Genomic DNA, 72,089 nt, shown 5'->3' on the forward strand with positions numbered 1-72,089 from the left:
AATCCTGTCATGCTTTATCGTCCTGGTTATTGCAGTACATGCTTTAGTATCTAAGATGCAGTTACTTCATTAAAACCTTATTAAAACATATACTGCCTCTGTTTGTCATTGTATATGTGAGACTAATGTAACTGAGAGAAACAGATGAGATCTGAGTGACCACGATTTCCCTATGCGCTCGGCTACCCAATCATCCCTGCTCTTGGGTAGAGATGAGGCACTGCTAGTTAGCCGGAGCAAAACCCGGATTGGGGCGACAGGTGTCACCTGTAGTGGGTTAGACTCAGTCTCCCACACCACAGGCGATTCTGCCGCTCAAATCCAGTAGTCTCATTAGAATAATGAGCGCCTATGTGACAATGCAACATGTAACTTGTGTTTATGGAAGATGTTTACATCTCCTTCTCCTGCCAACTTGATAGGTACAGTTCCATTGTCTGTATTTGTGAGTTATCATGTGTTCCCCACATTCGTGACATCACTCCTGTCACACTACTTCGTTTGTCTCCATTTGACATTCCATATTGTATGTATAAGTATGTGTGGGTGTCTGGAAGCAGTCCATCCAGTATGTCAATTGGATGTGTGTTAGCATTTCCCCCAGCATGGCACAGCATAGGTAACTCTTACCATGACTGACTGATATTGAGGTGTCACATCATCTCAGTGCTGGAGAGTTTATTAGCCAATTGCAACATATATGGGTAGGTCTACTCCCACTCTGTTTGGCATTGTGTCTCAGAATAGCACACCCACACCTGACTGCGATGTTGGAGGCAACGACATGTATGGGACTAATTGTCTATATTGCCATCATGCACTTGTCCTATCATGTGAGTGACAATGGGTGGTGTGTGGTGTTTTGTGCTGTGTGATGTAGTTGTACACAGCATACTAGATATACATGCTGCCACATCAAGCATAGTGGATCCTGGCAAAACCGTTGCTACCTAGAACATACACCCATACAACAGTACGCACATATTTGCCTAGATTTGGGCTAGCCATGTGTCAGGACAGGAGATTTTGTGAAATGTTTGCACCTTATGTACATTATGATCATTTGCTACTGTAACTACATTCTACCCAGTTGAATATGTGGTGGTGCATTGTCCCAAAATATCCATGGATGGTGACAATGGGTCATGTGTTTGGATAGTGATTCTGTACCCATAGCTGCTTATGTAGTTAATGCAAGCCATTGCGCACTCCCCAGCCAATGTGTGTGTGCCATACGTGAGGTACAGCACACCATGTGCCTGGGTTGTGAACATTGGCAGTGCTGGGACACATTTCCATGGTTACACTGTGCATGCTCAGCATGGGACATTGGTTACAATCCCTGGGCTTTAACTGAGGGACCACAGTTCACAGTGATGTACCACCCTTGTCACACATGTACCATGCAGGCAATGCTACTGTCACCATAAGTTGTGACACTGTATTGTTACTACATGACTTGTTATCCATTTGGTGACAGCCCCTACCTCATGTGTGCCCCCCTTGCATTCATCCTGTTATGCATGGTGTTGTTGTGGTGGATGGGCTAGGTACTGACACCTTTCCCACTTGACGGGACAATATATGTGGTGGTGCATGGATCCAGACCTTCAGGATCCACTGCCTGCAAATTACGTGCCACTGATATTTGATATGGTGGCAGTAGACCCACTAATGTCACAAAGGCTGTTGCTACCATACTGGTCACCTTTGTGTTACCTACCTGCTCACTGTTGTTAGAGTCACATTCCAATGGAGTATGTAGTAAAAAATCAGTAAACCAAGGAGATTCAGGTGCAAAGTGATTAATTAGCGCTATTTACAAGGTGATGTTTGAAGTACTGTGGTCATGTGTAGAAGTTATCCACAATATGGGATCTCCTACGAACTCCGGCTGCAGTGTTAATTTGTTCCCCCTCCACATGATCTGCTCCATCATCCTCAACCTCGCTGCGAACATCATCCTTTTCATCCCAGGGGATATTTGTCCGGACACAAATGTTGTGCAGGATTGCACATGCCAAGATGATCTTACAAACAAGTGGTGGAGCATATAAGAGGCTTCCTTCTGTCAGGGCCAGACACCTGAACCTGGATTTCAGGATGCCAGATGTCCTCTCCAACAAATTGTGGGTTTTCCTGTGCCTCTCATTGTAGACCCACTGCTCCACCGTTGTGGGATTAGCAAAAGGGGTCATCACCCACGGCTGGATGCCATTACCTTGATTAGCTGCAATGAATACAGAGGAGATATGCTGTTAAGTGTTGATAGTGGCTTGGTACGTCCCATGGCAGTTGTACTTTTTCATTGGAGATGTGACACAAACTTGCTTGTGGTGTACTGTCTATTCCTGTTCTTGTGAAATGGTTTCTTTGAACTGTGTTGATGGACATGACAAACTTGGGTAGTGGCTTAAAGGCCTGGGAAGTTTTTATGTTGTTCCCAGAAGTGACGGTCATGATTTGGGCCTATGTGTTGTGTAGTCTATATTTGGATCAGTGTACTAGTCTTACATGGCACATACCACTTCCAAGCAGCACAATGGTGTCAGATGTTGATAGAGCATTGTTGCCCTACAAATCAAGATTGCGCTGTCCTTTTTGACATGTTGCACTATTCATGCAGTGCGACACTTAGGAGCATAATTTTGAGCACCTAGCGCCACCAGAGCATCACTTTTATAGAAGCTCCGGTGGTGCTATGCCCTGCCCCATATTTAAAGGTGGTGTTATACCATTTTTTGTTGCTTGATGCCACCTTGTGACTACAGCCCCTTCACACACAACCCTTTGCATGGAAGGGGCGAGCAATGGGTGTTGCTGTGGGTGTGCCACAGCAATACCCATAGCATTTTCTAGCTGCCTCTGATTTTGTAGATCTGAGGCAGCACCAATATCTCACCCCACCCCCAAGGGGTGGCATTAGTACGGCACAACTAGTGGGATACTTTTATTCCTCCTCGTGTTTTAGCAAATTTGATGTGTGCTGCATATTGCTGCACGCATAGCAGGAGGAAATGCCAGATATGGTAGTTTATGTGCAGGAAGGTGTCCCTTCTCACACATGAACAATCACAGCCCTCAATGCAGACATCCTTGCACGATGGTGCAAAGATGCCTGGGTTGGTGCTGGTAGCTAATTTTTGCATAAGCACTGGCCACAACACAGGGGTGTGCTGTATACTATTAAATTAGGAGCATCCCTGCATCATGTAAATGAAGGTAGGCTGCGTGGCCTATTTTGGCACAATGTTGTCATTTCCCGTAAATGTATGTGCCCTAGTGACCCTTTGTGGCAGATGATGGTTGTACCAGCCATGACGTGTATGGGAGTGTGTGTCCCGGATTGGTAGGAAGAAGTCATTTTTTGCAGAAGTTTTGCCTGCCTTCTATTACATGATTTCTGACTGACACTTTCAACACATGCATGGTGCAGGCTTTGGGAGATGGCACAGTGTAGGAGGCTGGACTGGCTTGTAGTGAGTACCAAGGGGTACTTGCACCTTGCACCAGGCCCAGTTATCCCTTATTAGTGTATAGGGTGTATAGCAGCATAGGCTGATAGATAATGGTAGCTTAGCAGAGCAGCTTAGGCTGAACTAGGAGACGAGTGAAGCTCCTACAGTACCACTAGTGTCACTTGCACAATATCACAAGAAAACACAATACACAGATATACTAAAAATAAAGGTACTTTATTTTTATGACAATATGCCAAAGTATCTCAGTGAGTACCCTCAGTATGAGGATAGCAATTATACACAAGTTATATGTACACAATACCAAAAATATGCAGTATAGTCTTAGAAAACAGTGCAAACAATGTATAGTTACAATAGGATGCAATGGGGACACATAGGGATAGGGGCAACACAAACCATATACTCCAAAAGTGGAATGTGAACCACGAATGGACCCCAAACCTATGTGACCTTGTAGAGGGTCGCTGGGACTATTAGAAAATAGTAAGGGTTAGAAAAATAGCCCTCCCCAAGACCCTGAAAAGTGAGTGCAAAGTGCACTGAAGTTCCCCAAAGGACAAAGAAGTCGTGATAGGGGAATAATGCAGGAAAGACACAAACCAGCAATGCAACAACGATGGATTTCCAGTCGAGGGTACCTGTGGAACAAGGGGACCAAGTCCAAAAGTCACAAGCAAGTCGGAGATGGGCAGATGCCCAGGAAATGCCAGCTGTGGGTGCAAAGAAGCTTCTACTGGACAGAAGAAGCTGAGGATTCTGCAGGAACGAAACGGGCTAGAGACTTCCCCTTTGGAGGACGGATCTCTCTCGCCGTGGAGAGTTGTGCAGAAGTGTTTTCCCGCCGAAAGACCGCCAACAAGCCTTGCTAACTGCAAATCATATGGTAAGCGTTTTTGGATGCTGCTGTGGCCCAGGAGGGACCAGGATGTCGCAAATTGCGTCAGGAGAGAGAGGGGACATCAGCAGCAGGTAGCACCCAGAGAAGTGCCAGAAACAGGCACTACGAGAATGTGTGAAACGGTGCTCACCCGAAGGTACACAAAGGAGTTCCACGTCGCCGGAGACCAACTTAGAAAGTCGTGCAATGCAGGTTAGAGTGCCGTGGACCTAGGCTTGGCTGTGCATAAAGGATTTCCGCCGGAAGTGCACGGAAGCCGGAGTAGCTGCAAAAGATGCGGTTTCCAACAATGCAGTCTGGCGTGGGGAGGCAAGGACTTACCTCCACCAAACTTGGACTGAAGAGTTACTGGACTGTGGGAGTCACTTGGACAGAGTTGCTGGATTCAAGGGACCTCGTTCGTCATGCTGAGAGGAGACCCAAGGGACCGGTAATGCAGTTCTTTGGTGCCTGCGGTTGCAGGGGGAAGATTCCGTCGACCCACGGGAGATTTCTTCTGAGCTTCTAGTGCAGAGAGGAGGCAGACTACCCCCACAGCATGCACCAACAGGAAAACAGTCGAGAAGGCGGCAGGATCAGCGTTACAGAGTTGCAGTAGTCGTCTTAGCTACTTTGTTGCAGTTTTGCAGGCTTCCAGAGCGGTCAGCAGTCGATTCCTTGTCAGAAGGTGAAGAGAGAGATGCAGAGGAACTCTGATGAGCTCTTGCATTCGTTATCTAAAGTTTCCCCAGAGACAGAGACCCTAAATAGCCAGAAAAGAGGGTTTGACTACCTAGGAGAGAGGATAGGCTAGCAACACCTGAAGGAGCCTATCAGAAGGAGTCTCTGACGTCACCTGGTGGCACTGGCCACTCAGAGCAGTCCAGTGTGCCAGCAGCACCTCTATTTCCAAGATGGCAGAGGTCTGGAGAACACTGGAGGAGCTCTGGACAACTCCCAGGGGAGGTGCAGGTCAGGGGAGTGGTCACTCCCCTTTCCTTTGTCCAGTTTCACGCCAGAGAAGGGCTAAGGGGTCCCTGAACCGGTGTAGACTGGCTTATGCAGAATTGGGCACATCTGTGCCCATGAAAGCATTTCCAGAGGCTGGGGGAGGCTACTCCTCCCCTGCCTTCACACCATTTTCCAAAGGGAGAGGGTGTAACACACTCTCTCAGAGGAAGTCCTTTGTTCTGCCATCCTGGGACAAGCCTGGCTTGACCCCAGGGGGGCAGAAACCTGTCTGAGGGGTTGGCAGCAGCAGCAGCTGCAGTGAAACCCCAGGAAAGGCAGTTTGGCAGTACCAGGGTCTGTGCTACAGACCACTGGGATCATGGGATTGTGCCAACTATGCCAGGATGGCATAGAGGGGGCAATTCCATGATCATAGACATGTTACATGGCCATATTCGGAGTTACCATTGTGAAGCTACATATAGGTAGTGACCTATATGTAGTGCACGCGTGTAATGGTGTCCCCGCACTCACAAAGTCCGGGGAATTGGCTCTGAACAATGTGGGGGCACCTTGGCTAGTGCCAGGGTGCCCTCACACTAAGTAACTTTGCACCTAACCTTTACCAGGTAAAGGTTAGACATATAGGTGACTTATAAGTTACTTAATTGCAGTGTAAAATGGCTGTGAAATAACGTGGACGTTATTTCTCTCAGGCTGCAGTGGCAGGCCTGTGTAAGAATTGTCAGAGCTCCCTATGGGTGGCAAAAGAAATTCTGCAGCCCATAGGGATCTCCTGGAACCCCAATACCCTGGGTACCTCAGTACCATGTACTAGGGAATTATAAGGGTGTTCCAGTATGCCAATGTGAATTGGTGAAATGGTCACTAGCCTGTTAGTGACAATTTGTAAAGAGAGAGCATAACCACTGAGGTTCTGGTTAGCAGAGCCTCAGTGAGACAGTTAGGCATCACACAGGGAACACATACCTATAAGTCACAAACTTATGAGCACTGGGGTCCTGACTAGCAGGGTCCCAGTGACACATAACAAACATACTGAAAACATAGGGTTTTCACTATGAGCACTGGGTCCTGGCTAGCAGGATCCCAGTGAGACAGTGAAAACACCCTGACATACACTCACAAACAGGCCAAAAGTGGGGGTAACAAGGCTAGAAAGAGGCTACTTTCTCACACAACCCCGCCCCCCCAAACGAAGGACAATAAGGCTAACCTTGGCCAGTTGAGACTTTATTGTCTAAGTGGTGATAAGTAGAGAGTAGCTCTGCCATAGACTGGTTACTCCCTTTATCATCCACTATATGGTTACTTCCCTGTGGGGATGTAAACCACCCTGTTTGAAGTTTTTTAGCTAAGCAACAATGTGAAGATGTATTTTCAGAGTTTCTATCAGTAAGTTTTAGTTTAGAGCAGTGGGAATTATCCACTGAACCTATTTGTAATGATGGAAATGCCAGACAGGGATGCTGTCTCAGTAAAGCCATAGCTGGGCAAAAACTTTGTCCATATGGCTGGAAGAGAGAACCGGGATGCTGTTTCTCTTTAGTTGGAGCAGGGCAGGGATGCTGTCCTATGAGCTCCACACTGTCCTAAGTGTTGTGAGGCAGTGCAGGGTTTCTGCACTAAAGTTTCTCTGGGAGGGTTGGAGGGATGCTCCATGTTAACTAAAATGGTGCTCTTTTTCTCACCAATGTTAGTTATCCCACAGAGAGGTACTTCCACCTCAGGGAGTACAGTTTTGCCAACTGATGATTCCCTTGGAACAGGTGCCACCCCAGGAGAGGTTTCTCCCACCACAGGAATGGTCTCCTGAATGGTAGGGTGGTTAGGGGATACTGTGATACCCTTTTTACCTGTTGATGGAGAGGGATCCAGAGTTTTCAGGCCTTCTCTCCTGTGCTTTTTCATTTCAGTAGAAATGAGAGGGAACAATTCCTCAGGGATGCCCAGCATGGCTGCATGGGCATAAAACTCTACATCAGCCCAACCTGAGGCCTCTAGGTCATTACCTAAGACACAGTCTACAGGTAAGCTAGGTGATACCACCACCTGCTTAGGGCCAGTAACTCCACCCCAACTAAACTGAATTATAGCTAAGGGAAGAAACTTAGTGGAGTTATGGACATCAATAATCTTATACTGTTGTCCAATGATGTGTTGTTCAGGATGCACTAGGTTTTCAGTCACCAAAGTGATACTGGCACCTGTGTCCCTGTAGGCCAAGGCCTCAACACCATTTATTGAAACTGTCTGCGTGTACTTATCCAATGTAAGAGGCCAAGCAGACAGTGTGGCAAGGCCAATGCCACTAGGTGTGACAGAAACTGTCTTGGGACTGACTACCCCAGTTTCTACTATGGACCCATAAGTGAACCCAACTACACCCTTAACTTGACTGTTGCCAGCAGTCCCACCACTAGTACCACTACTGCTAGGGGCACTAGAGCTTGATGTATTAGTGGTGGTAGGCTCAGGGGGTTTACCTGGACAGGACTTATCCCCTGGCCTATGGCCTCTATTTTTACACACAAAGCACCAAGGCTTTTTAAATTGTGTAGGTTGAGAAGAAGAGGAAGAATTTGTTTTATCCCCACCCCCTGAAGAGTGTTTAAGATTTGAAGTGGAATCTTTGGTTTTACCCTTATCCCCATGCTTATCTTGAGATTTTTCACCATCTTTCTTCTTATTGTTCTCTTTGTCACCCCCTGTATGAACTTTTCTGTTCACCCTTGTTCTGACCCATTTGTCTGCCTTCTTTCCCAATTCTTGGGGAGAGGTCAGATCAGAGTCCACCAAGTACTGGTGCAACAAATCAGACACACAACTGTTAAGAATATGCTCTCTCAGGATCAAGTTATACAGGCTGTCATAATCAGTAACTTTACTGCCATGTAACCACCCCTCCAAGGCTTTCACTGAATGGTCAATGAAATCAACCTAGTCTTGTGAAGACTCCTTTTTGGTCTCTCTGAACTTTATCCTGTATTGTTCAGTGGTTAAGCCATAACCATCCAGGAGTGCATTCTTAAGAACTGTAAAATTATTGGCATCACTTTCTTTCACAGTAAGGAGCCTATCCCTACCTTTTCCACTAAATGATAGCCATAGGATAACAGCCCACTGCCTTTGAGGGACATCCTGTACAACACAGGCCCTCTCAAGTGCAGCAAACCACTTGTTAATGTCATCCCCCTCCTTATAAGGGGGAACTATCTTATGCAGATTCCTGGAAACATGCTCTTTTGCAGGATGACTATGGGGAATACTGCTGCTGCCACCATGGGTTTCAAAACCCAACTTCTGTCTTTCCTTCTCTAGTTCTAATGACTGTCTATCCAAATCCAGCTGTTGCTTTTTAAGCTTCAGTCTGGTTTGTTCCACCCTCAACTTATTGTGTTCCCTTTCTAACAATCTGTCATCAGGGTTGGTGGGAGGGACATTCCTAGTTACAGAGGTATGATGGGAATGAACAGAAGGATACCTCTCCCTTACAGAGGGCACCCTAGCAGCTTGGCTAACAGAAACATCACTTCCACTGTGGTGAGAATAAATGCTCTTGCTATGATGTGAGACAACACTATTTGTATGGGGTGGCTCTTCATCATTACCAACTATGCTAGACTGTCTAGTAATGGGCAGGCTAAGAAGTTTCTTTCCTGAATCTTTTCCTGGGGGAGTCCCTGGATCAGATTGGGAACCATTAGCTACTTATTCAACAGATGGGGCACTTTTAGCCTTATCTTGTTCTCTAAGCATGTTAAGTAACAATTCCAAGGAAGGATTCTTCCCTACACTCAAACCTCTCTCTATGCAGAGACTCCTTGCTCCTTTCCAGCTAAGGTGATCATATGCAATCTTGGACAGATCAACATTTTGGCCTGTGCCAGACATTTTCTAGAGAGAGTTAAAGTGATAGAATAAGAGAAAAAAGTTTTCAGAACTTTTTGAAAGACAGGAAAAAAAAACTTGTTAAACTTTTTAGAAAGTTTAGATGTACTTTTCAGCACTTAGAAAAGAGTGAAAAGAGGAAATGCAAACCTTTTTAGCTATGTGTACACACACTGAACTTGTTTTGTATATTTTTCTCTTATGAAAAGTACAATGACAAGAGTGGTAAGTAGTCTCAAAGAACTTATCCCACCGCTGCACAACCAATGTAGGAGGCTGGACTGGCTTGTAGTGAGTACCAAGGGGTACTTGCACCTTGCACCAGGCCCAGTTATCCCTTATTAGTGTATAGGGTGTATAGCAGCATAGGCTGATAGATAATGATAGCTTAGCAGAGCAGCTTAGGCTGAACTAGGAGACGAGTGAAGCTCCTACAGTACCACTGGTGTCACTTGCACAATATCACAAGAAAACACAATACACAGATATACTAAAAATAAAGGTACTTTATTTTTATGACAATATGCCAAAGTATCTCAGTGAGTACCCTCAGTATGAGGATAGCAATTATACACAAGTTATATGTACACAATACCAAAAATATGCAGTATAGTCTTAGAAAACAGTGCAAACAATGTATAGTTACAATAGGATGCAATGGGGACACATAGGGATAGGGGCAACACAAACCATATACTCCAAAAGTGGAATGTGAACCACAAATGGACCCCAAACCTATGTGACCTTGTAGAGGGTCGCTGGGACTATTAGAAAATAGTAAGGGTTAGAAAAATAGCCCTCCCCAAGACCCTGAAAAGTGAGTGCAAAGTGCACTGAAGTTCCCCAAAGGACAAAGAAGTCGTGATAGGGGAATAATGCAGGAAAGACACAAACCAGCATTGCAACAACGATGGATTTACAGTCGAGGGTACCTGTGGAACAAGGGGACCAAGTCCAAAAGTCACAAGCAAGTCGGAGATGGGCAGATGCCCAGGAAATGCCAGCTGTGGGTGCAAAGAAGCTTCTACTGGACAGAAGAAGCTGAGGATTCTGCAGGAACGAAAAGTGCTAGAGACTTCCCCTTTGGAGGACGGATCCCTCTTCCCGTGGAAAGTCGTGCAGAAGTGTTTTCCCGCCGAAAGACCGCCAACAAGCCTTGCTAGCTGCAAATCGTACGGTAAGCATTTTTGGATGCTGCTGTGGCCCACGAGGGACCAGGATGTCGCAAATTGCGTCAGGAGAGAGAGGGGACATCGTGCAAGACAAGGAGCTTGCTCAGCAGCAGGTAGCACCCGGAGAAGTGCCAGAAACAGGCACTACGAGGATGTGTGAAACAGTGCTCACCCGAAGTTACACAAAGGAGTTCCACGTCGCCGGAGACCAACTTAGAAAGTCGTGCAATGCAGGTTAGAGTGCCGTGGACCTAGGCTTGGCTGTGCACAAAGGATTTCCGCCGGAAGTGCACGGAAGCCGTAGTAGCTGCAAAAGATGCGGTTTCCAACAATGCAGTCTGGCGTGGGGAGGCAAGGACTTACCTCCACCAAACTTGGACTGAAGAGTCACTGGACTGTGGGAGTCACTTGGACAGAGTTGCTGGATTCAAGGGACCTCATTCGTCATGCTGAGAGGAGACACAAGGAACCGGTAATGCAGTTCTTTGGTGCCTGCGGTTGCAGGGGGAAGATTCCGTCGACCCACAGGAGATTTCTTCGGAGCTTCTAGTGCAGGGAGGAGGCAGACTACCCCCACAGCATGCACCAACAGGAAAACAGTCGAGAAGGCGGCAGGATCAGCGTTACAGAGTTGCAGTAGTCGTCTTAGCTACTTTGTTGCAGTTTTGCAGGCTTCCAGCGCGGTCAGCAGTCGATTCCTTGTCAGAAGGTGAAGAGAGAGATGCAGAGGAACTCTGATGAGCTCTTGCATTCGTTATCTAAAGTTTCCCCAGAGACAGAGACCCTAAATAGCCAGAAAAGAGGGTTTGGCTACCTAGGAGAGAGGATAGGCTAGCAACACCTGAAGGAGCCTATCAGAAGGAGTCTCTGACGTCACCTGGTGGCACTGGCCACTCAGAGCAGTCCAGTGTGCCAGCAGCACCTCTGTTTCCAAGATGGCAGAGGTCTGGAGCACACTGGAGGAGCTCTGGACACCTCCCAGGGGAGGTGCAGGTCAGGGGAGGGGTCACTCCCCTTTCCTTTGTCCAGTTTCGCGCCAGAGAAGGGCTAAGGGGTCCCTGAACCGGTGTAGACTGGCTTATGCAGAATTGGGCACATCTGTGCCCATGAAAGCATTTACAGAGGCTGGGGGAGGCTACTCCTCCCCTGCCTTCACACCATTTTCCAAAGGGAGAGGGTGTAACACCCTCTCTCAGAGGAAGTCCTTTGTTCTGCCATCCTGGGACAAGCCTGGCTTGACCCCAGGGGGCAGAAACCTGTCTGAGGGGTTGGCAGCAGCAGCAGCTGCAGTGAAACCCCAGGAAAGGCAGTTTGGCAGTACCAGGGTCTGTGCTACAGACCACTGGGATCATGGGATTGTGCCAACTATGCCAGGATGGCATAGAGGGGGCAATTCCATGATCATAGACATGTTACATGGCCATATTTGGAGTTACCATTGTGAAGCTACATATAGGTAGTGACCTATATGTAGTGCACGCGTGTAATGGTGTCCCCGCACTCACAAAGTCCGGGGAATTGGCCCTGAACAATGTGGGGGCACCTTGGCTAGTGCCAGGGTGCCCTCACACTAAGTAACTTTGCACCTAACCTTTACCAGGTAAAGGTTAGACATATAGGTGACTTATAAGTTACTTAAGTGCAGTGTAAAATGGCTGTGAAATAACGTGGACGTTATTTCACTCAGGCTGCAGTGGCAGGCCTGTGTAAGAATTGTCAGAGCTCCCTATGGGTGGCAAAAGAAATGCTGCAGCCCATAGGGATCTCCTGGAACCCCAATACCCTGGGTACCTCAGTACCATATACTAGGGAATTATAAGGGTGTTCCAGTATGCCAATGTGAATTGGTGAAATGGTCACTAGCCTGTTAGTGACAATTTGTAAAGAGAGAGCATAACCACTGAGGTTCTGGTTAGCAGAGCCTCAGTGAGACAGTTAGGCATCACACAGGGAACACATACCTATAGGTCACAAACTTATGAGCACTGGGGTCCTGACTAGCAGGGTCCCAGTGACACATAACAAACATACTGAAAACATAGGGTTTTCACTATGAGCACTGGGTCCTGGCTAGCAGGATCCCAGTGAGACAGTGAAAACACCCTGACATACACTCACAAACAGGCCAAAAGTGGGGGTAACAAGGCTAGAAAGAGGCTACTTTCTCACACAACCCCCCCCCCCAAACGAAGGACAATAAGGCTAACCTTGGCCAGTTGAGACTTTATTGTCTAAGTGGTGATAAGTAGAGAGTAGCTCTGCCATAGACTGGTTACTCCCTTTATCATCCACTATATGGTTACTTCCCTGTGGGGATGTAAACCACCCTGTTTGAAGATTTTTAGCTAAGCAACAATGTGAAGATGTATTTTCAGAGTTTCTATCAGTAAGTTTTAGTTTAGAGCAGTGGGAATTATCCACTGAACCTATTGGTAATGATGGAAATGCCAGACAGGGATGCTGTCTCAGTAAAGCCATAGCTGGGCAAAAACTTTGTCCATATGGCTGGAAGAGAGAACAGGGATGCTGTTTCTCTTTAGTTGGAGCAGGGCAGGGATGCTGTCCTATGAGCTCCACACTAGGGCAGGGATGCTGTCCTAAGTGTTGTGAGGTAGTGCAGGGTTTCTGCACTAAAGTTTCTCTGGGAGGGTTGGAGGGATGCTCCATGTTAACTAAAATGGTGCTCTTTTTCTCACCAATGTTAGTTATCCCACAGAGAGGTACTTCCACCTCAGGGATTACAGTTTTGCCAACTGATGATTCCCTTGGAACAGGTGCCACCCCAGGAGAGGTTTCTCCCACCACAGGAATGGTCTCCTGAATGGTAGGGTGGTTAGGGGATACTGTGATACCCTTTTTACCTGTTGATGGAGAGGGATCCAGAGTTTTCAGGCCTTCTCTCCTGTGCTTTTTCATTTCAGTAGAAATGAGAGGGAACAATTCCTCAGGGATGCCCAGCATGGCTGCATGGGCATAAAACTCTACATCAGCCCAACCTGAGGCCTCTAGGTCATTACCTAAGAGACAGTCTACAGGTAAGCTAGGTGATACCACCACCTGCTTACGGCCAGTAACTCCACCCCAACTAAACTGAATTATAGCTAAGGGAAGAAACTTAGTGGAGTTATGGACATCAATAATCTTATACTGTTGTCCAATGATGTGTTGTTCAGGATGCACTAGGTTTTCAGTCACCAAAGTGATACTGGCACCTGTGTCCCTGTAGGCCAAGGCCTCAACACCATTTATTGAAACTGTCTGCGTTTACTTATCCAATGTAAGAGGCCAAGCAGACAGTGTGGCAAGGCCAATGCCACTAGGTGTGACAGAAACTGTCTTAGGACTGACTACCCCAGTTTCTACTATGGACCCATAAGTGAACCCAACTACACCCTTAACTTGACTGTTGCCAGCAGTCCCACCACTAGTACCACTACTGCTAGGGGCACTAGAGCTTGATGTATTAGTGGTGGTAGGCTCAGGGGGTTTACCTGGACAGGACTTATCCCCTGGCCTATGGCCTCTATTTTTACACACAAAGCACCAAGGCTTTTTAAATTGTGTAGGTTGAGAAGAAGAGGAAGAATTTGTTTTATCCCCACCCCCTGAAGAGTGTTTAAGATTTGAAGTGGAATCTTTGGTTTTACCCTTATCCCCATGCTTATCTTGAGATTTTTCACCATCTTTCTTCTTATTGTTCTCTTTGTCACCCCCTGTATGAACTTTTCTGTTCACCCTTGTTCTGACCCATTTGTCTGCCTTCTTTCCCAATTCTTGGGGAGAGGTCAGATCAGAGTCCACCAAGTACTGGTGCAACAAATCAGACACACAACTGTTAAGAATATGCTCTCTCAGGATCAAGTTATACAGGCTGTCATAATCAGTAACTTTACTGCCATGTAACCACCCCTCCAAGGCTTTCACTGAAGGGTCAATGAAATCAACCCAGTCTTGTGAAGACTCCTTTTTGGTCTCTCTGAACTTTATCCTGTATTGTTCAGTGGTTAAGCCATAACCATCCAGGAGTGCATTCTTAAGAACTGTAAAATTATTGGCATCACTTTCTTTCACAGTAAGGAGCCTATCCCTACCTTTTCCACTAAATGATAGCCATAGGATATCAGCCCACTGCCTTTGAGGGACATCCTGTACAACACAGGCCCTCTCAAGTGCAGCAAACCACTTGTTAATGTCATCCCCCTCCTTATAAGGGGGAACTATCTTATGCAGATTCCTGGAAACATGCTCTTTTGCAGGATGACTATGGGGAATACTGCTGCTGCCACCATGGGTTTCAAAACCCAACTTCTGTCTTTCCTTCTCTAGTTCTAATGACTGTCTATCCAAATCCAGCTGTTGCTTTTTAAGCTTCAGTCTGGTTTGTTCCACCCTCAACTTATTGTGTTCCCTTTCTAACAATCTGTCATCAGGGTTGGTGGGAGGGACATTCCTAGTTACAGAGGTATGATGGGAATGAACAGAAGGAGACCTCTCCCTTACAGAGGGCACCCTAGCAGCTTGGCTAACAGAAACATCACTTCCACTGTGGTGAGAATAAATGCTCTTGCTATGATGTGAGACAACACTATTTGTATGGTGTGGCTCTTCATCATTACCAACTATGCTAGACTGTCTAGTAATGGGCAGGCTAAGAAGTTTCTTTCCTGAATCTTTTCCTGGGGGAGTCCCTGGATCAGATTGGGAACCATTAGCTACTTATTCAACAGATGGGGCACTTTTAGCCTTATCTTGTTCTCTAAGCATGTTAAGTAACAATTCCAAGGAAGGATTCTTCCCTACACTCAAACCTCTCTCTATGCAGAGACTCCTTGCTCCTTTCCAGCTAAGGTGATCATATGCAATCTTGGACAGATCAACATTTTGGCCTGTGCCAGACATTTTCTAGAGAGAGTTAAAGTGATAGAATAAGAGAAAAAAGTTTTCAGAACTTTTTGAAAGACAGGAAAAAAAAACTTGTTAAACTTTTTAGAAAGTTTAGATGTACTTTTCAGCACTTAGAAAAGAGTGAAAAGAGGAAATGCAAAACTTTTTAGCTATGTGTACACACACTGAACTTGTTTTGTATATTTTTCTCTTATGAAAATTACAATGACAAGAGTGGTAAGTAGTCTCAAAGAACTTATCCCACCGCTGCACAACCAATGTAGGAGGCTGGACTGGCTTGTAGTGAGTACCAAGGGGTACTTGCACCTTGCACCAGGCCCAGTTATCCCTTATTAGTGTATAGGGTGTATAGCAGCATAGGCTGATAGATAATGATAGCTTAGCAGAGCAGCTTAGGCTGAACTAGGAGACGAGTGAAGCTCCTACAGTACCACTGGTGTCACTTGCACAATATCACAAGAAAACATAATACACAGATATACTAAAAATAAAGGTACTTTATTTTTATGACAATATGCCAAAGTATCTCAGTGAGTACCCTCAGTATGAGGATAGCAAATATACACAAGTTATATGTACACAATACCAAAAATATGCAGTATAGTCTTAGAAAACAGTGCAAACAATGTATAGTTACAATAGGATGCAATGGGGACACATAGGGATAGGGGCAACACAAACCATATACTCCAAAAGTGGAATGTGAACCACAAATGGACCCCAAACCTATGTGACCTTGTAGAGGGTCGCTGGGACTATTAGAAAATAGTAAGGGTTAGAAAATAGCCCTCCCCAAGACCCTGAAAAGTGAGTGCAAAGTGCACTGAAGTTCCCCAAAGGACAAAGAAGTCGTGATAGGGGAATAATGCAGGAAAGACACAAACCAGCATTGCAACAACGATGGATTTACAGTCGAGGGTACCTGTGGAACAAGGGGACCAAGTCCAAAAGTCACAAGCAAGTCGGAGATGGGCAGATGCCCAGGAAATGCCAGCTGTGGGTGCAAAGAAGCTTCTACTGGACAGAAGAAGCGGAGGATTCTGCAGGAACGAAAAGTGCTAGAGACTTCCCCTTTGGAGGACGGATCCCTCTTCCCGTGGAGAGCCGTGCAGAAGTGTTTTCCCGCCGAAAGACCGCCAACAAGCCTTGCTAGCTGCAAATCGTACGGTAAGCATTTTTGGATGCTGCTGTGGCCCACGAGGGACCAGGATGTCGCAAATTGCGTCAGGAGAGAGAGGGGACATCGTGCAAGACAAAGAGCTCGCTCAGCAGCAGGTAGCACCCGGAGAAGTGCCAGAAACAGGCACTACGAGGATGTGTGAAACAGTGCTCACCCGAAGTTACACAAAGGAGTTCCACGTCGCCGGAGACCAACTTAGAAAGTCGTGCAATGCAGGTTAGAGTGCCGTGGACCTAGGCTTGGCTGTGCACAAAGGATTTCCGCCGGAAGTGCACGGAAGCCGTAGTAGCTGCAAAAGATGTGGTTTCCAACAATGCAGTCTGGCGTGGGGAGGCAAGGACTTACCTCCACCAAACTTGGACTGAAGAGTCACTGGACTGTGGGAGTCACTTGGACAGAGTTGCTGGATTCAAGGGACCTCATTCGTCATGCTGAGAGGAGACACAAGGGACCGGTAATGCAGTTCTTTGGTGCCTGCGGTTGCAGGGGGAAGATTCCGTCGACCCACAGGAGATTTCTTCGGAGCTTCTAGTGCAGGGAGGAGGCAGACTACCCCCACAGCATGCACCAACAGGAAAACAGTCGAGAAGGCGGCAGGATCAGCGTTACAGAGTTGCAGTAGTCGTCTTAGCTACTTTGTTGCAGTTTTGCAGGCTTCCAGCGCGGTCAGCAGTCAATTCCTTGTCAGAAGGTGAAGAGAGAGATGCAGAGGAACTCTGATGAGCTCTTGCATTCGTTATCTAAAGTTTCCCCAGAGACAGAGACCCTAAATAGCCAGAAAAGAGGGTTTGGCTACCTAGGAGAGAGGATAGGCTAGCAACACCTGAAGGAGCCTATCAGAAGGAGTCTCTGACGTCACCTGGTGGCACTGGCCACTCAGAGCAGTCCAGTGTGCCAGCAGCACCTCTGTTTCCAAGATGGCAGAGGTCTGGAGCACACTGGAGGAGCTCTGGACACCTCCCAGGGGAGGTGCAGGTCAGGGGAGGGGTCACTCCCCTTTCCTTTGTCCAGTTTCGCGCCAGAGAAGGGCTAAGGGGTCCCTGAACCGGTGTAGACTGGCTTATGCAGAATTGGGCACATCTGTGCCCATGAAAGCATTTACAGAGGCTGGGGGAGGCTACTCCTCCCCTGCCTTCACACCATTTTCCAAAGGGAGAGGGTGTAACACCCTCTCTCAGAGGAAGTCCTTTGTTCTGCCATCCTGGGACAAGCCTGGCTTGACCCCAGGGGGGCAGAAACCTGTCTGAGGGGTTGGCAGCAGCAGCAGCTGCAGTGAAACCCCAGGAAAGGCAGTTTGGCAGTACCAGGGTCTGTGCTACAGACCACTGGGATCATGGGATTGTGCCAACTATGCCAGGATGGCATAGAGGGGGCAATTCCATGATCATAGACATGTTACATGGCCATATTTGGAGTTACCATTGTGAAGCTACATATAGGTAGTGACCTATATGTAGTGCACGCGTGTAATGGTGTCCCCGCACTCACAAAGTCCGGGGAATTGGCCCTGAACAATGTGGGGGCACCTTGGCTAGTGCCAGGGTGCCCTCACACTAAGTAACTTTGCACCTAACCTTTACCAGGTAAAGGTTAGACATATAGGTGACTTATAAGTTACTTAAGTGCAGTGTAAAATGGCTGTGAAATAACGTGGACGTTATTTCACTCAGGCTGCAGTGGCAGGCCTGTGTAAGAATTGTCAGAGCTCCCTATGGGTGGCAAAAGAAATGCTGCAGCCCATAGGGATCTCCTGGAACCCCAATACCCTGGGTACCTCAGTACCATATACTAGGGAATTATAAGGGTGTTCCAGTATGCCAATGTGAATTGGTGAAATGGTCACTAGCCTGTTAGTGACAATTTGTAAAGAGAGAGCATAACCACTGAGGTTCTGGTTAGCAGAGCCTCAGTGAGACAGTTAGGCATCACACAGGGAACACATACCTATAGGTCACAAACTTATGAGCACTGGGGTCCTGACTAGCAGGGTCCCAGTGACACATAACAAACATACTGAAAACATAGGGTTTTCACTATGAGCACTGGGTCCTGGCTAGCAGGATCCCAGTGAGACAGTGAAAACACCCTGACATACACTCACAAACAGGCCAAAAGTGGGGGTAACAAGGCTAGAAAGAGGCTACTTTCTCACACAACCCCCCCCCCCCCAAACGAAGGTCAATAAGGCTAACCTTGGCCAGTTGAGACTTTATTGTCTAAGTGGTGATAAGTAGAGAGTAGCTCTGCCATAGACTGGTTACTCCCTTTATCATCCACTATATGGTTACTTCCCTGTGGGGATGTAAACCACCCTGTTTGAAGATTTTTAGCTAAGCAACAATGTGAAGATGTATTTTCAGAGTTTCTATCAGTAAGTTTTAGTTTAGAGCAGTGGGAATTATCCACTGAACCTATTGGTAATGATGGAAATGCCAGACAGGGATGCTGTCTCAGTAAAGCCATAGCTGGGCAAAAACTTTGTCCATATGGCTGGAAGAGAGAACAGGGATGCTGTTTCTCTTTAGTTGGAGCAGGGCAGGGATGCTGTCCTATGAGCTCCACACTAGGGCAGGGATGCTGTCCTAAGTGTTGTGAGGTAGTGCAGGGTTTCTGCACTAAAGTTTCTCTGGGAGGGTTGGAGGGATGCTCCATGTTAACTAAAATGGTGCTCTTTTTCTCACCAATGTTAGTTATCCCACAGAGAGGTACTTCCACCTCAGGGATTACAGTTTTGCCAACTGATGATTCCCTTGGAACAGGTGCCACCCCAGGAGAGGTTTCTCCCACCACAGGAATGGTCTCCTGAATGGTAGGGTGGTTAGGGGATACTGTGATACCCTTTTTACCTGTTGATGGAGAGGGATCCAGAGTTTTCAGGCCTTCTCTCCTGTGCTTTTTCATTTCAGTAGAAATGAGAGGGAACAATTCCTCAGGGATGCCCAGCATGGCTGCATGGGCATAAAACTCTACATCAGCCCAACCTGAGGCCTCTAGGTCATTACCTAAGAGACAGTCTACAGGTAAGCTAGGTGATACCACCACCTGCTTACGGCCAGTAACTCCACCCCAACTAAACTGAATTATAGCTAAGGGAAGAAACTTAGTGGGGTTATGGACATCAATAATCTTATACTGTTGTCCAATGATGTGTTGTTCAGGATGCACTAGGTTTTCAGTCACCAAAGTGATACTGGCACCTGTGTCCCTGTAGGCCAAGGCCTCAACACCATTTATTGAAACTGTCTGCCTGTACTTATCCAATGTAAGGGGTCAAGCAGCCAGTGTGGCAAGGCCAATGCCACTAGGTGTGACAGAAACTGTCTTGGGACTGACTACCCCAGTTTCTACTATGGACCCATAAGTGAACCCAACTACACCCTTTGCTTGACTGTTGCCAGCAGTCCCACCACTAGTACCACTACTGCTAGGGGCACTAGAGCTTGATGTATTAGTGGTGGTAGGCTCAGGGGGTTTACCTGGACAGGACTTATCCCCTGGCCTATGGCCTCTATTTTTACACACAAAGCACCAAGGCTTTTTAAATTGTGTAGGTTGAGAATAAGAGGAAGAATTTGTTTTATCCCCACCCCCTGAAGAGTGTTTAAGATTTGAAGTGGAATCTTTGGTTTTACCATTATCCCCATGCTTATCTTGAGATTTTTCACCATCTTTCTTCTTATTGTTCTCTTTGTCACCCCCTGTATGAACTTTTCTGTTCACCCTTGTTCTGACCCATTTGTCTGCCTTCTTTCCCAATTCTTGGGGAGAGGTCAGATCAGAGTCCACCAAGTACTGGTGCAACAAATCAGACACACAATTATTAAGAATATGCTCTCTCAGGATCAAGTTATACAGGCTGTCATAATCAGTAACTTACTGCCATGTAACCACCCCTCCAAGGCTTTCACTGAATGGTCAATGAAATCAACCCAGTCTTATGAAGACTCCTTTTTGGTCTCTCTGAACTTTATCCTGTATTGTTCAGTGGTTAAGCCATAACCATCCAGGAGTGCATTCTTAAGAACTGTAAAATTATTGGCATCACTTTCTTTCACAGTAAGGAGCCTATCCCTACCTTTTCCACTAAATGATAGCCATAGGATAGCAGCCCACTGCCTTTGAGGGACATCCTGTACAACACAGGCCCTCTCAAGTGCAGCAAACCACTTGTTAATGTCATCCCCCTCCTTATAAGGGGGAACTATCTTATGCAGATTCCTGGAAACATGCTCTTTTGCAGGATGACTATGGGGAATACTGCTGCTGCCACCATGGGTTTCAAAACCCAACTTCTGTCTTTCCTTCTCTAGTTCTAATGACTGTCTATCCAAATCCAGCTGTTGCTTTTTAAGCTTCAGTCTGGTTTGTTCCACCCTCAACTTATTGAGTTCCCTTTCTAACAATCTGTCATCAGGGTTGGTGGGAGGGACATTCCTAGATACAGAGGTATGATGGGAATGAACAGAAGGAGACCTGTTCCTTACAGAGGGCACCCTAGCAGCTTGGCTAACAGAAACATCACTTCCACTGTGGTGAGAATAAATGCTCTTGCTATGATGTGAGACAACACTATTTGTATGGTGTGGCTCTTCATCATTACCAACTATGCTAGACTGTCTAGTAATGGGCAGGCTAAGAAGTTTCTTTCCTGAATCTTTTCCTGGGGGAGTCCCTGGATCAGATTGGGAACCATTAGCTACTTTTTCAACAGATGGGGCACTTTTAGCCTTATCTTGTTCTCTAAGCATGTTAAGTAACAATTCCAAGGAAGGATTCTTCCCTACACTCAAACCTCTCTCTATGCAGAGACTCCTTGCTCCTTTCCAGCTAAGGTTATCATATGCAATCTTGGACAGATCAACATTTTGGCCTGTGCCAGACATTTTCTAGAGAGAGTTAAAGTGATAGAATAAGAGAAAAAAGTTTTCAGAACTTTTTGAAAGACAGGAAAAAAAAACTTGTTAAACTTTTTAGAAAGTTTAGATGTACTTTTCAGCACTTAGAAAAGAGTGAAAAGAGGAAATGCAAAACTTTTTAGCTATGTGTACACACACTGAACTTGTTTTGTATATTTTTCTCTTATGAAAAGTACAATGACAAGAGTGGTAAGTAGTCTCAAAGAACTTATCCCACCGCTGCACAACCAATGTAGGAGGCTGGACTGGCTTGTAGTGAGTACCAAGGGGTATTTGCACCTTGCACCAGGCCCAGTTATCCCTTATTAGTGTATAGGGTGTATAGCAGCATAGGCTGATAGATAATGGTAGCTTAGCAGAGCAGCTTAGGCTGAACTAGGAGACGAGTGAAGCTCCTACAGTACCACTGGTGTCACTTGAACAATATCACAAGAAAACACAATACACAGATATACTAAAAATAAAGGTACTTTATTTTTATGACAATATGCCAAAGTATCTCAGTGAGTACCCTCAGTATGAGGATAGCAATTATACACAAGTTATATGTACACAATACCAAAAATATGCAGTATAGTCTTAGAAAACAGTGCAAACAATGTATAGTTACAATAGGATGCAATGGGGACACATAGGGATAGGGGCAACACAAACCATATACTCCAAAAGTGGAATGTGAACCACGAATGGACCCCAAACCTATGTGACCTTGTAGAGGGTCGCTGGGACTATTAGAAAATAGTAAGGGTTAGAAAAATAGCCCTCCCCAAGACCCTGAAAAGTGAGTGCAAAGTGCACTGAAGTTCCCCAAAGGACAAAGAAGTCGTGATAGGGGAATAATGCAGGAAAGACACAAACCAGCATTGCAACAACGATGGATTTACAGTCGAGGGTACCTGTGTAACAAGGGGACCAAGTCCAAAAGTCACAAGCAAGTCGGAGATGGGCAGATGCCCAGGAAATGCCAGCTGTGGGTGCAAAGAAGCTTCTACTGGACAGAAGAAACTGAGGATTCTGCAGGAACAAAAAGGGCTAGAGACATTCCCTTTGGAGGACGAATCCCACTCGCCATGGAGAGTCGTGCAGAAGTGTTTTCCTGCCAAAAGACCACCAACAAGCCTTGCTAGCTGCAAATTGTGCGGTAAGCGTTTTTGGATGATGCTGTGGCCCAGGAGGGACCAGGATGTCGCAAATTGCGTCAGGAGAGAGAGGGGATGTCGAGCAAGACAAGGAGCCCTCTCAGCAGCAGATAGCTCCCGGAGAAGTGCCAGAAACAGGCACTACGAGGATGTGTGAAATGGTGCTCACCCGAAGTTACACAAAGGAGTCCCACGTCGCCGGAGACCAACTTAGAAAGTCGTGCAATGCGGGTTAGAGTACCGTGGATCTAGGCTTGGCTGTGCACAAAGGATTTCCGCCGGAAGTGCACGGAAGCCGGAGTAGCTGCAAAAGACGCGGTTTCCAACAATGCAGTCTGGCGTGGGGAGGCAAGGACTTACCTCCACCAAACTTGGACTGAAGAGTCACTGGACTGTGGGAGTCACTTGGACAGAGTTGCTGGATTCAAGGGACCTCGCTCGTCATGCTGAGAGGAGACCCAAGGGACCGGTAATGCAGTTCTTTGGTGCCTGCGGTTGCAGGGGGAAGATTCCGTCGACCCACGGGAGATTTCTTCGGAGCTTCTGGTGCAGAGAGGAGGCAGACTACCCCCACAGCATGCACCAACAGGAAAACAGTCGAGAAGGCGGCAGGATCAGCTTTACAGAGTTGCAGTAGTCGTCTTAGCTACTTTGTTGCAGTTTTGCAGGCTTCCAGCGCGGTCAGCAGTCGATTCCTTGTCAGAAGGTGAAGAGAGAGATGCAGAGGAACTTTGATGAGCTCTTGCATTCGTTATCTAAAGTTTCCCCAGAGACAGAGACCCTAAATAGCCAGAAAAGAGGATTTGGCTACCTAGGAGAGAGGATAGGCTAGCAACACCTGAAGGAGCCTATCAGAAGGAGTCTCTGACGTCACCTGGTGGCACTGGCCACTCAGAGCAGTCCAGTGTGCTAGCAGCACCTCTGTTTCCAAGATGGCAGAGGTCTGGAGCACACTGGAGGAGCTCTGGACACCTCCCAGGGGAGATGCAGGTCAGGGGAGTGGTCACTCCCCTTTCCTTTGTCCAGTTTCGCGCCAGAGCAGGGCTAAGGGGTCCCTGAACCGGTGTAGACTGGCTTATGCAGAATTGGGCACATCTGTGCCCATGAAAGCATTTCCAGAGGCTGGGGGAGGCTACTCCTCCCCTGCCTTCACACCATTTTCCAAAGGGAGAGGGTGTAACACCCTCTCTCAGAGGAAGTCCTTTGTTCTGCCATCCTGGGACAAGCCTGGCTTGACCCCAGGGGGGCAGAAACCTGTCTGAGGGGTTGGCAGCAGCAGCAGCTGCAGTGAAACCCCAGGAAAGGCATTTTGGCAGTACCAGGGTCTGTGCTACAGACCACTGGGATCATGGGATTGTGCCAACTATGCCAGGATGGCATAGAGGGGGCAATTCCATGATCATAGACATGTTACATGGCCATATTCGGAGTTACCATTGTGAAGCTACATATAGGTAGTGACCTATATGTAGTGCACGCGTGTAATGGTGTCCCAGCACTCACAACGTCCGGGGAATTGGCCCTGAACAATGTGGGGGCACCTTGGCTAGTGCCAGTGTGCCCTCACACTAAGTAACTTTGCACCTAACCTTTACCAGGTAAAGGTTAGACATATAGGTGACTTATAAGTTACTTAAGTGCAGTGTAAAATGGCTGTGAAATAACGTGGACGTTATTTCACTCAGGCTGCAGTGGCAGGCCTGTGTAAGAATTGTCAGAGCTCCCTATGGGTGGCAAAAGAAATGCTGCAGCCCATAGGGATCTCCTGGAACCCCAATACCCTGGGTACCTCAGTACCATATACTAGGGAATTATAAGGGTGTTCCAGTATGCCAATGTGAATTGGTGAAATGGTCACTAGCCTGTTAGTGACAATTTGTAAAGAGAGAGCATAACCACTGAGGTTCTGGTTAGCAGAGCCTCAGTGAGACAGTTAGGCATCACACAGGGAACACATACCTATAGGTCACAAACTTATGAGCACTGGGGTCCTGACTAGCAGGGTCCCAGTGACACATAACAAACATACTGAAAACATAGGGTTTTCACTATGAGCACTGGGTCCTGGCTAGCAGGATCCCAGTGAGACAGTGAAAACACCCTGACATACACTCACAAACAGGCCAAAAGTGGGGGTAACAATGCTAGAAAGAGGCTACTTTCTCACACAACCCCCCCCCCCCAAATGAAGGACAATAAGGCTAACCTTGGCCAGTTGAGACTTTATTGTCTAAGTGGTGATAAGTAGAGAGTAGCTCTGCCATAGACTGGTTACTCCCTTTATCATCCACTATATGGTTACTTCCCTGTGGGGATGTAAACCACCCTGTTTGAAGTTTTTTAGCTAAGCAACAATGTGAAGATGTATTTTCAGAGTTTCTATCAGTAAGTTTTAGTTTAGAGCAGTGGGAATTATCCACTGAACCTATTTGTAATGATGGAAATGCCAGACAGGGATGCTGTCTCAGTAAAGCCATAGCTGGGCAAAAACTTTGTCCATATGGCTGGAAGAGAGAACAGGGATGCTGTTTCTCTTTAGTTGGAGCAGGGCAGGGATGCTGTCCTATGAGCTCCACACTAGGGCAGGGATGCTGTCCTAAGTGTTGTGAGGTAGTGCAGGGTTTCTGCACTAAAGTTTCTCTCGGAGGGTTGGAGGGATGCTCCATGTTAACTAAAATGGTGCTCTTTTTCTCACCAATGTTAGTTATCCCACAGAGAGGTACTTCCACCTCAGGGAGTACAGTTTTGCCAACTGATGATTCCCTTGGAACAGGTGCCACCCCAGGAGAGGTTTCTCCCACCACAGGAATGGTCTCCTGAATGGTAGGGTGGTTAGGGGATACTGTGATACCCTTTTTACCTGTTGATGGAGAGGGATCCAGAGTTTTCAGGCCTTCTCTCCTGTGCTTTTTCATTTCAGTAGAAATGAGAGGGAACAATTCCTCAGGGATGCCCAGCATGGCTGCATGGGCATAAAACTCTACATCAGCCCAACCTGAGGCCTCTAGGTCATTACCTAAGAGACAGTCTACAGGTAAGCTAGGTGATACCACCACCTGCTTAGGGACAGTAACTCCACCCCAACTAAACTGAATTATAGCTAAGGGAAGAAACTTAGTGGAGTTATGGACATCAATAATCTTATACTGTTGTCCAATGATGTGTTGTTCAGGATGCACTAGGTTTTCAGTCACCAAAGTGATACTGGCACCTGTGTCCCTGTAGGCCAAGGCCTCAACACCATTTATTGAAACTGTCTGCCTGTACTTATCCAATGTAAGGGGACAAGCAGCCAGTGTGGCAAGGCCAATGCCACTAGGTGTGACAGAAACTGTCTTGGGACTGACTACCCCAGTTTCTACTATGGACCCATAAGTGAACCCAACTACACCCTTAACTTGACTGTTGCCAGCAGTCCCACCACTAGTACCACTACTGCTAGGGGCACTAGAGCTTGATGTATTAGTGGTGGTAGGCTCAGGGGGTTTACCTGGACAGGACTTATCCCCTGGCCTATGGCCTCTATTTTTACACACAAATCACCAAGGCTTTTTAAATTGTGTAGGTTGAGAAGAAGAGGAAGAATTTGTTTTATCCCCACCCCCTGAAGAGTGTTTAAGATTTGAAGTGGAATCTTTGGTTTTACCCTTATCCCCATGCTTATCTTGAGATTTTTCACCATCGTTCTTCTTATTGTTCTCTTTGTCACCCCCTGTATGAACTTTTCTGTTCACCCTTGTTCTGACCCATTTGTCTGCCTTCTTTCCCAATTCTTGGGGAGAGGTCAGATCAGAGTCCACCAAGTACTGGTGCAACAAATCAGACACACAATTATTAAGAATATGCTCTCTCAGGATCAAGTTATACAGGCTGTCATAATCAGTAACTTTACTGCCATGTAACCACCCCTCCAAGGCTTTCACTGAATGGTCAATGAAATCAACCCAGTCTTGTGAAGACTCCTTTTTGGTCTCTCTGAACTTTATCCTGTATTGTTCAGTGGTTAAGCCATAACCATCCAGGAGTGCATTCTTAAGAACTGTAAAATTATTGGCATCACTTTCTTTCACAGTAAGGAGCCTATCCCTACCTTTTCCACTAAATGATAGCCATAGGATAGCAGCCCACTGCCTTTGAGGGACATCCTGTACAACACAGGCCCTCTCAAGTGCAGCAAACCACTTGTTAATGTCATCCCCCTCCTTATAAGGGGGAACTATCTTATGCAGATTCCTGGAAACATGCTCTTTTGCAGGATGACTATGGGGAATACTGCTGCTGCCACCATGGGTTTCAAAACCCAACTTCTGTCTTTCCTTCTCTAGTTCTAATGACTGTCTATCCAAATCCAGCTGTTGCTTTTTAAGCTTCAGTCTGGTTTGTTCCACCCTCAACTTATTGAGTTCCCTTTCTAACAATCTGTCATCAGGGTTGGTGGGAGGGACATTCCTAGATACAGAGGTATGATGGGAATGAACAGAAGGAGACCTGTCCCTTACAGAGGGCACCCTAGCAGCTTGGCTAACAGAAACATCACTTCCACTGTGGTGAGAATAAATGCTCTTGCTATGATGTGAGACAACACTATTTGTATGGTGTGGCTCTTCATCATTACCAACTATGCTAGACTGTCTAGTAATGGGCAGGCTAAGAAGTTTCTTTCCTGAATCTTTTCCTGGGGGAGTCCCTGGATCAGATTGGGAACCATTAGCTACTTTTTCAACAGATGGGGCACTTTTAGCCTTATCTTGTTCTCTAAGCATGTTAAGTAACAATTCCAAGGAAGGATTCTTCCCTACACTTAAACCTCTCTCTATGCAGAGACTCCTTGCTCCTTTCCAGCTAAGGTGATCATATGCAATCTTGGACAGATCAACATTTTGGCCTGTGCCAGACATTTTCTAGAGAGAGTTAAAGTGATAGAATAAGAGAAAAAAGTTTTCAGAACTTTTTGAAAGACAGGAAAAAAAAACTTGTTAAACTTTTTAGAAAGTTTAGATGTACTTTTCAGCACTTAGAAAAGAGTGAAAAGAGGAAATGCAAAACTTTTTAGCTATGTGTACACACACTGAACTTGTTTTGTATATTTTTCTCTTATGAAAAGTACAATGACAAGAGTGGTAAGTAGTCTCAAAGCACTTATCCCACCGCTGCACAACCAATGTAGGAGGCTGGACTGGCTTGTAGTGAGTACCAAGGGGTACTTGCACCTTGCACCAGGCCCAGTTATCCCTTATTAGTGTATAGGGTGTATAGCAGCATAGGCTGATAGATAATGGTAGCTTAGCAGAGCAGCTTAGGCTGAACTAGGAGACGAGTGAAGCTCCTACAGTACCACTAGTGTCACTTGCACAATATCACAAGAAAATACAATACACAGATTTACTAAAAATAAAGGTACTTTATTTTTATGACAATATGCCAAAGTATCTCAGTGAGTACCCTCAGTATGAGGATAGCAATTATACACAAGTTATATGTACACAATACCAAAAATATGCAGTATAGTCTTAGAAAACAGTGCAAACAATGTATAGTTACAATAGGATGCAATGGGGACACATAGGGATAGGGGCAACACAAACCATATACTCCAAAAGTGGAATGTGAACCACGAATGGACCCCAAACCTATGTGACCTTGTAGAGGGTCGCTGGGACTATTAGAAAATAGTAAGGGTTAGAAAAATAGCCCTCCCCAAGACCCTGAAAAGTGAGTGCAAAGTGCACTGAAGTTCCCCAAAGGACAAAGAAGTCGTGATAGGGGAATAATGCAGGAAAGACACAAACCAGCATTGCAACAACGATGGATTTACAGTCGAGGGTACCTGTGGAACAAGGGGACCAAGTCCAAAAGTCACAAGCAAGTCGGAGATGGGCAGATGCCCAGGAAATGCCAGCTGTGGGTGCAAAGAAGCTTCTACTGGACAGAAGAAGCTGAGGATTCTGCAGGAACAAAAAGGGCTAGAGACTTACCCTTTGGAGCACGGATCCCTCTCGCCGTGCAGAGTCGAGCAGAAGTGTTTTCCCGCCAAAAGACTGCCAACAAGCCTTGCTAGCTGCAAATCGTGCGGTAAGTGTTTTTGGATGCTGCTGTGGCCCAGGAGGGACCAGGATGTCGCAAATTGCGTCAGGAGAGAGAGGGATTATCGAGCAAGACAAAGAGCCCTCTCAGCAGCAGGTAGCCCCCAGAGAAACGCCAGAAACAGGCACTACAAGGATGTGTGAAACGGTGCTCACCCGTAGTTACACAAAGGAGTCCCACGTCGCCGGAGACCAACTTAGAAAGTTGTGCAATGCAGGTTAGAGTGCCGTGGATCTAGGCTTGGCTGTGCACAAAGGATTTCTGCCGGAAGTGCATGGAAGCCGGAGTAGCTGCAAAAGATGCAGTTTCCAATAATACAGTCTGGCGTGGGGAGGCAAGGACTTACCTCCACCAAACTTGGACTGAAGAGTCACTGGACTGTGGGAGTCACTTGGACAGAGTTGCTGGATTCAAGGGACCTCGCTCGTCATGCTGAGAGGAGACCCAAGGGACCGGTAATGTAGTTCTTTGGTGCCTGCGGTTGCAGGGGGAAGATTCCGTCGACCCACAGGAGATTTCTTCGGAGCTTCTAGTGCAGAGAGGAGGCAGACTACCCCCACAGCATGCACCAACAGGAAAACAGTCGAGAAGGCGGCAGGATCAGCGTTACAGAGTTGCAGTGGTCGTCTTAGCTACTTTGTTGCAGTTTTGCAGGCTTCCAGCGCGGTCAGCAGTCGATTCCTTGTCAGAAGGTGAAGAGAGAGATGCAGAGGAACTCTGATGAGCTCTTGCATTCGTTATCTAAAGTTTCCCCAGAGACAGAGACCCTAAATAGCCAGAAAAGAGGGTTTGGCTACCTAGGAGAGAGGATAGGCTAGCAACACCTGAAGGAGCCTATCAGAAGGAGTCTCTGACGTCACCTGGTGGCACTGGCCACTCAGAGCAGTCCAGTGTGCCAGCAGCACCTCTGTTTCCAAGATGGCAGAGGTCTGGAGCACACTGGAGGAGCTCTGGACACCTCCCAGGGGAGGTGCAGGTCAGGGGAGTGGTCACTCCCCTTTCCTTTGTCCAGTTTCGTGCCAGAGCAGGGCTAAGGGGTCCCTGAACCGGTGTAGACTGGCTTATGCAGAATTGGGCACATCTGTGCCCATGAAAGCATTTCCAGAGGCTGGGGGAGGCTACTCCTCCCCTGCCTTCACACCATTTTCCAAAGGGAGAGGGTGTAACACCCTCTCTCAGAGGAAGTTCTTTGTTCTGCCATCCTGGGACAAGCCTGGCTTGACCCCAGGGGGGCAGAAACCTGTCTGAGGGGTTGGCAGCAGCAGCAGCTGCAGTGAAACCCCAGGAAAGGCAGTTTGGCAGTACCAGGGTCTGTGCTACAGACGACTGGGATCATGGGATTGTGCCTACTATGCCAGGATGGCATAGAGGGGGCAATTCCATGATCATAGACATGTTACATGGCCATATTCGGAGTTACCATTGTGAAGCTACATATAGGTAGTGACCTATATGTAGTGCACGCGTGTAATGGTGTCCCCGCACTCACAAAGTCCGGGGAATTGGCCCTGAACAATGTGGGGGCACCTTGGCTAGTGCCAGGGTGCCCTCACACTAAGTAACTTTGCACCTAACCTTTACCAGGTAAAAGTTAGACATATAGGTGACTTATAAGTTACTTAAGTGCAGTGTAAAATGGCTGTGAAATAACGTGGACGTTATTTCACTCAGGCTGCAGTGGCAGGCCTGTGTAAGAATTGTCAGAGCTCCCTATGGGTGGCAAAAGAAATGCTGCAGCCCATAGGGATCTCCTGGAACCCCAATACCCTGGGTACCTCAGGACCATATACTAGGGAATTATAAGGGTGTTCCAGTATGCCAATGTGAATTGGTGAAATGGTCACTAGCCTGTTAGTGACAATTTGTAAAGAGAGAGCATAACCACTGAGGTTCTGGTTAGCAGAGCCTCAGTGAGACAGTTAGGCATCACACAGGGAACACATACCTATAAGTCACAAACTTATGAGCACTGGGGTCCTGACTAGCAGGGTCCCAGTGACACATAACAAACATACTGAAAACATAGGGTTTTCACTATGAGCACTGGGTCCTGGCTAGCAGGATCCCAGTGAGACAGTGAAAACACCCTGACATACAACCACAAACAGGCCAAAAGTGGGGGTAACAAGGCTAGAAAGAGGCTACTTTCTCAGACACAGCTATATTTCAAATGGGTCCCTTAGTACGGAGAATATAAGGTCATGCATCTCCACTATACACCTACCACATCCGACTATGTCATCCATGAATCTTAGTGATTTTTTCACAGACACAAGACCATGGTGGAGCATTTCTGTTAGTTGGAACAGACATGGTGTTCTTAGTGGGCACTAGGGGGCGCATGTGAGGTGACACTGGAGTAGGTGCTGCCCCATTTCTCATGATTAAACCCCACGGTCTTCAAAGTGAAATATTTTTGTATACGTTTGTGTGGGACTCAATGCAGCAGACAGGTGTCTGTGAACACTACAGGAATGTCAGATATGTGTATCTGATGTATACTTGGTTAGGGCACCACTTGGGTGGCATTGGATTTAGGTTCTTCCAGAGGCTGACACACCATGAGTTACGTGGGACTGTGCCTATATGTGACTTCCTCAACATGACCATAGCCTATCCCATTGACATACCTGTGCACATCTTTGTTTGGGGTAATGTATGTGTGTGATCTGTATTTAGTTGTCAACCTGTGGACACTTGTAGTGATTTGTGAGCAGCTTCGCCATGCAAAGGAGACTTGGCTCCACCTGTCCACACGTGGTTTGCCAGTCAGGGTGTTGCTGTGATATGTAGATTTGGGTGCATACGTATGTGACATGCAATGTGTGCAGTGTGGTGTGGCATGTGGCTTATGTGTTGTTGCCTGTACATCTCTGTGGCCCTGCCCATGTGTATTTCTTGTTGAGTTTGTCTGGCTTGTCCTTGCTGGTTAGTGTGTTGTGTGGTATGATTGGTATGGTGACATACCTATGAGTAGCCCATTACTATATTCGCCATCCTGGAACCGCTGGTTGATGGTGCAATGGCAAAAGATATATGCGTCATGGACTCTGTCGGAATATTTCGCCAGGATGTTTCTGAAGAGCTCACGGTGGTCCATGATAGCCTGCACATTTCGGTTCCTGTAGAGGTGTTGCGTTGCTGCAGGTGACACCAGTTGGACTTCGGTACTGTTCATTGCACCCAGCACATGTGGAAAGCCAGTTATCTGATAGAAACCTTGCTTGGTCCCATACTGCAGCTGCTGGGTGTTTGAGAAGCAGATGTGTTGTGACGTGAGGTGTAGGATTGCGTCCAGGACCTTTGGTAGGCAGACCGAAAAGGATGATAGGGAGATACCAGCCACTAATGCACCCGTTGTCTGGAATGATCCAGACACCATCATGTTGAGGACAGCGAGGAATTTTGTAATGGGTGGGATGTTATGGGGAGTTTGCAGCCTTGCCGTGATATGTGGTGCTATCAGGTGCAGCAGGCGTACATTGGACTCCCGGTTGAGTCTGTATACCCAGACCAGATCTTGTTCCCTCATTCCTAAAATGGTGATTCGCTGTCTAACAATTCTCTCCTTCCTTCTGCACTGTCTCTGTGGCTGTTGTGGTGGGGTTTGAGGTTGCCACAGTGGTGGTGGTTGGATCTGCTGTCTTTGCAGACGTCTGCAGCATGTGCCAAGCTGGAGTAGTAGAACTTCCATGTTGTCCTGGCAGTTTCCAAGGCTCCGTCTGGGTTTTTTCTATGAGTGGTGGTGTGTGAGCCTCTTTTTAACGCCTGGGTCTGATCAGGCGTTAATGTTTTGCGCTATTCGGACTTAGCTCAATTTTTTCAGTCCGCTTCCCTCGTTAGCGCCATTTTTGCATCGAGGGATAAATATGGCACTAAGGGGTTAGCGTTGTGTTTAGGGTGAGAACGTCTACCTGGCAATTCATTGGCGCAAGGTGCTTTCGTGCATCCTAAACATGGCGCTAACTCCAATATTTTGATGCTAGACGGGTCTAGCATCAAAATATAAATAAGGAGCTAGCTATGCACCATTTTATCGTCAACATTTTTTATGCTAATACGGCACAAGCCAAGCATAAATATGCACCTTGGTGTTTGTAAACTTGCGGTCTCTGTTCACTTTACTCAGCTTTACATTATAAAAGCGAACTTAAAGTGAGAGAACCTTTGTTGGAAGTTTGCCTTTGTCACTTTTATAGCAACAATTACTTAAGTTGCTGAGGACAAAAGCTTACAACATGCATCATTAAAATATTGCGTCTTTCTTTTCAGAATACATTCTGGCCCTTCTGCTTTTCTGCATCTTTTCTGCTACCCACCCACTTGCACACTACACCTGACTGTCTTAAATGGTTAGGGTCTGCTTTGACGTGCTGCCATTGTTTAACAGGCAGGCTTCAGGGCACTTGGCTTATATATCGGTGCCTTTCCTCGCTACCTACATGGATGTGTGACAGCACTGACACCACTCACTATCCATATTTTGTTTCCCAGGTCTTGTTGTGTGGTGTAGGTGTTGCCTAGATCAATATATTTTTAGGTTAAGCTCCAGTGCCAATTAGCATTTGGCCATGACACGCTGTAGGAGGCTGGACTGGCTTGTAGTGAGTACCAAGGGGTACTTGCACCTTGCACCAGGCCCAGTTATCCCTTATTAGTGTATAGGGTGTCTAGCAGCTTAGGCTGATAGATAATGGTAGCTTAGCAAAGCAGCTCAGGCTGAACTAGGAGACGTGTGAAGCTACTACAGTACCACCTAGTGTCATATGCACAATATCATAAGAAAACACAATACACAGTTATACTAAAAATAAAGGTACTTTATTTTTATGACAATATGCCAAAGTATCTTAGAGTGTACCCTCAGTGAGAGGATAGGAAATATACACAAGATATATATACACAATAGCAAAAATATGCCGTATAGTCTTAGAAAACAGTGCAAACAATGTATAGTTACAATAGGATGCAATGGGGAAACATAGGGATAGGGGCAACACAAACCATATACTCCAAAAGTGGAATGTGAACCACGAATGGACCCCAAACCTATGTGACCTTGTAGAGGGTCGCTGGGACTATTAGAAAATAGTGAGAGTTAGAAAAATAACCCTCCCCAAGACCCTGAAAAGTGAGTGCAAAGTGCACTAAAGTTCCCCTAAGGACAAAATAGTCGTGTTAGAGGGAAAATGCAAGGAAAACACAAATCAGCAATGCAACAACGATGGATTCCTGACTGAGGGTACCTGTGGAACAAGGGGACCAAGTCCAAAAGTCACAAGCAACTCGGAGATGGGCAGATGCCCAAGAAATGCCAGCGGTTGGTGCAAAGAAGCTCTTACTAGGCTGAAGAACTGTGAATACTGCAGGAACGACAAGGGCTAGAGACTTCCCCTTTGGAGGATGGATCCCCCACGCCTTGGAGAGTCGTGCAGAAGTGTTTTCCCGCCGGATGGACGCCAACAAGCCTTGCTACACGCAAATCGTGCGTTTGGCGTTTTTGGACGCTGCTGGGGCCCAGGAGGGACCAGGAGGTCGCAAATTGGACCTGCAGAGAGAGGGGACGTCGAGCAAGACAAAGAGCCCTCACTGAAGCAGGTAGCACCCGGAGAAGTGCCAGAAACAGGCACTACGAGGATGCGTGAAACGGTGCTCGCCGAAGTTGCACAAAGGAGTCCCACGTCGCCGGAGACCAACTTAGAAAGTCGTGCAATGCAGGTTAGAGTGCCGTGGACCCAGGCTTGGCTGTGCACGAAGGATTTCCGCCGGAAGTGCACAGGGGCCGGAGTAGCTTGCAAAGTCGCGGTTCCCAGCAATGCAGCCCAGCGAGGTGAGGCAAGGACTTACCTCCACCAAACTTGGGCTGAAGAGTCACTGGACTGTGGGGGTCACTTGGACGGTGTCGCTGGATTCGAGGGACCTCGCTCGTCGTGCTGAGAGGAGACCCAAGGGACCGGAAATGCAGCTTTTTGGTGCCTGCGGTTGCAGGGGGAAGATTCCGTCGACCCACGGGAGATTTCTTCGGAGCTTCTGGTGCAGAGAGGAGGCAGACTACCCCCACAGCATGCACAAGCAGGAAAACAGTCGAGAAGGCGGCAGGATCAGCGTTACAGAGTTGCAGTAGTCGTCTTTGCTACTATGTTGCAGGTTTGCAGGCTTCCAGCGCGGTCAGCGGTCGATTCCTTATCAGAAGGTGAAGAGGGAGATGCAGAGGAACTCGGCTGAGCTCATGCATTCGTTATCTGAAGTTTCCCCAGAGACAGAGACCCTAAATAGCCAGAAAAGAGGGTTTGGCTACCTAGGAGAGAGGAAAGGCTACTAACACCTGAAGGAGCCTATCACAAGGAGTCTCTGACGTCACCTGGTGGCACTGGCCACTCAGAGCAGTCCAGTGTGCCAGCAGCACCTCTGTTTCCAAGATGGCAGAGGTCTGGAGCACACTGGAGGAGCTCTGGACACCTCCCAGGGGAGGTGCAGGTCAGGGGAGTGGTCACTCCCCTTTCCTTTGTCCAGTTTCGCGCCAGAGCAGGGGCTAAGGGGTCCCTGAACCGGTGTAGACTGGCTTATGCAGAATTGGGCACCTCTGTGCCCAACAAAGCATTTCCAGAGGCTGGGGGAGGCTACTCCTCCCCTGCCTTCACACCATTTTCCAAAGGGAGAGGGTGTCACACCCTCTCTCAGAGGAAGTTCTTTGTTCTGCCATCCTGGGCCAGGCCTGGCTGGACCCCAGGAGGGCAGCTGCCTGTCTGAGGGGTTGGCAGCAGCAGCAGCTGCAGTGAAACCCCAGGAAGGGCAGTCTGGCAGTACCAGGGTCTGTGCTACAGACCACTGGGATCATGGAATTGTACCAACAATGCCAGGATGGCATAGAGGGGGCAATTCCATGATCATAGACATGTTACATGGCCATATTCGGAGTTACCATGGTGAAGCTACATATAGGTAGTGACCTATATGTAGTGCACGCGTGTAATGGTGTCCCCGCACTCACAAAGTTCAGTGAATTGGCTCTGAACAATGTGGGGGCACCTTGGCTAGTGCCAGGGTGCCCTCACACTAAGTAACTTTGCACCTAACCTTTACCAGGTAAAGGTTAGACATATAGGTGACTTATAAGTTACTTAAGTGCAGTGTAAAATGGCTGTGAAATAACGTGGACGTTATTTCACTCAGGCTGCAGTGGCAGGCCTGTGTAAGAATTGTCAGAGCTCCCTATGGGTGGCAAAAGAAATGCTGCAGCCCATAGGGATCTCCTGGAACCCCAATACCCTGGGTACCTCAGTACCATATACTAGGGAATTATAAGGGTGTTCCAGTAAGCCAATGTGAATTGGTAAAATTGGTCACTAGCCCGTTAGTGACAATTTAAAAGTAATGAGAGAGCATAACCACTGAGGTTCTGGTTAGCAGAGCCTCAGTGAGACAGTTAGGCACCACACAGGGAACATACACATGCACACCTATGAGCACTGGGGCCTTGTGTGACAGGGTCCCAGTGACACATACATATAGGCCACAAACCTATGAGCACTGGGGTCCTGACCAGCAGGATCCCAGTGACACATAACAACCATACTGAAAACATGGTGTTTTCACTATGAGCACTGAGGCCTGGCTATCAGGATCCCAGTGAGACAGTGAAAACAGTGACAAACACCCTGACATACACTCACAAACAGGCCAAAAGTGGGGGTAACAAGGCTAGAAAGAGGCTACCTTCTCACACAACCCCCCCCCAAACGAAGGACAATAAGGCTAACCTTGGCCAGTTGAGACTTTATTGTCTAAGTGGTGATAAGTAGAGAGTAGCTCTGCAATAGACTGGTTACTCCCTTTATCATCCACTATATGGTTACTTCCCTGTGGGGATGTAAACCACCCTGTTTGAAGTTTTTTAGCTAAGCAACAATGTGAAGATGTATTTTCAGAGTTTCTATCAGTAAGTTTTAGTTTAGAGCAGTGGGAATTGTCCACTGAACCTATTTGTAGTGATGGAAATGCCAGACAGGGATGCTGTCTCAGAAAAGCCATAGCTGGGCAAAAACTTTGTCCATCTGGCTGGAAGAGAGAACAGGGATGCTGTTTCTCTTGAGTTGGAGCAGGGCAGGGATGCTGTCCTATGAGCTCCACACTAGGGCAGGGATGCTGTCCTAAGTGTTGTGAGGTAGTGCAGGGTTTCTGCACTAAAGTTTCTCTGGGAGGGTTGGAGGGATGCTCCATGTTAACTAAAATGGTGCTGTTTTTCTCACCAATGTTAGTTATCCCACAGAGAGGTACTTCCACCTCAGGGAGTACAGTTTTGCCAACTGATGATTCCCTTGGAACAGGTGCCACCCCAGGAGAGGTTTCTCCCACCACAGGAATAGTATCCTGAATGGTAGGGTGGTTAGGGGATACTGTGATACCCTTTTTACCTGTTGATGGAGAGGGATCCTGAGTTTTCAGGCCTTCTCTCCTTTGCTTTTTCATTTCACTTGAAATGAGAGGGAACAATTCCTCAGGGATGCCCAGCATGGCTGCATGGGCATAAAACTCTACATCAGCCCAACCTGAGGCCTCTAGGTCATTACCTAAGAGACAGTCTACAGGTAAGCTAGGTGATATCACCACCTGCTTAGGGCCAGTAACTCCACCCCAACTAAACTGAATTATAGCTAAGGGAAGAAACTTAGTGGAGTTATGGACATCAATAATCTTATACTGTTGTCCAATGATGTGTTGTTCAGGAGGCACTAGGTTTTCAGTCACCAAAGTGAAACTGGCACCTGTGTCCCTGTAGGCCAAGGCCTCAACACCATTTATTGAAACTGTCTGCCTGTACTTATCCATTGTAAGGGGACAAGCAGCCAGTGTGGCAAGGCCAATGCCACTAGGTGTGACAGAAACTGTCTTGGGACTGATTACATCAGTTTCCACTATGGACCCATAAGTGAACCCAACTACACCCTTTGCTTGACTGTTGCCAGCAGTCCCACCACTAGTACCACTACTGCTAGGGGCACTAGAGCTTGATGTATTAGTGGTGGTAGGCTCAGGGGGTTTACCTGGACAGGACTTATCCCCTGGCCTATGGCCTCTGTTTTTACACACAAAGCACCAAGGCTTTTTAATGTGTGCAGGTTGGGAAGAAGAGGAAGAATTTGTTTTATCCCCACCCTCTGAAGAGTGTTTAAGATTTAAAGTGGGATCTTTGGTTTTACCCTTATCCCCATGCTTATCTTGAGATTTTTCACCATCTTTCTTCTTATTGCCATCTTTGTCACCCCCTGTATGAACTTTTCTGTTCACCCTTGTTCTGACCCATTTGTCTGCCTTCTTTCCCAATTCTTGGGGAGAGGTCAGATCAGAGTCTACCAGGTACTGGTGCAACAAATCAGACACACAATTATTAAGTATATGCTCTCTCAGGATTGTGTTATACAGGCTTTCATAATCAGTAACTTTACTGCCATGTAACCACCCCTCCAAGGCCTTCACTGAATGGTCAATGAAATCAACCCAGTCTTGTGAAGACTCCTTTTTGGTCTCTCTGAACTTTATCCTGTACTGTTCAGTGGTTAAGCCATAACCATCCAGGAGTGCATTCTTAAGAACTGTAAAATTATTGGCATCATTTTCTTTCACAGTAAGGAGCCTATCCCTACCTTTTCCACTAAATGATAGCCATAGGATAGCAGCCCACTGCCTTTGAGGGACATCCTGTACAACACAGGCCCTCTCAAGTGCAGCAAACCACTTGTTAATGTCATCCCCCTCCTTATAAGGGGGAACTATCTTGTGCAGATTCCTGGAATCATGCTCTTTTGCAGGATGACTATGGGGAATACTGCTGCTGCCACCATGGGTATCTAAACCCATCTTCTGTCTTTCCCTCTCTATTTCTAAAGACTGTCTATCCAAATCCAGCTGTTGCTTCTTGAGCTTCAGTCTGGTTTGCTCCACTCTCAATCTATTGAGCTCCCTTTCTAACAATCTGTCATCAGGGTGGGTGGGAGGGACATTTCTAGATACAGAGGTATGATGGGAATGAACAGAAGGAGACCTGTCCCTTACAGAGGGCACCCTAACAGCTTGGCTACCAGTATAATGTGAGAGCACATCATCAGTATGATGTGATTCAACCTCTGTACCAACTATGCTAGACTGTCTAGTAATGGGCAGGCTGAGAAGTTTATTTCCTGAACCTTTTCCTGGGGGAGTCCCTGGATCAGATTGAGAACCATTAGCTACTTTTTCTACAGATTGGGCACTTATGGCCTTATCCTGTACTCTAAGCATATTAATTAACAGTTCTAAGGAAGGATTCTTCCCTACACTCAAACCTCTCTCTATGCAGAGACTCCTTGCTCCTTTCCAGCTAAGGTGATCATATGCAAGTTTGGACAGTTCAACTTTTTGGCCTGTGCCAGACATTTTTTAGAGAGAGTTAAAGTGATAGACAAAGAGAAAAAAGTTTTCAGAACTTTTTGGAAAGACAGAAAAAACTTTTTAAACTTTTAAGAACTTTTTGAAAGTTTAGAAGTACTTTTCAGCACTTAGAAAAGAGTGAAAAGAGGAAATGCAAAACTTTTTGGCTATGTGTATATACACTGACCTTGTTTTGTATATTTTTCTCTTATGAAAAGTACAATGACAAGAGTGGTAAGTAGTCTCAAAGCACTTATCCCACCGCTGCACAACCAATGTAGGAGGCTGGACTGGCTTGTAGTGAGTACCAAGGGGTACTTGCACCTTGCACCAGGCCCAGTTATCCCTTATTAGTGTATAGGGTGTCTAGCAGCTTAGGCTGATAGATAATGGTAGCTTAGCAAAGCAGCTCAGGCTGAACTAGGAGACGTGTGAAGCTACTACAGTACCACCTAGTGTCATATGCACAATATCATAAGAAAACACAATACACAGTTATACTAAAAATAAAGGTACTTTATTTTTATGACAATATGCCAAAGTATCTTAGAGTGTACCCTCAGTGAGAGGATAGGAAATATACACAAGATATATATACACAATAGCAAAAATATGCCGTATAGTCTTAGAAAACAGTGCAAACAATGTATAGTTACAATAGGATGCAATGGGGAAACATAGGGATAGGGGCAACACAAACCATATACTCCAAAAGTGGAATGTGAACCACGAATGGACCCCAAACCTATGTGACCTTGTAGAGGGTCGCTGGGACTATTAGAAAATAGTGAGAGTTAGAAAAATAACCCTCCCCAAGACCCTGAAAAGTGAGTGCAAAGTGCACTAAAGTTCCCCTAAGGACAAAATAGTCGTGTTAGAGGGAAAATGCAAGGAAAACACAAATCAGCAATGCAACAACGATGGATTCCTGACTGAGGGTACCTGTGGAACAAGGGGACCAAGTCCAAAAGTCACAAGCAACTCGGAGATGGGCAGATGCCCAAGAAATGCCAGCGGTTGGTGCAAAGAAGCTCTTACTAGGCTGAAGAACTGTGAATACTGCAGGAACGACAAGGGCTAGAGACTTCCCCTTTGGAGGATGGATCCCCCACGCCTTGGAGAGTCGTGCAGAAGTGTTTTCCCGCCGGATGGACGCCAACAAGCCTTGCTACACGCAAATCGTGCGTTTGGCGTTTTTGGACGCTGCTGGGGCCCAGGAGGGACCAGGAGGTCGCAAATTGGACCTGCAGAGAGAGGGGACGTCGAGCAAGACAAAGAGCCCTAACTGAAGCAGGTAGCACCCGGAGAAGTGCCAGAAACAGGCACTACGAGGATGCGTGAAACGGTGCTCGCCGAAGTTGCACAAAGGAGTCCCACGTCGCCGGAGACCAACTTAGAAAGTCGTGCAATGCAGGTTAGAGTGCCGTGGACCCAGGCTTGGCTGTGCACAAAGGATTTCCGCCGGAAGTGCACAGGGGCCGGAGTAGCTTGCAAAGTCGCGGTTCCCAGCAATGCAGCCCAGCGAGGTGAGGCAAGGACTTACCTCCACCAAACTTGGGCTGAAGAGTCACTGGTCTGTGGGGGTCACTTGGACGGTGTCGCTGGATTTGAGGGACCTCGCTCGTCGTGCTGAGAGGAGACCCAAGGGACCGGAAATGCAGCTTTTTGGTGCCTGCGGTTGCAGGGGGAAGATTCCGTCGACCCACGGGAGATTTCTTCGGAGCTTCTGGTGCAGAGAGGAGGCAGACTACCCCCACAGCATGCACAAGCAGGAAAACAGTCGAGAAGGCGGCAGGATCAGCGTTACAGAGTTGCAGTAGTCGTCTTTGCTACTATGTTGCAGGTTTGCAGGCTTCCAGCGCGGTCAGCGGTCGATTCCTTATCAGAAGGTGAAGAGGGAGATGCAGAGGAACTCGGCTGAGCTCATGCATTCGTTATCTGAAGTTTCCCCAGAGACAGAGACCCTAAATAGCCAGAAAAGAGGGTTTGGCTACCTAGGAGAGAGGAAAGGCTACTAACACCTGAAGGAGCCTATCACAAGGAGTCTCTGACGTCACCTGGTGGCACTGGCCACTCAGAGCAGTCCAGTGTGCCAGCAGCACCTCTGTTTCCAAGATGGCAGAGGTCTGGAGCACACTGGAGGAGCTCTGGACACCTCCCAGGGGAGGTGCAGGTCAGGGGAGTGGTCACTCCCCTTTCCTTTGTCCAGTTTCGCGCCAGAGCAGGGGCTAAGGGGTCCCTGAACCGGTGTAGACTGGCTTATGCAGAATTGGGCACCTCTGTGCCCAACAAAGCATTTCCAGAGGCTGGGGGAGGCTACTCCTCCCCTGCCTTCACACCATTTTCCAAAGGGAGAGGGTGTCACACCCTCTCTCAGAGGAAGTTCTTTGTTCTGCCATCCTGGGCCAGGCCTGGCTGGACCCCAGGAGGGCAGCTGCCTGTCTGAGGGGTTGGCAGCAGCAGCAGCTGCAGTGAAACCCCAGGAAGGGCAGTCTGGCAGTACCAGGGTCTGTGCTACAGACCACTGGGATCATGGAATTGTACCAACAATGCCAGGATGGCATAGAGGGGGCAATGCCATGATCATAGACATGTTACATGGCCATATTCGGAGTTACCATGGTGAAGCTACATATAGGTAGTGACCTATATGTAGTGCACGCGTGTAATGGTGTCCCCGCACTCACAAAGTTCAGTGAATTGGCTCTGAACAATGTGGGGGCACCTTGGCTAGTGCCAGGGTGCCCTCACACTAAGTAACTTTGCACCTAACCTTTACCAGGTAAAGGTTAGACATATAGGTGACTTATAAGTTACTTAAGTGCAGTGTAAAATGGCTGTGAAATAACGTGGACGTTATTTCACTCAGGCTGCAGTGGCAGGCCTGTGTAAGAATTGTCAGAGCTCCCTATGGGTGGCAAAAGAAATGCTGCAGCCCATAGGGATCTCCTGGAACCCCAATACCCTGGGTACCTCAGTACCATATACTAGGGAATTATAAGGGTGTTCCAGTAAGCCAATGTGAATTGGTAAAATTGGTCACTAGCCCGTTAGTGACAATTTAAAAGTAATGAGAGAGCATAACCACTGAGGTTCTGGTTAGCAGAGCCTCAGTGAGACAGTTAGGCACCACACAGGGAACATACACATGCACACCTATGAGCACTGGGGCCCTGTGTGACAGGGTCCCAGTGACACATACATATAGGCCACAAACCTATGAGCACTGGGGTCCTGACCAGCAGGATCCCAGTGACACATAACAACCATACTGAAAACATGGTGTTTTCACTATGAGCACTGAGGCCTGGCTATCAGGATCCCAGTGAGACAGTGAAAACAGTGACAAACATCCTGACATACACTCACAAACAGGCCAAAAGTGGGGGTAACAAGGCTAGAAAGAGGCTACCTTCTCACACACGCCTAAAGAAAAAGACACCGTCAATACACCAAAAAATAAAAATAACTGCTGTGTCCTGGATAGTATGCTGTATGTCTAAACACGTATAAGTTCCAAAAGGCGGGACTTATTGGCTATGCCAATGCTTGCTTCCTTTTAGTCTCAGCCACGCTGCACAGTAGTAGCGCAGCTACATAATATTCCTGAAAAGAATACATCGCCAAAGCCATTAGCTCTCGAATAGGCGAGGCTAATTGCCTTTGTCAATGCTTGTTTGTTTTGCTGCCTGAGCCTATTTTCTTTCCCAGCCCGATCCCGAGAACATTCTAGATCAGATCATGTACGCAATGGATGTACACATAACAAGTGTTACGTAATCTTGGCAGCTGGGGCTGAAACAGGCTGGTGGGGCGCTTTCACTTTCACTTTCGGTCGTGATGGGAAAGTGGGGAAACCTAGGCTACCTGTTCCCACAAGACACAAGGCTCCACTCCCTGCTCGTGCACTTGTTCCAAAGACCGTAGGAGATACTGGCAAGGTCCAAGCACCGACGACCGACGTCTCTTTACTGAAGGCGAGGGGCTGCCCAGCTCATGCCAGGCAAGTGAGCATGACTCAAGGAGGGAGAGAGGGAGAGGAAAACGTGGGAGCGGCAGATGAAGCGCGAGTACGCTAGGAAAACAGTGGGAAAGTTCTGCAGATTTGGGGGGCAGAAATTAAAAAGTAGAGGGAAGAGGGGATGGAGCATGAGAGAGAGGCAAGGTAGGACGCGGGCAAAGGGTGGAGGGGATGAAAAAACTGACTAGGGAAAAGAGGAGGCGGAGAGACGGAGTTTGGAAGGAGGCCTCTCTGTTGCCAGGGTAACCAGGTGTAGGTTCGTCGGGTATAAATCATGGGCACCAGGTGTGTCACTGGAAGTGCTTTAAATGGACGGGTACTGTCCGGTACTGAGTGCGAGTACCTGCACTACTCAGCACTGCTGCAACTCATTTAATGGGAGAGTACCGGCACTTCTCAAGTGGAAACAGGTACTCGGAAGAGTATCTGCACTTGACATTTCTATTTAAAGCACAGGTCAGTGCCATGCCTCAGTGAAAGCAATGCTTTAAATGGGAAGGTGTTATCAGGTACACCGTACCTGCATTTCTTTGATTTGGAAGGGATAGCACCGGCAGTGCTCCAGTGCTTTTATCGATGGGGGACAGGCACTTCTCAGCAGCAAACTGGTACTCTGTGACAAGGAGTATCTGCGCTTGTGCATTTGCAATTCAAGCACCTAGTGGAATCCAGGGCCGGCTTCAGGGCGATGCCAGTGGCGTAACAACGCCACCCGCAGCACCCTTCGTGCCGTGACCCCCCAAGCTCCAAGGGTCCCCTTCAGCATTGGGCTTGAGAGCTCCTGAATAAGACCTGAAGAGGGCCCCCTCAATGTACTTTGCATGGGGGCCACCCCAAGTTTTGTTACGCCACTGGGCGGTGTCCAGCTCCGTGGCACTGGGCGAAGAGCTCAGGAGGCGCTGTATTTGGAAATGCCTTTTATGGCGTTAAAAGCACCTGCTGCCTTGCACCCCAGATTTGTTTCAGGAAACAATACACACGTTAAGATATCTCTGGCGATTAATCTACATGCTGAAGAGAGGCCAAGTCACAGTTTTGACCGTCCATGAAGTAGAACGGAGAGGAGTTATGCCTGCTTCATACCGTGCATATCACTGAGTTGTATTTTATGTAGATAGCTCAGAGGGTTACTGCTTTTGTCACGGAGGTCCTTTTGTTATGTGTGGTTCATAAGTTACAACCCTGACAGAACACAGCGAGCTATGAACTGGCCCCACAGAGCTACACGAAAACTGCATGTATGACCCTGTGGTCCTGATTGCCTTAACATTTCTTGTGTAACATTGACTTACACTACACTTATGCGATTCATTGTCTCTGTATAGTGTGTGTGATGTAAAGTGCTCTGACGCCCTACAACGAGCTGAGCAGCGCTATAAAAGAAATGGACTAGTTGTGCGAGAAGGGCTACGGAGAGATGAGGGGTGCAGTTGGAGCCCCCTGGAGAAGGCGGTCACTTACAACAAGCATCGGGGTGCTTTAGGAAAGAACAGACAGAGGTAGAGATACAAGTGGAAGAGGGGAGCGAGCAGGGCTGATATGAATAATTTCCATGGATGCTTTGGGATCCCAGAACAGCCCTCGTCTCTGCACAAACTCCTGTTAGCACCGGGATTGGATTTTCGCTCTTTGCTTGGAGCTGGGCCTGAGTAATGACCCTCATTGCTCTAGGTATGAAGGCGAGTGATGATTTGCTGTTTTGATTACTTCTTAGTCTGGTCAGATTGAAATGTTGCACAGCATAATGTGCCGGTGCCCAAAGCTCTCCTCTGAAACACGCGACTTTTGAAATTAAGTGTGCAGTACGGAATACTGAGGCAGCGTAACCCTGAAGCCATCTCAGGCCCCTTTGATCTGTTTACAGCCACTCCCTGACCCTTCAGGTCTCTCTTGTAGCTTTGTGCTTTCTCCTTTTGTGACTCTTTTTCGGTGTTCTCTTATTCCGTCTTTCCCATGTGTGTCTTTTGCTCGCAGTAAATGCTTGAGGCAGAAAAATAAGTGCCGGTGCCCCGCACCGGAAACCACCGTCTCAAATTAAGCAGAGTCCTCCAGCACAGGTGCATGGTAGCAGTACCTGTTTCGCTTCTTCAATGGGACCATTCGTGAAGTTCTCAATAGAACACAACACCCTAAACACCAGTTGGAGTAAAAGGGCTCCCAACGCCCCCCAAACCATCTTGTGTGTCAGCCCGGGCTGCTGCAGCCTCCAGGACACACAGATGTTTAGCCGTTTTGCTTTGTATTTTAAGTGCATACAATACACAGTGGAGGCTGATCCTGGGCAGGGCCACAACAAGTATTCTGCAACTATTTTGTCGGCCTTTCACCTTCAGGCAAGCACATATAAAATATTAAGCACAAACCTTTAATTAAAAATTTGTGTCAAAATAGTCAGTGGGAAATGCATTATTTTATCATTTGAAAGCTACATTGGTTAATGGGGTCACAGCTGATATCTGTGTGTGTGTAAGCAACAGTCACACAACTGAGTCCTGTTTCTGTGTGTGTAAGCAGAAAGTCATACAACTGAGTCTAGTTATCTGTGTGTATAAGCAGAAAGGCACACAACGGAGTCCAGGTATCTGTGTGTGTGTAAGCAGACAGTCACACAACTGAGTCCAGGACAAGTATCTGTGCGTGTAAGCAGACAGTCACACAACTGAGTCCAGGTATCTGTGTGTGTATAAGCAGACAGTAACACAACTGAGTCCCAGACAGGTATGTGTGTGTGTGCAAGCAGACAGTCACACAAGGGAGTCCAGGTATCTGTGTGTGTAAGCAGACAACACAACTAAGTACAGGACAGGTATCTGTGTGTATAAGCAGACAGTCACACAACTGAGTCCAGGTTCAGCACCAGTAGAGCAGTGACGTGTATTTATTCTGCTATGAGCTCCCAGCCTGTGATTGAAAACATTGTGAATATGCAAGACATTATTTTACAATTGCTTTGCACACAGTATAAGAAAGGCTGCTACAAAATTGCAAAGAGCTAAAGGGGGAGATTTATTAACGTTTCACGCACTGCAGCACAACTACTAAAGTTGTGCTGCGATGTATGGAAAGGAGAGAGCAGAATATTTGCTAAAATATGGTGACTAGAACTTTAGGCTGATGTGCCTCCGCACACACACCAGTGCAAAGCTGCAAGGGTGTGTGTGTTCTGGCAAGCATAGATTGTGCACATCATGGGTATACATCCAGTACAAAATGCTATGCTCAGATGTAGTGTACCACTTTTCCCAGTTTGCAAGTTTGCTAGAAAAAAAATATATTTCTCCAAGTCAAAGCCAGCCTCAAAGAGGCATTATTTTTCTACGCAAAGCCTGGTCTACAAATGCTAGTAGATAGATATTTGCATTAAAAACAGTGGGTGGTTGTATGGGAACGTCCATGTACCACCCATGGTAAGCCACCTTGACACAAAGCAGTGCCAGCGCCACATTGCGTTACTTTACAGCTACTTTCCAGCCCTAATAAAGTTGTGCACTTGAAAGTAAATCCCAAACAAACTGTTTGCACTGCTTTGCGTCACTTTTGTGATGCAACCCAATATATACAGCTGGGCTGGAGAAACTGTACAGACCCCAGGCGTGCGTCTGAGCGGCAGTGACTACCGCTCAGACCAATCCTGGTGCTGCTTACATGCTATGTAATGCTTGTAAGCAGCGTCAGGGTTGCTGGGAAGCAAATGCTGGGACACCATCAGGAGCAAAGGAGCGAGGAAGCAGGAGACAGTAATGGGAGACAGGCAGCGAAAGGTAAGTAGTTTCTTTTTTTTTTTTTTTTTTTTTTTTTTAATGTTTCCCCCGACGTCCGATTCCAAAACTTGACATATCCGGCGGCCGCTGCCGTTGGATTGAAATAATCTTTGCAAAAACGTGTTTTAAAGTCCTTTGGTTTGAAATCTGTTCAAACTGCTTTTTGGTAGGCTCACTCATTCCCCCTTTTAAAGAGCTCTTTCAGTAGCCTATAAACATTGTAAAATCCACAAAAGCATGTTTGTTTTTATCACTAATATATTTAAAATGAACAATTTGTCTCTCTATTTTCTTGAAATGGCTTTGAAGATAGCTCCGCCGCATTGATTGAATTGTTAACGGCGACCCCATTGGTTAATTGTTAGTCTCTCCCCCACAAAGTTCAGATCTGGTTGTGTCCCTCCTAAGCACTTAAAGACCATGAATATCAGGCCATTGAGTGAATCAAGGTACAGTCCACCAGGAGAATATATCACATAGTTGCTCAGTAGCAGTCACTGTTTGGACATGAGGCCTTTGCTAGGAGTATGCAATTTCTCCATTTTACTGAGGCACATACTTTCCAGTTCTGGGCAGTTATTTCCCAGATCACTGTTTTCAGGTTTCATGGTCTACTTTTTTCATTTTAAATGCACCAAAACTGTCACTTGATCTAGTATTAGGTTGCTGTAAAGTGCTGTATCTCCTCCTGGTTTCATGGCCCTAGAGGTCTCCTTTGAGAAATGCAGGCCAGAGCTTCTCAAGGAGGCTAACAGACAGAAGAGACTTCAAGGTTTTATGGAAGGAGAAGAAATGAGAGATTGTCTAGCAGTGAATGGGAGCTGGATCAAAACTTTCACTCCTAGATGGCTAAATAGAGACCACCTGCTGATTTAGTTTTTTCTAGAATGGAATTTCAGTAAGAGTTTCCCCTCCAATTGGAGTGTATGTGCCAGTTTGTCATGGTGTCTGACTGAGATCACCAGAACTGCTTTGGATGGTAAACAACTTTGTGAAAAAAAATATTCTTTTTCCCCTGCTAGTCAGAGCAGTTTTCTGAGAGGTCCTGAAACATGATAAAAATTCTTCAACAAGCTGACCAGTCTAATAGGCTTATTGCCGACTCGCTCTACAGCCTAAATAATATAGAAGCTGGAAATCCTAGATAACGACACTTGCAATAGTCTAACTTTGGAGAGACATATGCCCATAACATATTGGAAGACAATTTGGTGGGTAAGATTGGCAGATCGTCAGAGTAGACAATAATAATGTTCACTGCACACAGCATTGATTTTAGAGTATTTCAATAGCTCATCATTAAGCAGAAGAACACCCAGTGATTTTGCCTTTATATAGGATCCGGGGGAGCACCAAAACAAGCAGGCCACATCACGCTATCCCTTCCCTCTATCAGCTGCCACTTATCTCTATTGAGCTTTAAAAAGTTTGCGCGCCCAAGGCTGATCAGCTCGAAGACAGCTATGCATCCTGTTTAGAGAACGAGGAGCAAGAACAGTGCAACTGTAGGACTGAATCAATTTATATGGAGGAAGAACATTGATATTAAATAGTAGTGGTGATAAAAAGGAGCCCGGTGGCACCCCAAGTGTGGGAGCTGATCCCCTTGATATAAAATATCCTATCTTCCAGAAATGATTTCCAGAATGCAACATTATATCAAAGAAAATTAAAAAAACGGTTCCACATGTCTTCTCAGGACCAGCTTTCCTCGCTTCCACTGTTAGCGGTTTCCACTGAAACCTCTGTATTATTTTTCATGATCCTGTGTCCTTCTTCCGCCTCCCTCAGCAGTATCTCTTTCTCAAGTAGGTGCAGCATCAGGTCATTTGCTTCCTATTCATCTTAACTCAAATTTGCATCTGTCAGCATTTAACCAGCTAGTCTTCTAATCTGCTACCACAAATGCTGTCACTCCTGGTATCATTCTGAACGTTTATCTGAGGTGCTGCACGCCCACCCATACGTCAGGTTAGCAAGCACCTCTTGTTGAGTCACTTTTCAACATTCCTTGGTCTTTTTCTCTCATCCTCTTTATGAAGATGGAGAAGTGGGCTTCATAATGACAGAGGATTGTGCCAGCCTGGAGCTTTCCAATAAGCAAAATGGCTGATGAGCCTCTTGTCAAGGGGAGCGGTTCAGTATTCTCTTAGGTACACGAGTCTGGTCAGCTACATGCACCTTGCTTGTTATATAGCAAGCCACAGTCTTTTTTGAGGCCTACGTACATCTTTCAGCCTCCCAATTCTGCTGCAGCCATTGTAGTAAGATTCAGGGGTTTTGTGTGCCATGTATCAAGTCCTGAAACTCTTTATGGGTTATTCCCCGTGCATTGTCAGTCTTATCTCCTGGGGAATTTCATAGGCCACACTTATCATCTCCAAGACGTTGAGCAACCAGGCAGCTGGCAAACCCATTTTATTTAGAATTTGGTACCAAGCCTGGATAGGGTGAATATGAGGGGAGCGACCAACAGTGTCAAAACTACTTTGCAGACTTGGCACAACAAACAATGTCCACTCAGAAAGGTTCACTCTCTTCAGTGGAGCCGCTGCAGTGGTCTCTCTTCTGAAGGCACAGAGATTACCTCCTGGCAGAAATCTCTAAATCTGGCATTCAGTACACCAGGTGAATGGAGGCCCCACCCATCACTTCTGCTGATTTGTCGGGCTGCCAAGTACCCAGCAGGGTCTCAATGACCCGAGTTGTGTTTGAGACTTTGTATTTAGTGTTTTGTATTCGGAGTTTGTGTCTTTAGTGGAGAGAAGATTTGCATTATGTGACTGGGTACAGGGATCATCTCTTGTGATCTTCGGGCAGCTAATGTAGTTTCTTGTGAAACACTAGTGCTTAGCATCACAGAATTCACCTCTGGCCACAGTTGCGACACTACATTCTGCCTGATGCGATTTTTGTTTGCAGTCACAAAGCCTGGGATTTAAAATATAATAGGATTCACAGCTGCAGAAGAATTTATTGCGATACGTAAATGCCATTTTGTGTGTCAGAAGTCTTGCTTGTGTAATCCATTCAAAATCACAAATTAATGGATGTGTGTGAAAGGGATGCCCCCCTAGTATTTGCGATTAAGAAAGCAAATATCAATTGTTTGTGACCGAAATTAAGGTTACAAACCATCGATCAGTTTCTGCCACCCTAGTTGAGGTGATAACTAATTCTGAATTGGGGTGGCCCCCGGGACAGTTCCCTGTTAAGAATTGAGAAATGGCGGCCTCCTCAGGGTGGGATTGTGCGGGTTCCATACAGTGGACCACTGTATTCTCACCCCATTGTCTTGCCTGCATTTCAATATTAAGCCAAATAGGTCGCTTTAAACAAAAAATATTGATATAAATGGAATGTTAATGGAGGTCTGCTGTCCCTCAGAGCAGTGGCGTAGCGTGGGGGGAGCAGGGGGGGCCGGTCGCACCGGGCGCAACATCTGGGGGGGGCGCGCTCGCGAGTGCCAAAATCCACGGGTTAGGGGGCGCAAATTACTTGTCTTGCCCCGGGTGCTGACAACCCACGCTACGCCACTGGGGACATAAGACTGGGGTAGAGCGAGAGATGGAGAAAGAGAAAGGTGCCTGTGTCGAGTCAGCAGCAGAGAAAATGAAACAAAGGGGCCTCCTGGGCTAACCACACACTACTTCCTCACAACGAACACACAGAGGGTGTGTGAAATGACATAGACACAGCAGCCCGGCTAGCTCAGTCGGTAGAGCATGAGACTCTTAATCTCAGGGTCGTGGGTTTGAGCCCCACGTTGGGTGTGATGCTTTTTAAAGGCTTCTCCATTTTCGGGTTTAACATTAACTCTCACCTTTTTCAGATATTTCGCTGAGGCTTAAAACTACACACACACACACATCCTGCAGTTTGCCTCACGATTCCCACAGGACTCCACACAACGCACCACTTCCCGCCCTGGGAGGCGCCGCTGGGAGCGGTCCTAGGCCAACCCTTTCCTGCGCCCTTTCCTAGCCTGAGCTGCCCGTGCTTACAGCGAGCTCGGAGTCTGCTCCGGTCCGTCCTGTACCCCCCATCCTTTCAAAAAGAGGAGTTTAAGGTCTCATCCCGCTGGTGTTATGATTAAAGTAGGTATGAAAACTACTTTATGTCGGCAGAGGTATTTGATCACGGGACTGGGGAAGATACTGCTCTTAAATGTGACACCTTACACCACTCGACTATTCCGGCATCCTCCGGAACACAGTTCTGGAGGCTGACTGCCATCTTGCGAAACAGGGAGAGTTCACACTTTTCTCTACTGGACATTTAAGTATGTGCACAGAGACAGGTTGAGAGGACAGATGCATGTATGTACCAGATTGAGCTCCAGAGAGACTGATGGGGACATAAGACTGGGGTAGAGCGAGAGATGGAGAAAGAGAAAGGTGCCTGTGTCGAGTCAGCAGCAGAGAAAATGAAACAAAGGGGCCTCCTGGGTTAACCACACACTACTGCCTCACAAAGAACACACAGAGGGTGTGTGAAATGACATAGGCACAGCAGCCCGGCTAGCTCAGTTGGTAGAGCATGAGACTCTTAATCTCAGGGTCATGGGTTCGAGCCCCACGTTGGGGGTGATGCTTTTTAAAGGCTTCTCCATTTTCGGGTTTAACATTAACTCTCACCTTTTTCAGATATTTTGCTGAGGCTTAAAACTACACACACACACATCCTGCAGTTTGCCTCACGATTCCCACAGGACTCCACACAACACAGCACTTCCCGCCCTGGTAGGCGCCGCTGGGAGCGGTCCTAGGCGGAGCCTTTCCTGCGCCCTTTCCTAGCCTGAGCCGCCCATGCTTACAGCGAGCTCGGAGTCCGCTCGGGTCCATCCTGTCCCCCCCCCATCCTTTCAAAAAGAGGAGTTTAAGGTCTCATCCCCGCTGGTGTTATGTTTAAAGTAGGTATGAAAACTACTTTATGTCGGCAGAGGTATTTGATCACGGGACTGGGGAAGATACTGCTCTTGAATGTGGCACCTTACACCGCTCGGCCATTCCGGCATCCTCTGGAACACGGCTCTGGAGGCTGACTGCCACCTCGCGAAACAGGGAGAGTTCACACTGTTCTCTACTGGACATTTAAGTATGTGCCCAGAGACAGGTTGAGAGGACAGATGCATGTATGTACCAGAGTGAGCTCCAGAGAGACTGATGGGGACATACAGTGGCGTAGCGTGGGGGGTGCCGGGGGGGCCGGCCGCACCGGGCGCAACATCTGGGGGGGGCGCACTCGCGAGTGCTAAAATCCACGGGTTAGGGGGCGCAAATTACTTGCCTTGCCCCGGGTGCTGACAACCCACGCTACGCCACTGGGGACATAAGACTGGGGTAGAGCGAGAGATGGAGAAAGAGAAAGGTGCCTGTGTCGAGTCAGCAGCAGAGAAAATGAAACAAAGGGGCCTCCTGGGATAACAACACACCTCTTCCTCAGAAAGAACACACAGAGGGTGTGTGAAATGATATAGGCACAGCAGCCCGGCTAGCTCAGTCGGTAGAGCATGAGACTCTTAATCTCAGGGTCGTGGGTTCGAGCCCCGCGTTGGGCGTGATGCTTTTTAAAGGCTTCTCCATTTTTGGGTTTAACATTAACTCTCAGCTTTTTCAGATATTTCGCTGAGGCTTAAAACTACACACACACACACATCCTGCAGTTTGCCTCGCGATTCCCACAGGACTCCACACAACGCAGCACTTCCTGCCCTTGGAGGCGCCGCTGGGAGCGGTCCTAGGCCGAGCATTTCCTGCGCCCTTTTCTAGCCTGAGCCGCCCGTGCTTACAGCGAGCTCGGAGTCCGCTCCGGTCCGTCCTGTCACCCCCCCATCCTTTCAAAAAGAGGAGTTTAAGGTCTCATCCCCGCTGGTGTTATGATTAAAGTAGGTATGAAAACTACTTTATGTCGGCAGCGGTATTTGATCACGGGATTGGGGAAAATACTGCTCTTGAATGTGGCGCCTTACACCACTCGGCCATTCCGGCAGCCTGCGGAACACGGCTCTGGAGGCTGACTTCCACCTCGCGAAACAGGTAGAGTTCACACTGTTCTCTACTGGACATTTAAGTATGTGCCCAGAGACAGGTTGAGAGGACAGATGCATGTATGTACCAGAGTGAGCTCCAGAGAGACTGATGGGGACATAAGACTGGGGTAGAGCGAGAGATGGAGAAAGAGAAAGGTGCTTGTGTCAAGTCAGCAGCAGAGAAAATGAAACAAAGGGGCCTCCTGGGATAACCACACACTACTTCCTCACAAAGAACACACAGAGGGTGTGTGAAATGACATAGGCACAGCAGCCCGGCTAGCTGAGTCGATAAAACATGAGACTCTTAGTCTCAAGGTTGTGGGTTCGAGCCCACGTTGGGCGTGATGCTTTTTAAAGGCTTCTCCATTTTCGGGTTTAACATTAACTCTCACCTTTTTCAGATATTTCGCTGAGGCTTAAAACTACACACACACACACATCCTGCAGTTTGCCTCACGATTCCCACAGAACTCCACACAACGCAGCACTTCCCACCCTGGGAGGCGCCGCTGGGAACGGTCCTAGTCCGAGCCTTTCCTGCGCCCTTTCCTAGCCTGAGCCGCCCGTGCTTACAGAGAGCTCGGAGTCCGCTCCGGTCCGTCCTGTCCCCCCCATCCTTTCAAAAAGAGGAGTTTAAGGTCTCATCCCCGCTGGTGTTATGATTAAAGTAGGTATGAAAACTACTTTATGTCAGCAGCAGGATTTGATCACAGGACTGGGGAAAATACTGCTCTTGAATGTGGCACCTTACACCGCTCGGCCATTCCGGCAGCACTTGGAACACTGCTCTGGAGGCTGACTGCCACCTCGCGAAACAGGGAGAGTTCACACTGTTCTCTACTGGACATTTAAGCATGTGTCCAGAGACAGGTTGAGGACAGATGCATGTATGTACTAGAGTGAGCTCCAGAGAGACTGATGGGGACATAAGACTGGGGTAGAGCGAGAGATGGAGAAAGAGAAAGGTGCCTGTGTCGAGTCAGCAGCAGAGAAAATGAAACAAAGGGGCCTCCTGGGATAACCACACACTACTTCCTCACAAAGAACACACAGAGGGTGTGTGAAATGACATAGGCACAGCAGCCTGGCTAGCTCAGTCGTTAAAGCATGATACTCTTAATCTCAGGGTCGTCGGTGCGAGCCCCACATTGGGTGTGATGCTTTTTAAAGGCTTCTCTATTTTCGGGTTTACCAATAACTCTGACCTTTTTCAGATATTTCGCTGAGGCTTAAAACTACACACACACACACATCCTGCAGTTTGCCTCACGATTCCCACAGGACTCCACACAAGGCAGCACTTCCTGTCCTGGGAGGCGCCGCTGGGAGCGGTCCTAGGCCGAGCCTTTCCTGCGCCCTTTCGTAGCCTGAGCTGCCCGTGCTTACAGAGAGCTCGGAGTCCGCTCCGGTCCGTCCTGTCCCCCCCATCCTTTCAAAAAGAGGAGTTTAAGGTCTCATCCCACTGGTGTTATGATTAAAGTAGGTATGAAAACTACTTTATGTCAGCAGCGGTATTTGATCTCAGGACTGGGGAAGGTACTGCTCTTGAATGTGGCACCTTACACCGCTCGGCCATTCCGGCAGTCTCTGTAACGCTACTCTGGAGGCTGACTGCCACCTCGCGAAACAGGGAGAGTTCACACTGTTCTCTACTGGACATTTAAGTATGTGCCCAGAGACAGGTTGAGAGGACAGATGCATGTATGTACCAGATTGAGCTCCAGAGAGACTGATGGGGACATAAGACTGGGGTAGAGCGAGAGATGGAGAAAGAGAAAGGTGCCTGTGTCGAGTCAGCAGCAGAGAAAATGAAACAAAGGGGCCTCCTGGGATAACCACACACTACTTCCTCACAAAGAACACACAGAGGGTGTGTGAAATGACATAAAAACAGCAGCCTGGCTAGCTCAGTTGGTAGAGCATGAGACTCTTAATCTCAGGGTCGTCCGTTCGAGCCCCACATTGGGTGTGATGCTTTTTAAAGGCTTCTCCATTTTCGGGTTTACCAATAACTCTGACCTTTTTCAGATATTTCGCTGAGGCTTAAAACTACACACACACACATCCTGCAGTTTGCCTCACGATTGCCACAGGACTCCACACAACGCAGCACTTCCCGCCCTGGGAGGCGCCGCTAGGAGCGGTCCTAGGCCGAGCCTTTCCTGCGCCCTTTCCTACCCTGAGCCGCCTGTGCTTACAGCGAGCTCTGAGTCCGCTCCGGTCCGTCCTGTCCCCCACCCATCCTTTCAAAAAGAGGAGTTTAAGGTCTCATGCCCGCTGGTGTTATGATTAAAGTAGGTATGAAAACTACTTTATGTCGGCAGCGGGATTTGATTACAGGACTGGGGAAGATACTGCTCTTGAATGTGGCACTTTACACCGCTCGGCCATTCCGGCACCCTCCGGAACACGCCTCTGGAGGTTGACTGCCACCTCACGAAACAGGGAGAGTTCACACTGTTCTCTACTGGACATTTAAGTATGTGCCCAGAGACAGGTTGAGAGGACAGATGCATATATGTACCAGAGTGAGCTCCAGAGAGACTGATGAGGACATAAGACTGGGGTAGAGCGAGTGATGGAGAAAGAGAAAGGTGCCTGTGTCGAGTCAGCAGCAGACAAAATGAAACAAAGGGGCCTCTTGGGATAATCACACACTACTTCCTCACAAAGAACACACAGAGTGTGTGTGAAATGACATAAGCACAGCAGCCCGGCTAGCTCAGTCGATAGAGCATGAGACTCTTCATCTCAGGGTAGTGGTTTCGAGCCCCACGTTGGGTGTGATGCTTTTTAAAGGCTCCTCCATTTTCGGGTTTAACATTAACTCTCACCTTTTTCAGATATTTCGCTGAGGCTTAAAACTACACACACATATATCCTGCAGTTTGCCTCACGATTCCCATAGGACTCCACACAACGCAGCACTTCCCGCCCTGGGAGGCGCCGCTGGGAGCGGTACTAGGCCGAGCCTTTCCTGCGCCCTTTCCTAGCCTGAGCCGCCCGTGCTTACAGCAAGCTCGGAGTCCTCTCCGGTCCGTCCTGTTCCCCCCCCCATCCTTTCAAAAAGAGGAGTTTAAGGTCTCATCCCTGCTGGTGTTATGATTAAAGTAGGTATGAAAACTACTTTATGTCGGCAGCAGGATTTGATCACGGGACTGGGGAAGATACTGCTCTTGAATGTGGGACCTTACACCGCTCGGCCATTCCGGCAGCACTCGGAACATTCCTTTGGAGGCTGACTGCCACCTCGCGATAAAGGGAGAGTTCACACTGTTCTCTACTGGACATTTAAGCATGTGTCCAGAGACAGGTTGAGGACAGATGCATGTATGTACTAGAGTGAGCTCCAGAGAGACTGATGGGGACATAAGACTGGGGTAGAGCGAGAGATGGAGAAAGAGAAAGGTGCCTGTGTCAAGTCAGCAGCAGAGAAAATGAAACAAAGGGGCCTCCTGGGATAACCACACACTACTTCCTCACAAAGAACACACAGAGGGTGTGTGAAATGACATAGGCACAGCAGCCTGGCTAGCTCAGTCGGTAGAGCATGATACTCTTAATCTCAGGGTCGTCGGTGCGAGCCCCACATTGGGTGTGATGCTTTTTAAAGGCTTCTCTATTTTCGGGTTTACCAATAACTCTGACCTTTTTCAGATATTTCGCTGAGGCTTAAAGCTACACACACACACATCCTGCAGTTTGCCTCACGATTCCCACAGGACTCCACACAACGCAGCACTTCCCGTCCTGGGAGGCGCCGCTATGAGCGGTCCTAGGCCGAGCCTTTCCTGCGCCCTTTCGTAGCCTGAGCTGCCCGTGCTTACAGAGAGATCGGAGTCCGCTCCGGTCCGTCCTGTCCCCCCCATCCTTTCAAAAAGAGGAGTTTAAGGTCTCATCCCGCTGGTGTTATGATTAAAGTAGGTATGAAAACTACTTTATGTCAGCAGCGGTATTTGATCTCAGGACTGGGGAAGGTACTGCTCTTGAATGTGGCACCTTACACCGCTCGGCCATTCCGGCAGTCTCTATAACGCTACTCTGGAGGCTGACTGCCACCTCGCAAAACAGGGAGATTTCACACTGTTCTCTACTGGACATTTAAATATGTGCCCAGAGAGAGGTTGAGAGGACAGATGCATGTATGTACCAGAGTGAGCTCCAGAGAGACTGATGGGGACATAAGACTGGGGTAGAGCGAGAGATGGAGAAAGAGAAAGGTGCCTGTGTCGAGTCAGCAGCAGAGAAAATGAAACAAAGGGGCCTCCTGGGATAACCACACACTACTTACCCACAAAGAACACACAGAGGGTGTGTGAAATGACACAGGCACAGCAGCCCGGCTAGCTCAGTCGGTAGAGCATGAGACTGTTAATCTCAGGGTCGTTGGTTTGAGCCCCACGTTGGGCGTGATGCTTTTTAAAGGCTTCTCCATTTTTGGGTTTAACATTAACTCTCACCTTTTTCAGATATTTCACTGAGGCTTAAAACTACACACACACACATCCTGCACTTTGCCTCACGATTCCCACAGGACTCCACACAACGCAGCACTTCCCGCCCTGGGAGGCGCCGCTGAGAGCGGTCCTAGGCCGAGCCTTTCCTGCACCCTTTCCTAGCCTGAGCCGCCCGTGCTTACAGCGAGCTCGGAGTCCGCTCCGGTCCGTCCTGTCCCCGCCCCATTCTTTCAAAAAGAGGAGTTTAAGGTCTCATCCCCGCTGGTGTTATGATTAAAGTAGGTATGAAAACTACTTTATGTCAGCAGCGGGATTTGATTACAGGACTGGGGAAGATACTGCTCTTGAATGTGGCACCTTACACCGCTCGGCCATTCCGGCAGCCTCCGGAACACACCTCTGGAGGTTGACTGCCACCTCACGAAACAGGGAGAGTTCACACTGTTCTCTACTGGACATTTAAATATGTGCCCAGAGACAGGTTGAGAGGACAGATGCATGTATGTACCAGAGTGAGCTCCAGAGAGACTGATGGGGACATAAGACTGGGGTAGAGCGAGAGATGGAGAAAGAGAAAGGTGCCTGTGTAAAGTTAGCAGCAGAGAAAATGAAACAAAGGGGCCTCCTGGGATAACCACACACTACTTCCCCACAAAGAACACACAGAGGGTGTGTGAAATGACACAGGCACAGCAGCCCGGCTAGCTCAGTCGGTAGAGTCTGAGACTGTTAATCTCAGGGTCGTCGGTTTGAGCCCCACGTTGGGCGTGATGCTTTTTAAAGGCTTCTCCATTTTCGGGTTTAACATTAACCCTCACCTTTTTCAGATATTTTGCTGAGGCTTAAAACTACACACACACACATCCTGCACTTTGCCTCATGATTCCCACAGGACTCCACACAACGCAGCACTTCCCGCCCTGGGAGGCGCCGCTGGGAGCGGTCCTAGGCTGAGCCTTTCCTGCGCCCTTTCCTAGCCTGAGCCGCCCGTGCTTACAGCGAGCTCGGAGTCCGCTCCGGTCCGTCCTGTCCCCGCCCCATTCTTTCAAAAAGAGGAATTTAAGGTCTCATCCCCGCTGGTGTTATGATTAAAGTAGGTATGAAAACTACTTTATGTCGGCAGCAGGATTTGATCAGAGGACTGGGGAAGATACTGCTCTTGAATGTAGCAACTTATACCGCTCAGCCATTCCGGCAGCCACCGAAACACGGCTCTGGAGGATGACTGCCACCTCGCGAAACAGGGAGAGTTCACACTGTTCTCTACTGGACATTTAAGTATGTGCCCAGAGACAGGTTGAGAGGACAGATGCTTGTATGTACCAGAGTGAGCTCCAGAGAGACTGATGGGGACATAATACTGGGGTAGAGCGAGAGATGGAGAAAGAGAAACGTGGCTGTGTCGAGTCAGCAGCAGAGAAAATGAAACAAAGGGGCCTCCTGTGATAACCACACACTACTTCCTCACAAAGAACACACAGCGGGTGTGTGAAATGTCATAGGCACAGCAGCCCGGCTAGCTTAGTCGGTAGAGCATGAAACTCTTAATCTCATTGTCGTGGGTTCGAGCCCCGCAGTGGGCGTGATGCTTTTTAAAGGCTTTTCCATTTTCGGGTTTAACATTAACTCTCACCTTTTTTAGATCTTTCGCTGAGGCTTAAAACTACACACACACAAACATCCTGCAGTTTGTCTCATGATTCCCACAGGACTCCACACAACGCAGCACTTCCCGCCCTGGGAGGCGCCGCTGGGAGCAGTCCTAAGCCGAGCCTTTCCTGTGCCATTTCCTAGCCTGAGCCGCCCGCGCTTACAGCGAGCTCGGAGTCCGCTCCGGTCCGTCCTGTCCCCCCCATCCTTTCAAAAAGAGGAGTTTAAGGTCTCATCCCCACTGGTGTTATGATTAAAGTAGGTATGAAAACTACTTTATGTCGGCAGCGGGATTTGATCACAGGACTGGAGAAGATACTGCTCTTGAATGTGGCACCTTACACTGCTCGGCGATTCCGGCAGCCTCCGGAACACGGCTCTGGAGGCTGACTGCCACCTCGCGAAACAGGGAGAGTTCACACTGTTCTCTACTGGACATTTAAGTATGTGCCCAGAGACAGGTTGAGAGGACAGATGCATATATGTACCAGAGTGAGCTCCAGAGAGACTGATGAGGACATAAGACTGGGGTAGAGCGAGTGATGGAGAAAGAGAAAGGTGCCTGTGTCGAGTCAGCAGCAGACAAAATGAAACAAAGGGGCCTCTTGGGATAATCACACTCTACTTGCTCACAAAGAACACACAGAGGGTGTGTGAAATGACATAAGCACAGCAGCCCGGCTAGCTCAGTCGATAGAGCATGAGACTCTTAATCTCAGGCTTGTGGTTTCGAGCCTCACGTTGGCCGTGATGCTTTTTAAAGGCTTCTCCATTTTCGGGTTTAACATTAACTCTCACCTTTTTCAGATATTTCGCTGAGGCTTAAAACTACACACACACACACACATCCTGCAGTTTGCCTCACGATTCCCACAGGACTCCACACAACGCAGCACTTCCCCCCCTGGGAGGCGCCGCTGGGAGCGGTCCTAGGCCGAGCCTTTTCTGCGCCCTTTCCTAGCCTGAGCCGCCTGTGCTTACAGCGACCTCTGAGTCCGCTCCGGTCCGTCCTGTCCCCCCCCCCATCCTTTCAAAAAGAGGAGTTTAAGGTCTCATCACCGCTGGTGTTATGATTAAAGTAGGTATGAAAACTACTTTATGTCAGCAGCGGAATTTGATCACGGGACTGGGGAAAATACCACTCTTGAATGCAGCGCCTTACACCGCTCGGCCATTACGGCAGCCTGCGGGACACTGCTCTGGAGGCTGACTGCCACCTCGCGAAACAGGGAGAGTTCGCACTGTTCTCTACTGGACATTTAAGTATGTGCCCAGAGACAGGTTGACAGGACAGATGCATGTATGTACCAGAGTGAGCTCCAGAGAGACTGATGGGGACATAAGACTGGAGTAGAGCGAGAGATGGAGAAAGAGAAAGGTGCCTGTGTCGAGTCAGCAGCAGAGAAAATGAAACAAAGAGGCCTCCTGGGATAACCACACACTACTTCCTCACAAAGAACACACAGAGGGTGTGTGAAATGATAAAGGCACAGCAGCCCAGCTAGCTCAGTCGGTAGAGCATGAGACTCTTAATCTCAGGGTCGTGGGTTTGAGCCCCACGTTAGGCGCGATGCTTTTTAAAGGCTTCTCCATTTTCGGGTTTAACATTAACTCTCACCTTTTTCAGATATTTCGCTGAGGCTTAAAACTACACACACATCCTGCAGTTTGCCTCACGATTCCCACAGGACTCCACACAACGCAGCACTTCCCGCCGTGGGAGGCGCCGCTGGGAGCGGTCCTAGGCCGAGCCTTTCCTGCGCCCTTTCCTAGCCTGAGCCGCCCGTGCTTACAGCGAGCTCGGAGTCCGCTCCGGTCCGTCCTGTCCCCCCCCATCCTTTCAAAAAGAGGAGTTTAAAGTCTCATCCCCGCTGGTGTTATGATTAAAGTAGGTATGAAAACTACTTTATGTCAGCAGCGGGATTTGACCACGGGACTGGGGAAGATATTGCTCTTGAATGTGGCACCTTACACCGCTCGGCCATTCCGGCACCCTCCGGAAAACACCTCTGGAGGCTGACTGCCACCTCACGAAACAGGGAGAGTTCGCACTGTTCTCTACTGGACATTTAAGTATGTGCCCAGAGACAGGTTGAGAGGACAGATGCATGTATGTACCAGAGTGAGCTCCAGAGAGACTGATGGGGACATAAGACTGGGGTAGAGCGAGAGATGGAGAAAGAGAAAGGTGCCTGTGTCGAGTCAGCAGCAGAGAAAATTAAACAAAGGGGCCTCCTGTGATAACCACACACTACTTCCTCACAAAGAACACACAGAGGGTGTGTGAAATGACATAGGCACAGCACCCCGGCTAGCTCAGTCGGTAGAGCATGAGACTCTTAATCTTAGGGTCGTGGGTTTGAGCCCCACGTTGCGTGTGATTCTTTTTAAAGGCTTCTCCATTTTCGGGTTTAACATTAACTCTCACCTTTTTCAGATATTTCGTTGAGGCTTAAAACTACACACACACACATCCTGCAGTTTGCCTCACGATTCCCACAGGACTCCACACAACGTAGCACTTCCCGCCCTGGGAGGCGCCGCTGGGAGCGGTCCTAGGCCGAGCCTTTCCTGCGCCCTTTCCTAGCCTGAGCCGCCTGTGCTTACAGCGAGCTCTGAGTCCTCTCCGGTCCGTCCTGTCCCCCCCCATCCTTTCAAAAAGAGGAGTTTAAGGTCTCATCCCAGCTGGTGTTATGATTAAAGTAGGTATGAAAACTACTTTATGTCAGCAGCGGGATTTGATCACGGGACTGGGGAAGATACTGCTCTTGAATGTGGCGCCTTTGTAGGAGGCTGGACTGGCTTGTAGTGAGTACCAAGGGGTACTTGCACCTTGCACCAGGCCCAGTTATCCCTTATTAGTGTATAGGGTGTCTAGCAGCATAGGCTGGTAGATAATGGTAGCTTAGCAGAGCAGCTTAGGCTGAACTAGGAGACGAGTGAAGCTCCTACAGTACCACTAGTGTCACTTGCACAATATCATAAGAAAACACAATACACAGATATACTAAAAATAAAGGTACTTTGGGGGTCATTCTTACCCTGGCGGTCAGTGTTAAAGCGGCGGCCAACCCGCCAATAGGCTGGCGGTCAAAAAAATGGAATTCTGACCCTGGCGGGAACCGCCAACACAGGCCGCCGCTTTAACACTCCGACCGCCACGGCGGGACAAACAAACAGCGCGGCGGTCACAGCCAACAGACAGGCGGGAGACAATGTACCGCCCACACTATCACGACTCACCAATCCGCCACCTTTTCCGGGGCGGGAGCCCCGCCGATAAAAACACGGCGGAAACAGACTTTCCAAACGGAAAACGCTCACCTCGAGACACTCCACGCGGAATCGGGACAGCATGGAACCGGAACTCCACATCCTCCCAGTCATTGCCTTCCTGCTCTTCTTCCAGGATCACGAACGTCGCCACAGACGACAACGGTGAGTACTGCACCTACGACACAGGGGAGGGGGGAGGAGGAAAGGTTACGGGCACACACATACGCGACACACCCACCCCCACCCTCACCCCCACCGAAATACCTACACACCAATGCAGATTAAAAAGTCAGAGTGACACCCCCAAACCCCCAAAACAAAAATGCAAAGACAAAAGGCAATGATTGAAAAAATAGAACTATATTATAGCAATAATAAAGTATAGTGAAGTTAGCAATATATTAAAAATTAGTAATCATCTGGAACTAAATATATGCAGGTAGCAAAAGTCCGGCACAGTTTTGCAAAGTTCAAATGTCCGTGGGCCAATGTGCAGCAACACATGGGCAAAGCCCACACACGAGATCGAGTCCACTGGAGAGAACACTGCTGGGGCATCACAAAAATAAAATACAGGCACCTCAGGGGGAAGGGAAGGGGGGGCACCTCAGCCACATGACTCCACGACGCCAGATCCACGAAGGGCCTCCATGCCCACTGTGCCATCCTGGGGAGTGCAAAGCCACAGTCTCTCAAGTCTCTTCAGTGGGTGGGCTGCCCACTGTGCCATCCTGGGGAGTGCAAAGCCACAGTCTCTCAAGTCTCTACAGTGGGTGGTTTGCCCACTGTGCCATCCTGGGGAGTGCAAAGCCACAGTCTCACAAGTCTCTACAGTGGGTGGGCTGCCCACTGTGCCATCCTGGGGAATGCAAAGCCACAGTCTCACAAGTCTCTACAGTGGGTGGGTTGCCCACTGTGCCATCCTGGGGGGTGCAAAGCCACAGTCTCACAAGTCTCTACAGTGGGTGGGTTGCCCACTGTGCCATCCTGGGGGGTGCAAAGCCACAGTCCATCAGGTGGATTACAGAGTCCACAGGTCATGGAGGAGGCATGGTAGGCAGAGTGCCACGTGAAGCCCTGCCCGACACAGATCCGGGCCTGCCAATGTGCCAGCGGTGCTTGACAGTAGGGGCCCAGCAGAGCGGTGCTTGACAGGAGGGCCCAGCGGAGCGGTGCTTGAGATGAGGGCCCAGCGGAGCGGTGCTTGAGATGAGGGCCCAGCGGAGCGGTGCTTGACAGGAGGGCCCAGCGGAGCGGTGCTTGAGATGAGGACCCAGCGGAGCGGTGCTTGACAGGAGGGCCCAGCGGAGCGGTGCTTGACAGGAGGGCCCAGCGGAGCGGTGCTTGACAGGAGGGCCCAGCGGAGCGGTGCTTGAGATGAGGGCCCAGCGGAGCGGTGCTTGACAGGAGGGCCCAGCGGAGCGGTGCTTGAGATGAGGGCCCAGCGGAGCGGTGCTTGACAGGAGGGCCCAGCGGAGCGGTGCTTGAGATGAGGGCCCAGCGGAGCGGTGCTTGCCACGGCAGGGCCCTGTTCAGCGGTGCTTGCCTTGAAGGGCCCTGTTCAGCGGTGCTTGCCACAGCGGTCCCTGTTCAGCGGTGCTTGCCTTGAAGGGCCCTGTTCAGCGGTGCTTGCCTTGAAGGGCCCTGTTCAGCGGTGCTTGCCACGGCGGTCCCTGTTCAGCGGTGCTTGCCTTGAAGGGCCCTGTTCAGCGGTGCTTGCCTTGAAGGGCCCTGTTCAGCGGTGCTTGCCACGGCGGTCCCTGTTCAGCGGTGCTTGCCTTGAAGGGCCCTGTTTAGCGGTGCTTGCCACGGCGGTCCCTGTTCAGCGGTGCCTGTCTTGTGTTTCATGTGAACCACACCTGGCCAATACTTCCCGCTCAGTCAGCATCGGACCTTTCCTTTGGGGGGCCCTCCTGTGATGGAGTCCTAGGGCCCTGGGTCTCCTCCGATACACCCGGAATGGGGCTGGTGGGCCCTCATGGCCAGGTCGGCTGCTCCCTGCCTTCTCCGCTTTGCTGCCCTTGCCCTCTTTGGCAGACTCTCTGTGGCCCTTAGCTCCCTTACCCGATTTGGCAGGTGACGGTGCAACACTACTCTCCTTGGGGGCAGGCGTATCAGGCCTGTCGCGCCTGCCCTTCAGTTTTTTTGTCCTCTTCCCAGGGGGGGGGGGCTGGCTGTGCTTATGCTGCTGGTCGATGTCCCTGCCCAAGGAAAGGGCGGACTCCAGAAACCAGGCACGACGTTCTTGGGAGTCGCTGGGCTGGTGGTGGCTGAGGTGTTTTTAGAACTCTTACGAGAAGGAGGGGGTGGGTCAGGTGAGGAAAAGAGGTTCAGTTTAGAGAGGAAAAGTTTTTTAGGAGCAATGGGAAGGGTAGCTGGAGTGGGTATGGGAGTGGAGGAAGAGGATGTGGTTGTAGGAGAGTCAAGTCTGGTGTCTTTGGGTGCAGGTGCTTGGGCTGGAGGCTGTCGTGAGGTGGATGGCTGTTGGGTGGGTGCCTGCCTGCGTTTGTGTGGTTTGGAAGCGGGGGTGACAGACACACTGGGAGAGGACACAGGGGACGTGTACATGGCAGTGGGGGTGGTGACTGCACGTGTGCGGACTGGTCTGGAGGGTGTGCTGGTGATGGGTGTACTGGCTGATGGTGGTGTGCATGCAGGTGTGAGTGTAGACGTCACAGGGAGGGAGGAGGGAGACGAGGAGGTGGGGGACACAGAGGAGGTAGTGGCAGTTGGCATGTCTGCATCTGGATGTTGCTTGGGTGAATGTCACCCATCCGCCAACCCACAGGGATTCTGCCTCTAGTGCAGGTGCTGTCAGTTCTCCATTTTTTGGCTAGTGGATCATTTCAAACTACACTGGCCATATCATCTGGGATGTCTCAGCCTATGTTTTCCAAGGTATTGTCCAGAGTGTTGTCTGCCCTGATGAAATACATGCGGAGCTACATCATTTTCCCTGAGGTGGGTGACTTGCCTATAATGAAGGGTGATTTCTATGCCCTTGGACACAATCCCAATATCATTGGTGCCATTGATGGTACCCATGTGGCTTTGGTCCCCCCAAAAGACAATGAACAGGTGTACAGGAACTGAAAAAATTATCATTCGATGAATGTGCAGGTGGTCTGTTTGGCTGACCAGTACATCTCCCATTTAAATGCCAAGTTCCCAGGGTCAGTGCATGACGCATACGTCATGCGAAATAGCAGCATCCCTTATGTGATGGAACAGCTACAGAGACAGCTTGTGTGGCTAATTGGTGACTCTGGTTACCCCAACCTGCCTTGGCTATTGACCCCAGTGAGGAATCCCAGGTCAAGGGCAGAGGAACGATACAATGAGGCCCATAGGCGTACTAGGAGGGTGATTGAGCGGACCTTCGGCCTCCTGAAGGCCAGGTTTAGGTGCCTGCATATGACAGGTGGATCCCTAATGTACTCACCAAAGAAGGTGTGTCATATCATCGTGGTCTGCTGCATGCTTCACAACCTGGCTTTGCGACGCCAGGTGCCTTTCCTGCAGGAGGATGGTCCAGATGGTGGTGTTGTGGCAGCTGTGGAGCCTGCGGAGAGTGAAGAGGAGGAAGACGAAGAGGACGACACAGACAACAGGGACAGAGTGATACTGCAGTATTTCCAGTAACACACAGGTAAGAATCTACTCCAGCATTTTATGATATCTTTTACAGTACTGGCTCTCTACTGTCTGTTCTTTCCCCCCAATGTATGGTTACTTAGTTGAGAATTTCCCTTCCTATTTCAGTGATCTGGTCCCCACGGAGTGCCCTCTGGTTTATTTACCCATGGACTACCGCTGTGTGACACTGGTATGTTGTCATCACAATGTAATTGGACATTTTTGATTGGTTATTTCGAATACATTTGGTTAAAAAAAAAGAAAATTACAGACTTTATTGAAGTTGAAAAATTGGTGATTAGTTCTAAAAGGGTGATGAGTGATGGTGGAGGCATGTCCATGGCAGAGTCCAGACTCTCGTTCGCACAGGTGCATTGTCCATATGCCTGTGGAAGGTGGAGCAGGGGCAGTTCAAGGTTGGACAGGGTGAACAAGTGGGACAGTGGGATGACATCCGGGGGGATCCGTGCCTGGCGGGGGTCTTGACATCCTACTCTGTCTTCTTCCTAGATCTCAGGCCTTTCTTGCGGGGTGGTTCTTGTTCTGCAGGGGGTGGGGTCTGGGTGGCCCGTTGCTGTTGTGTCGGGGCCTAATGACCACTAGCGCCGGCGGAGGTGGTGGGCTGTTCTTCATCCATGCTAGTGGAAGGGGCCCTTTGGGGGGCCACATGGTCCCACAATGTGGTGACAATCTGGTTGAGTGCCACCACGATTGTACCCATTGCGGAACTGATGGTGCGCAGTTCTTCCCGGAACCCCATGTACTGTTCCTCCTGCATGGCCTGGATCTCCTGGAACCTGGCCAGGACCGTCGCCATCGTCTCTTGGGAGTGGTGGTACGCTCCCATGATGGTGGTGAGGGCCTCTTGGACAGTAGGTTCCCTAGGCCTGTCCTCCCTCTGTCGCACAGCAGCCCTCCCAGTTCCCCTTTGTTCCTGGGCCTCTGTCCCCTGGACGGTGTGCCCACTACCACTGCCCCCAGGTCCCTGTTGTTGTTGGGGTGGTGGGTTACCCTGGGTGCCCTGTAGTGGTAGACACACCGCTGCTTGACCTGTCCTGGAGACAGAGGCATGGGCCCGCTGGGTGGGTGCTGTGCTGGTGTGTCCAGAGGGGGGTAGGTCTGCTGTGGCCTGTGGCTGCCTGAGGGGAACCGACTGTCCAGAGGTCCCCGATGGTCCGGGCTGGTCATCAGGTTCCAGGTCGACAGAGCTGCTGTCATCACTGGGGGCCTGTTCTGGGGGTGGGATAGACATTTCTGGACCCTCCTGGCCGGTGTGTTGGCGTTCGGGTCCTGCAGGGGTAAAAGAGTATGGTTATTGGTTCTGTGTGTGCCATGGCGTGCGATTTTCGGGTGCCCTTGTCCCCCAGTGCTGGCATCCCCTTGTGGGAGGAGTTGTGAGGGTGGTTTGTGGGGGGGGATGGGTGTGTGCAGTGGTCATGCTTAGGTGATGGGTGTCCATGGTTTGTGTTGGCATTCAGGGGTTGGTGTTGGGATGGGTGGGTTGTGCTGGTGAGACATTATCAGGGAGGATGTGTGATGGGGGTTGTGGGTGAGGGTGGGGGTGTGGGTTGGCATGCTGGTGGGGTGGGGGGGATGTAGTAGTTGAGATTAGACTTACCAGAGTCCATTCCTCCACCTACTCCAGCGAGGCCCTCAGGATGCAGGATGTTCAAGACCTCTTGCTCCCATGCTGTGAATTCGGGTGGAGTGGGTGGGGGTCCGCCGCCAGTCTTCTGCACAGCGATGTTGTGTCTTGACACCATCGACCGCACCTTCCCCCGTAGGTCGTTCCAGTGCTTTCGGATGTCTTCCCGATTTCTGGGATGCTGTCCCACAGCGTTGACCCTGTCGACGATCCTTTGCCATAGCTCCGCCTTCCTGGCTATTGTGGTGTGCTGCACCTGTGTGCCGAAGAGCTGGGGCTCTACCCTAATTATTTCCTCCACCATGACCCTGAGTTCTTGGTCCGAGAACCTGGGGTGTCTTTGGGGTGCCATGGGGTGGTGTGGATGAGGTGTGGGGTGGTGTTTGTGGTGATGAGTGTGGTGGTGTGTGGTGTTTTGTGCGTGGATGTGGTGTGGGTGATGATGTTGGGTTCCTGTGTGTGTAGTGGTTTGCGTTCCCTGTGCTCTCTCTATGTGTATTGCGCCTTGTCTCTTAATTTCGATTTGTGGGGGTTTGTGGGTGATGTGGGTGTGTGTTTTATATCGTATTGATTGTGTGGGAGTGGTGCATGTATGTGTTTCAGGTGTGTGTATTTCAAATTGTCCAATGTGGCTGTGTTTTGGTGCTGGGTGTGTATTTTGACCGCGGCGGTGTGTACCGCCAATGGAATACCGCGTTTGAATAACCGCCACGTGGATTCGTGGGTCGTAATGGCATGGGCGTATTTCTGTTGGCGTGACGGTGGAGATTTGGTCATCTCCAGTTTATCGCTGACCGCTGATGTGGCGGCCTTCAGTGGAGGTCGGGTTTTTGGCGGTTTGGCAGTTGTGGGTCAGAATGACCGTGGCGGTTTACCGCGGCCGCGGCGGTGTTATGGCGGTCTTCTGACCGGCGGTACCTGCCTTTTACCGCCGAGGTCAGAATGACCCCCCTTATTTTTATGACAATATGCCAAAGTATCTCAGAGTGTACCCTCAGTATGAGGATAGCAAATATACACAAGATATATGTACACAATACCAAAAATATGCAGTATAGTCTTAGAAAACAGTGCAAACAATGTATAGTTACAATAGGATGCAATGGGGACACATAGGGAGAGGGGCAACACAAACCATATACTCCAAAAGTGGAATGCGAACCACGAATGGACCCCAAACCTATGTGACCTTGTAGAGGGTTGCTGGGACTATTAGAAAATAGTAAGGGTTAGAAAAATAGCCCACCCCAAGACCCTGAAAAGTGAGTGCAAAGTGCACTAAAGTTCCCCAAAGGACAAAGAAGTTGTGATAGGGGAATTCTGCAGGAAAGACACAAACCAGCAATGCAACAACAATGGATTTCCAAACGAGGGTACCTGTGGAACAAGGGGACCAAGTCCAAAAGTCACAAGCAAGTCGGAGATGGGCAGATGCCCAAGAAATGCCAACGGTGGGTGCAAAGAAGCTGCTACTGGACAGTAGAAGCTTAGGATTCTGCAGGAACAACAAGGGCTAGAAACTTCTCCTTTGGAGGATGGATCCCCCACGCCGTGGATAGTCGTGCAGAAGTGTGTTCCTGTGGAAATACAGCCAACAAGCCTTGCTAGCTGCAAATTGTGTGGCAAGGGTTTTTGCATGCTGCTGTGGCCCAGGAGGGACCAGGATGTCGCCAATGGCGTCTGGGGACAGAGGGGGCGTCGAGCAAGACAAGGAGACCTCTCAGAAGCAGGCAGCACATGCAGAAGTGCCGAAAAAGGCACTTCGAAGAAGAGTGAAATGGTGCTCACCCGAAGTTGCACAAAGGAGTCCCACGCCGCCGGAGGACAACTTAGAAAGTCGTGCAATGCAGGTTAGAGTGCCCTGGACCCAGGCTTGGCTGTGCACAAAGGATTTCTGCCTGAAGTGCACGGAAGCCGGAGTAGCTGCAAAAGTCACGGTTCCCAGCAATGCAGTCTGGCGTGGGGAGGCAAGGACTTACCTCCACCAAACTTGGACTGAAGAGTCACTGGACTGTGGGAGTAACTTCGACAGAGTTTCTGGAATCAAGGGACCTCGCTCGTCATGCTGAGAGGAGACCCAGAGTACTGGTAATGCAGTTCTTTGGTGCCTGCGGTTGCAGGGGGAAGATTCCGTCGACCCACGGGAGATTTCTTCGGAGCTTCTAATGCAGAGAGGAGGCAGACTACCCCCACAGCATGCACCACCAGGAAAACAGTCGATAAGGCGGCAGGATCAGCGTTACAGAGTTGCAGTAGTCGTCTTTGCTACTTTGTTGCAGTTTTGCAGGCTTCCAGCGCGGTCAGCAGTCGATTCCTTGGCAGAAGGTGAAGAGAGAGATGCAGAGGAACTCTGATGAGCTCTTGCATTCGTTATCTAAGGAATCCCAAGAGACAGAGACCCTAAATAGCCAGAAAAGAGGGGTTGGCTACCTAGGAGAGAGGATAGGCTAGCAACACCTGAAGGAGCCTATCAGAAGGAGTCTCTGACATCACCTGGTGTCACTGGCCACTCAGAGCAGTCCAGTGTGCCAGCAGCACCTCTGTTTCCAAGATGTCAGAGGTCTGGAACACACTGGAGGAGCTCTGGACACCTCCCAGGGGAGGTGCAGGTCAGGGGAGTGGTCACTCCCCTTTCCTTTGTCCAGTTTTGCGCCAGAGCAGGGCTAAGGGGTCCCTGAACCGGTGTAGACTGGCTTATGCAGAAATGGGCACCAAATGTGCCCATGAAAGCATTTCCAGAGGCTGGGGGAGGCTACTCCTCCCCTGCCTTCACACCATTTTTTAAAGGGAGAGGGTGTAACACCCTCTCTCAGAGGAAGTCCTTTGTTCTGCCTTCCTGGGCCAAGCCTGGCTGGACCCCAGGAGGGCAGAAACCTGTCTGAGGGGTTGGCAGCAGCAGCAGCTGCAGTGAAACCCCTGAAAAGGCAGTTTGGCAGTACCCGGGTCTGAGCTACAGACCCGTGGGATCATGGGATTGTACCAACAATGCCAGGATGGCATAGAGGGGGCAATTCCATGATCTTAGACATGTTACATGGCCATATTCGGAGTTACCATTGTGAAGCTACACATAGGTAGTGACCTATGTGTAGTGCACACGTGTAATGGTGTCCCCGCACTCACAAAGTCCGGGGAATTTGCCCTGAACGATGTGGGAGCACTCTGGCTAGTGCCAGGGTGCCCTCACACTAAGTAACTTAGCACCCAACCTTTACTAAGTAAAGGTTAGACATATAGGTGACTTATAAGTTACATAAGTGCAGTGAAAATGGCTGTGAAATAATGTGTGCATTATTTCAGTCAGGCTGCAGTGGCAGGCCTGTGTAAGAATTGTCAGAGCTCCCTATGGGTGGCAAAAGAAATGCTGCAGCCCATAGGGATCTCCTGGAACCCCAATACCCTGGGTACCTCAGTACCATATACTAGGGAATTATAAGGGTGTTCCAGTATGCCAATGTGAATTGGTAAAATTGGTCACTAGCCTGTTAGTGACAGTTTGTAAAGAGAGAGCATAACCACTGAGGTTCTGGTTAGCTGAGCCTCAGTGAGACAGTTAGGCATCACACAGGGAACACATACATATAGGTCACAAACTTATGAGCACTGGGGTCCTGGCTAGCAGGATCCCAGTGACACATAACAAACATACTGAAAACATAGGGACTTCACTATGAGCACTGGGCCCTGGCTAGCAGGATCCCAGTGAGACAGTGAAAACACCCTGACATACACTCACAAACAGGCCAAAAGTGGGGGTAACAAGGCTAGAAAGAGGCTACTTTCTCACAGCCTTACACCGCTCGGCCATTCCGGCAGCCTGCGGAGCACTGCTCTGGAGGCTGACTGCCACCTCGCGAAACAGGCAGAGTTTGCACTGTTCTCTACTGGACATTTAAGTATGTGCCCAGAGACAGGTTGAGAGGACAGATGCATGTATGTACCAGAGTGAGCTCCAGAGAGACTGATGGGGACATAAGACTGGGGTAGAGCGAGAGATGGAGAAAGAGGAAGGTGCTTGTGTCGAGTCAGCAGCAGAGAAAATGAAACAAAGGGGCCTCCTGTGATAACCACACACTACTGCCTCACAAAGAACACACAGAGGGTGTGTGAAATGATATAGGCACAGCAGCCCGGCTAGCTCAGTCGGTAGAGCATGAGACTCTTAATCTTGATGCTTTTAAAAGGCTTCTCCATTTTCGGGTTTAACATTAACTCTCACCTTTTTCAGATATTTCGCTGAGGCTTAAAACTACACACACACACATCCTGCAGTTTGCCTCACGATTCCCACAGGACTTCACACAACGCAGCACTTCCCGCCCTGGGAGGCGCCGCTGGGAGCGGTCCTAGGCCGAGCCTTTCCTGCGCCCTTTCCTAGCCTGAGCCGCCCGTGCTTACAGCGAGCTCGGAGTCCGCTCCGGTCCGTCCTGTCCCCCCCCATCCTTTCAAAAAGAGGAGTTTAAGGTCTCATCCCCGCTGGTGTTATGATTAAAGTAGGTATGAAAACTACTTTATGTCAGCAGCGGGATTTGACCACGGGACTGGGGAAGATATTGCTCTTGAATGTGGCACCTTACACCGCTC

At 48.7% G+C, this 72,089-nt stretch overlaps 1 protein-coding gene and 1 non-coding gene across 2 annotated transcripts; one reads left to right on the forward strand and one right to left on the reverse strand.

The window, feature by feature from the left end:
• Positions 1-1,847: 1,847 nt before the first annotated feature.
• On the reverse strand, positions 1,848-32,312 carry LOC138301492 (putative nuclease HARBI1). Its single transcript, XM_069242004.1, has 2 exons — positions 31,586-32,312; positions 1,848-2,230 (listed from the first exon to the last, which is right to left on the reverse strand). Exons 1-2 carry the CDS (start codon positions 32,310-32,312, stop codon positions 1,848-1,850), a joined length of 1,110 nt encoding a protein of 369 aa, XP_069098105.1.
• Positions 32,313-52,294: 19,982 nt separating this feature from the next.
• Positions 52,295-52,367, forward strand: TRNAK-CUU (transfer RNA lysine (anticodon CUU)). The gene has a single exon. It is a non-coding gene; the product is annotated as a tRNA-Lys (tRNA).
• Positions 52,368-72,089: the final 19,722 nt, after the last annotated feature.

This window comes from Pleurodeles waltl, chromosome 6 (assembly GCF_031143425.1).
Source record: "Pleurodeles waltl isolate 20211129_DDA chromosome 6, aPleWal1.hap1.20221129, whole genome shotgun sequence".
Lineage (NCBI taxonomy): Eukaryota > Metazoa > Chordata > Amphibia > Caudata > Salamandridae > Pleurodeles > Pleurodeles waltl.

What these genes read in the sequence shown, in the direction of transcription:
- LOC138301492 (XM_069242004.1), bottom strand. Translation starts at nt 32,312, where the DNA reads ATGGAAGTTCTACTACTCCAGCTTGGCACATGCTGCAGACGTCTGCAA. An exon ending in TAGTAATGGGCTACTCATAG is followed by an intron (nt 2,231 to 31,585) that starts GTATGTCACCAT and finishes TATTCATTGCAG; the next exon opens with CTAATCAAGGTAATGGCATC.